General features: G+C 39.0%; 3 protein-coding genes across 3 annotated transcripts in view; 1 reads left to right on the top strand and 2 right to left on the bottom strand.

Moving 5' to 3' along the window:
* Positions 1-22,793, bottom strand: part of fkbp16 (FKBP prolyl isomerase 16) — a 30,520-nt gene extending 7,727 nt beyond the window's left edge. The window contains exons 1-3 of the mRNA XM_051382458.1: positions 21,866-22,793; positions 21,434-21,603; positions 21,041-21,129 (exon numbers count right to left, since the gene is read on the bottom strand). Of these exons, the coding sequence (XP_051238418.1) occupies positions 21,041-21,129; positions 21,434-21,603; positions 21,866-22,343 (737 nt within the window). The 5' untranslated portion in view covers positions 22,344-22,793. The remainder of the gene's footprint in view (positions 1-21,040; positions 21,130-21,433; positions 21,604-21,865) is intronic.
* A 3,248-nt stretch (positions 22,794-26,041) lies between these two features.
* Positions 26,042-52,353, top strand: LOC127352911 (RNA polymerase II elongation factor ELL). The gene is made up of 12 exons (XM_051381761.1): positions 26,042-26,204; positions 29,040-29,087; positions 39,915-40,042; positions 40,477-40,631; positions 43,061-43,302; positions 43,965-44,089; positions 45,623-45,737; positions 45,882-46,344; positions 46,847-46,910; positions 47,409-47,580; positions 47,690-47,734; positions 48,697-52,353. Exons 1-12 carry the CDS (start codon positions 26,067-26,069, stop codon positions 48,805-48,807), a joined length of 1,806 nt encoding a protein of 601 aa, XP_051237721.1. The 5' UTR covers positions 26,042-26,066; the 3' UTR covers positions 48,808-52,353.
* Positions 52,354-52,357: 4 nt separating this feature from the next.
* On the bottom strand, positions 52,358-56,912 carry pex11a (peroxisomal biogenesis factor 11 alpha). Its single transcript, XM_051381763.1, has 3 exons — positions 56,550-56,912; positions 56,265-56,380; positions 52,358-54,146 (listed from the first exon to the last, which is right to left on the bottom strand). The coding sequence occupies exons 1-3, from the start codon at positions 56,603-56,605 to the stop codon at positions 53,578-53,580; spliced, it is 741 nt and encodes a 246-aa protein (XP_051237723.1). The 5' UTR covers positions 56,606-56,912; the 3' UTR covers positions 52,358-53,577.
* Positions 56,913-72,089: the final 15,177 nt, after the last annotated feature.

The raw sequence follows: 72,089 nt of genomic DNA, 5'->3' as shown, positions 1-72,089 counted from the left end.
ATCTTTAATTTAATTAAATGTTTTTTCTCTAAAACTCAACCACCACCATAACACCCCCAACATCCAAAACATATCTAAAAAGAAACAAAAAAATAAAATAAAAACACATAAACCACAAATCAACAATGAGTGCCTATACTTTTATTCCTAATGACCTTTCTGAAAGACTAAGGTGGCCAGGTTTACAGCCCATGGTGTCAATTTTCCTTTCACCTTATTCTTTCCATTCCGCGACCCCATAGAGGAATTATTTTCCTCATGAAGGTGGAAAGTTTATGACCACCAGCCACAAGATCAGATGTCAGTCTTGGACACAGCGAATGCTGGATGTCTGGACATATCTGTAGAAGATTGCCACCGATGCATCATACATGCAAAAAGACACTGTATTAAAAGAGAGGACATAGGTGCGATGACATAATAAGTTGTGGCCAAATGCACAAGACAAGGTTGACTATATATTTCATATTATATTTCTATATATTTAGCTGTCCTATACAAGTGTATAACAAAAATTTGTAGTTTTGTATTGCATTAATGGAATTAGCCTATTGAAATGTACTGCAACATGTCTTATTTATGTCTGTAATATACAGTATACTAGCACAACCTATGCAATACATATTTTTGTTGCAATGGAATCTTGGTTTATGATAAATAAATAAATACAACTTTTACAAAGACAAAAGTTATACTAATTGTAATGCTACCTGTTATTAAAGTTTTAGGTATTTGTGTAATGATTGATAAAGTGTTACTGTTAGCAGACAGTTTTTGTCAGTGTTGGTATAAGAGTTGAGTATGACGTGTTTTGTTTGCATTAGTGCATTTGGATGTGAGATTAATTGTTGTTGTCGGTAAAGAGAACTGTGTGACGAGTTTTGGGGAAAAAAACTCCAGTTTAGAGAAATGTGAGTTAGAAATTGTAAAAAAATAAACAAACAGTAAATTTCACTGCGTCCAAAAGCTCACACGTTTTAAAAGATGTCTGAGTGACTCCGGCTCATTGAAGCAGACAAGAATTTGAAACTGGTACGAACCTGCTAGCCATCGACAGCTTCAGCTTACTCAAGAGTCACTCAGAAGGAAAGTTAATTTGGTTTTCAATCATCGGGCTCCTGTGACCACATGGCACACAATGGTCCATTATCAGTTACTCTGTGGAGGCTCTGATTCCAAAGGTGTGTGTGCGTCTGGGTGAGTGTGTGAGTGTGTGAGAGAGAGCGACAGAGGGGAATGATGCAGTGACAGCTTAAGTACATTTTTGAAATGCTGATTTTGAAGTGGCCTACATTCTTGATGGTAACAAGAAAATAAATTACTTAGCACCCCATGTTTAAACACACAAACATGATTAGTTGCTGTTTCACTATAATAAAACCTAATACGAAAAGCTAAATCTTTCAGCTTTAAAGAAGATCCTGTCAGTTTCATCAACTCAACAACAATAACAACAAAAAAAGATCTGAAACCAAGTCAGGCAGAAGGAAGTACAGCTTCCAGCAGACCCCACCCAGTGACTGTTTGCTGCAAAATGATAGTACTGGGAGTTGTGTCAGGTCATGAATTATTCAAACTGGCTGTGTCAATGACACAATTTATGTCTGTCTAACAGAATTAGTTGTATCCCCAGCTACTGGGAGCTTGTGTCAGCAGGTGGGATCAGATTACCCTTTCACCTCTCCTCTCTGGAGACCTCGTCCACTGTCACAGAGTGTGAAACCAGCAGCTGATCCAAAGCCTCGGAAACCTGAGCTGGATCCCTGCACTCAGCTCTGGAGGAAGTGGCGTTCAGAGACACAATCGTTTAGGGCCATGAATAAGTAGATGCGGGTCTTTTAGAAGTCGGTCTGAACTATTTTTGACAGCAGCGTTTGGTCCTGTTTTTGCATACCACTGCATGTTTACAAGGATCAGAGACAAGTTGCGTAACAGGTCGCTCAAGAGCAGCAGAGAAGGAGACAGTTGATTCATTTATAAAGAACATACAGCACATGGCTTGGGTTACACTGGGTAATGTTAGTCTTTCTAAAACAGGCGTCATACATCTGACCATTAGAGACAGATTCTTCTTTTCTGCTAATGTCATGCGTTTTGCTGGCGTACTAAGAACGAAACACCATCACCAAATGATTAAATTCACAGTCTGTACCGTGCATGAACACGCTGTAGCTACTTGTTGTCCTTGCATACTTTTCTCTTCTCTTATCTGAAAATATTACACAATATGCTGAAGGCTGCGTTTTATGTAACAGTGTGCAGCATATAACAATAACACCCACAGTGTCCTGCTGTGCCCTGCTAGTGCCTGGCTCCAGATTACCTGGAATTCACCTCTGAGTCCACTCCTAAAGAAACCAGATGTTTTAAAGTAACTGAATAAATACTAGTGCACACTAAAAGTCCATCTTCTTACGTTTAAAATTGCTTTATTTATTTATCAGAGCGACGACACAATGAAAGAAACATGGGACATTTTATTGTCATTGTAGTATTTGTTTGTCACAGTGAAATACCCACCAGAGTCATTCACTCATTCGTATACGCAGAGGAAGAAAATACTTCTAAGTAAACACAACGGCAGAATAAATACCAACCGCATGTTTCACATTTCCAAACCAAACAGTGGCTCTAGATAGGATCATTAAAGCATCAAAAGTAGAATTACTCGTGTAGTTGTTATACTAATATATTATTATAAATTATTATTAATACATCACACTACACAAGTAGTAGTAGTAGTGGTAAAGCTAATTTGTATCATTTAATACAGTATTAAGTAGTTAATCTACAACAATGCATCAGATTCTATAAGCCAGTCGTGTCATTCAAAATTCAAAATGAGGCAGGAAGTGAACGGCGGAATGGATGAGATTCTTAAATTATGACTAAAAACATATTTTGAGGTTACAATGACCTTTGAGTCAAAAGTGTCCCCAATTCATTGTCTGACCACCTGTGAAATATGGTCACAATCTCCCGTTCTGTTCCTGAGTTAGGATGTTGAATAATGGTTAAAAAAAAGGTGTTTTTCCAGGACATTATGACGTCATAGTGAAGTTGACTTTGACCTTTTGGAAAAGAAATAGTCATCACTTCATCATTCGTTTCCCAGTAAACATCTTTGTCATAATCGCTGCTTAAATTCTTGAGAAATGACCAGAAACGTGTTTGTCAAGGTAATTTTGAGGTCACACTGACCTTTGAACTTTGAGTAAAAAGTGTCTTTAAGTCATTAAGTCTTGAGTTATGGGCAGAAAGGTGTTTTGTGATGTCCCAGTGACCTTAATCTTTGACCACCAAATTCTAATCAGCTCATCATTGAGTCCAGGTGGATGTTTGTGCCAAGTTTGAAGAAATTCCCTCAACGCCTTCCTGAGATACCGCGTTCACAAGAATGGGACGGAAGGGTAGACGGACAGACAGACAACCCAAAAGCACAATGCCTCCAGCCAAGGCTATTGCCGGCAGGGAAGTATGAAAACAGTATATGTAAATGTCCATTGGCTGACAATGTTGGCTACTACTGAGGAACAGGTAAAATAGATTTATTTGTCATTTCATATATATTTATCATTAAAGGAAGAAATGAAACAGGTTATTACATCATTTCATTTACAGCTGGACCTACACATGTCAGAATCGTGAGTTAAACAGTGTTTGGTTTGTTAATAACTCAGCAGCTTTGCTCCTATGTCATTAAATATTGATTTTTTTCATACAAAGGAAACCACCCACTTTGCTGCTCATGACTCACACGGATAGAAGACACATTAGATGAGAAGTGATGAGTCATTTCTTTTTAATCGATGCCGGTACAGCTGCTTTACTGCCAACTGTACAAACTGAATGTGCCACATCAAAACTTAATGAATCCCAAATGATGTGTTGGTTATCCTACAAAGGAAACAGAGGTCTCTCTCTCTCAAACACACACACACACACACACACACACACACACACACACACACACAGACTCCTAAAAAGCTATTCTTCACATGCAGGATTCAACAGGTGACCTTTGAAGCATTACGGTTAGCAGCTAATATGCACAAGCAGAAAAACACACTACAAAAACCTAAGGATTTAAGTCTTAAACACTGAGGAATAATGTGAATAACTGAGAGCTGAACTTCCACTGTTGCCATCATGAGCATTAAACAAAATCGGCATGACTGGCGAGCTGTCGAGTGTAATCTGAGAACGCAGTGCGCCGACAGATCTATAAGGTTTATGGTGTCATGTGGGTCACTGGCGATTAGCACTGCACCAGTTTGCTGCTGCGCTGAGCTTAGCCAATGAGCCCCCGGGGTCTTATTAGTGCAAACAGGAAGTAGAGGCTGGTCAACGGGGTGAGATCCCTCCACAAGATCCTTCCACAAGATCCATGTGAAACCTGAACCTGCAACTTTAAACCAGCAGGTCCATGTCCTAAAACTGAGCACCAGAGCCGGCCTTCCCAATGCTTGAGCCTGTCAGCCTCTCTCTGCTGCTCTTAAAGAGGCTCAAATACTCATCAAACAAACATGATCTTTGGTTTTTAAGATTGTCTTCAGCTTGACAGAGAGGTTATATTCATGTAGTTTTTGAGTATTATTACGAAAAAGTTTTTTCTAATGGTATAGTCACTAGTCTTTTTACTCTCTCAGGATCATAGTCGGGACCTACAGTCTGTGGGGTTGTAGACTTGCATACTTAAATTTGTTTTCAACTAGTACTTATCTAATTATGTTACATATTTGGAGGGGTGGTTAATAGTTTGGTTAACAAAAAGTGCCAGAAATTCTCGACATGTCTGACTCAAAATTACAATTAGGATTCTCACGTAAGTTTTTTCCGACTCTTCAGCTCGTGAGTACGGCCTAAAAAATGCGTGCTTTACGCTAAATGCTAAGATCTGCATGCTAACATGATCACAATGACAACGCTAACATACTGATCTTTAGCAGGTGTAATGTTTATCATGTACCATCTTAGTTTCCGATTGTTAGCATGCTAACATTTACTAATTGACACCACAAAGCACAGCTAGGTGAGAATGTCCTTAGTTATATAAGTTATATTATATAAATAAATTATTCATTTTTTTTTATAGTTATAATATCCAGGCCAACTTAGTACATGTATGGTCAGCATGGTGTCTATAATGTGAATTCCAGGATATTAAATGTTCATCTGCAATTTTCTGTGGTGGTCCCAATAACAGTAATATTTGTTTGTATTGAAGCTAAAAAATAAACATGTAATAGGCTTAAACTAATATCTTAGGATGTTTCATTTGAAAGAGAACTTATTCTAATTATAACTATGCTTTAACTGTGGGCTCTCTCTGCCTCTCCGCACATTAAGAGCTGTTTGGAGGTGGAAGTGCTGTGAAGCATTGCCTGCTGCCTTACAGAGTGCATGTTAACCAATCAGGCTGTTCAGACAGAGCGTGGCATGATTTTGCAATGTTACCAAACCAACTTATATTACCATCCCCAGATCTAAAAAAAGGTAAATCACTCAGAAATTGTTTAAAAACTCCAAATAATGTCACAATAATAACTAACAGTTATCAAATGTTCTATATATCAGTGTTGTGTTGAGAGATGTTGTTGTTGTTGTAGATTTAGTTGAAAACAAAAGCCCTACGGTATTCTCTCCTTAGTTTCAAACAATCTTGCAAAGAAATGACTCCGTCGCTACCTGACCCAAACAAGAAGAAAGGTCAGTGAGAAGAGACGTAGTGAGGTTTTTTGGGCCTTCAGCAGCAAGACAGAGCCTGAGGGCTGAAGAATTAAGGGTTGAGTTGAGTTTGAAGATATGAGACATTTGCTGAGGCAGCAGCTCAGAGAGCACTGAGAGACAGACACAGGTTCAGGTGGCTGGTTGTCTGGACGTACATAGACTTTCTCTGCCCCATTTATGGTCATGTTTACTGCAGGAAACCATGGCTAACAATATACTGTGTATAGTCAGAAACGAAAGTATCAAAACAAGCTTATATATTGTGACAAAAATGAGTTATAATTAAAATACAAATATGTGTCAGACTATAGATTTTTATTAGGGACAAAAATGTTTCGTTGGATAATATCTTCCTCTGAGTTACTCTACCCCGAAATTCCACTGCAGGCATGGTTTTATAATGTTGCATCTGCATCATGGTTAAGCTCTGTGATCTGTACGTTTCAGAAGTGGAGCGTCTTCAGAGCGTGTTGCCAGCCATACGTTGTTTACTTGCGTATTTTGCCCTCAATAGGGATACAAAATGGTGTTTTTCTGCTTAAAATCTTCTCTAACCTGCTTCTGACTGGTTGACTTCTGGCCTGGTGCCACAATGTTGATATAGTGCGAAATGTGATACGAGGTTTGCCTGCAAAATTTTATTTCGTTTTTGTGTCTGACTTCCTGCCAGTAAGATGCTCTGTGCTGCTTGACGCGAGCGGGTCACAGCTTCCATCAAAAGAGATCAGCCACGTATTTTACGTGAAGCAGAGCGGACGGACGCTTCCGGGAGCTTTTTTGTTGGTGCATGTAAAAAGTCTGAAAAGTGACAAAGTGAAGTCCACACCAAAGGGAGTTACTGTCAGACAGCTACAACAGAAAACACTGCTCCTGCACTGCCTGACACACCTTGTTCGTATTAAGCCTTTTCTTCCGTTTCGCTATTATATCACATCAAAATACGGCACCACCTATAGGCTAGGTGATAGTCCTATCCCACCCACTGAAACCAAGTGAATCTACCTCGCTGACTCTGGTAACACGAAAATGGCAATGTTTCAGTCTTTATTAATCTGGCACAGGAAGATTATGTCCCCATTCTTAATTGGCTTGGTTGTCATCCTCATCATCAATGACGACAACAACAGACCTCTTTAGATTGCTGGAAAAATGTGACCAAAAACCAGGCTGGACAAAAACATAACTTTAATATGAGGTAATAATAAATTGAACATTATTCTGTACACGCCTCTGTACTCAAGAAGCAAAGAAAAGAAAAGGGGGAAAAAACATATCGTCGAAGGTATCTTCTTACAGATTTCACTGTGACCTTCTACCAAAACTTTCAATACCAAACAACAGAAATTAAACAAAGGTCTAATCTACATTTATGAATACAATCGCTGTTTCACTGGCAGCAGTGTTTTTATTGTCTGGCATTTGTGTGACGTGGTTGTATTTCTTGTCTTGTCAGATCAGATTGAAAGTGTAATGTTTCCACTCTTCTTGTGTTTGTACGAATGATGTGAAAATGACAAAGCATTCCCTCTTGTCGCATGGGAAGTTAAGCATTCATTATAGATGAATTTGATTCATGTGTTGTGGCTTAGCAAACTTCCTCATTAAGGTGTATGATAGTGCCGCTGACTCACTCTGTTATCTATCAAGCAGGCCCCTCGCTGCACTGAATGAAAGGAAAAACTCCCTCAGAGGGAAAACAGCGGTCACTTTGACGTCATGCTCTCCGTTTTAAAAGATGGAAAAGCCAACGATGTACCTCATACTGGTTTCTATGGTTACAACCTCAGATAGTGCACTGATATAGTGTAATAAATGTGGTGCGCAGCTTTGAGAAAACAAAATCCAAGAGGATTTATGAGGTTGTTTATTTTTTTTACAGCAGTGAAAACCGGTCTGCTGCTGCTGCTGCTGTTGTTCTGTCTCTGTTTTGACTCTTAGATGGACACACAGCACCAATACAGCCGTGCAAAGCAGCTTAGTTTTAATCCTGGCATTGGTGAGACGTCACAGCTGTTTTTCCTCGCCTACTGCCATACTAGTTAATTTGAAGCAAAACAGCCTGCTATTACAGAGATGTAGAAACAAACTCATTGGTTGAGCTGAGCGCAGCATCACACTGTTGTAGCACTAATCACCAGTGACCCACATGACACCTTTCAGCTGCTGCCTCTGCATGCTTTCCTCTCTGTTTTGTTTTTATTTCCTCCTCCAGTAATGAACCAATGAAACTGTGCTCACAGGGCACACAGTAGGGCAGCTACTGCCTACTGCCTACATCCTGGCTACAGAGCTCATCAAAAGTCCCCATATAATCTACAGCAGATTTCCTCAGCCTGTTAAAATGAATCCAATCTCAGCCCTCAACTACCTGCAGGGCATATAATGGCTGTTTAATAGCAGGGATGTGTAGTTCCCAGGGCATTTCAGTGAGACTGTTTGGTTACACAACTTTATTAAACCAGCTTTAAGTAGAGAAAGTACAATAAATACAGTAGTTATTTGCAGTAGGGAGGGAAAATACCACAACCAGTACCCTGTAGGGGCTGATCTGACCTAAAAAATGACTGGCCACCCCAGCTGCCACACAAGTTTGGTGTCAAATGCTGTCAAATTTAACACATGAGTTTAGATTTTTGAAAATAATGAAAAACTGAAATTAATTTTCTCATTTGTTATGACTTAAATTCATTGTATTTGGAGAAAAAATTTGAATTGGGAACCAACGATTTGGAAATAATTTATTGATTTCTAATTTCACCTGAATATTTCTATTCAATGTGCCTGCCACCGTCTTGCCACCCCATTAATATTTCTCTAGATCTGCATCTGGTGCCTTGTGTGAATACAAAAAAATTTACAAACATCATTAACACACACAAACGCTACATGGAGTTTTCTTGAGAGAACTTGGCTAATTTATATATTTAATTATGCCAATTTCAGCTGTGAGTGAATGAATGAGGGAAGTTCAAAGCTTTTTTACAAAACAACAGCTTTACTCTGACTCACAGGTGAGCAGGACCAGTTTTAAGATTCTACCTTACGCAATAATCTGAAATCTCTCACAGGTCTAGTCTCAGATATGCGGCTGCATCTAGATGAATAATTCCTCAAAAAGTTCAAAAGCTTTTACTCTGCATTAGGATGGGTAAGAGCAATCTGTTTTACACAGGAAAATATCCCCAGAGGTCAGTATCAACCTAGCTGTTATCTGTAGAAGATATCTTATCCCAGGATTTATTCTAAATCCATAATCAATTAATACAAACAAGCATTATGTCTCTGGGGTGTACACGGTGTGGTCAAGTAGCAATTTCTTATTCAGCCCTGGGGAGTGAGGTTTAATTTCAGTGGATTCTCAGTGAGGTATTTGTGAAGCAGTAGTTGACAGCAATGACAGCTCGGTTCTTTCTTTGCTCCAACGTTATGTCTACTGTTTAGATAAAATAAAACTCTGGCAGTTTTGGATTTCACTACTGAACTTCAAAGCTTTCCAAGTTATGACAAATTCTGAGTGAGGAGCCCAAAATCCTACCATTTGAAAGATGAAAGTCCTCCTCTTCAATTATTGTTATACTTCACATAAATGTCTGTCTACTTCAGTGGACATATGAATCCCTGGATGTTGGAAGAGTATTTTATGCTTTCTGTTCAGATGAGCAATTTAATTTGCATACAGATCAAAGATTTATCTTTCTCAGAAAGTGGGATTTGGCCAAATAAAATGCGGTTGAAACGTTTCATTATCATGCAGCAGGGTTGCTGTTTGCGTCCCTCTGTGGTTACAGAGTTGTGAACATTAATGTTTGTGACCACAAGCTGCTCATTGCTTTATGTATGACATTCTGGTAGCAGAATAAATGTCATAAAGAGATATTGATCAGAAATTAATTTCCCTTCTAAGTCCGAGCTGTCACACATGCTCAAACCTGATAACTCCCACAAGAAAATGTCACCTTTTCTTGAATATCATTTTGCAAATTGAGTGCACAAGAAACGGACAGCCGTTATCGCGCTCACTGACTGATGATTAAATGAGATGTAACTTTAAAGCAGCAGTTGTTGTTACTTATGTGCACCAGTGCAGCTACACCCGGCCTTCACGTCTTTAATGTTGAACATGTCTGAAGAGTAATTTACAAGCACATACATTATGTGTACATGTTGACTTTTCTGAAGTTGTGCAGTGTATGCACATCAAACAAAAACATCATTATCATTCACTTTCGCCCTCCTGTCATGTTTCTGTCCACAAGAAATATGACTGCCTCAGTGAGTGTGTGTCTGTTATCTAACCAATAAAGATCCAGCTTCCTTTCAGCAGCAGCAAGCTCTACCATTCTGTGCAGCTTGTGAATCAATAGCAGCACACTGCACTCCTGACTTATTAGTCAGGTTGTCACGGAGGTGCAGCCTTTGTCTGAGTAAAGCAGATGTAGCAGGGACATTAGCAGACTCCTTTAGTCTTTTCCTGATGGCTGCAGAACTATGAGACCTGGAGCATCAGTCGTGAGTGAAAGGGCCATATTTCTCAGGGAGGAAGGGCTTGACTTTACTTGACCAGAGCCAGTGGCAATGGCATAGGTCACTCTCATCACAGAGAGCTTAGAAAGCAAACACAGGCAGCCCATTTACAAGGATTTTCGGGCTGTTTTTGCTCTTACGTTGACAAACAGTGTTTTGCCATACATGAGCTCACTTGTATTGTCCTTCACCATCTGGAATGACAATATGAAACATTAGAGCAGTGCAACTAATCCCATCAGCGCTATTAAACAACTGAGATTGTTTCATTTATAATGAGATTTACTCAGTTAATCCCTAAAGCTTAATCACTGCACATCTGATTTTAATTTTGCAGTGAGGATGTCAGTGGGAGTCTGCCGTTAACTTTGAGAGGAATATTTTGAAAACCTTGTATGTGTGTGTGTGTGTGTGTGTGTGTGTGTGTGTGTGTGTGTGTGTGTGTGTGTGTGTGTGTGTGTCTGCATGTGTGTGTGCCTTTGATAGACTGCTGCAGACGTCTGATGACGAAGTACTGACGTCTCACAGAGATGAGTCACCCTCCACGTCCCCACTGACGGTACCTCTTTATCCACTAACACAGACACAGACACACAGACACACACACACACACACACACACACACACATACCACAGCAACGCACACACCAGTGCCACATGATACTCTGCTACAGATCTGTCTCCTCTGGGCTCGCGGGCAGCACATGCCACCTCAAATTCCTCCACAGCAGCACGACACAGATCCATAGACACATAAGCATATTTGCTCGGATACACTGTTGTCTGGTCTTTTTGACACATTACATAATAAATTCAGCATGTTAACCAGTCAATACAGACCTGTTACACACTGTGTATGTGTGCACAGTGTGTCACTGTCCATACGTAACAGCTTGCCCTTCCACTCTCCCATCTGCGTTCGTTCTACTGGAGTTACAAAGGAGCTAAATATACTATATAAAGTGAGTTAATGAGTTGCCTGGCAATCAGACAGTCAGTCTGAGCTATGGTAAAGTTGCATTCTTTTGTAGATTAAAATCTGTATTTCAAATCATAATCACAAGTGACTTCTCTGAGCCACAACCTAGTGGGACTAGGTGGTCCTGGAAGTCAAAGAATCCAAGACACAGCTTCTGTGTTTGAGCCATGACAAGGGAGATTGAAAGCAGCTAAGAACACTTAAAACAAGTTAGTTTGTACAAGGTGTTGTAGGCAAAAGTGTTTATAGCTGTTCTAAATGGCCACAGTCGAAGGCGGGGTGAAAAGCTGGCTGTACATACAGAAAGAGACGAAATACAATTGTTGTTCAAATTAGGATAATAGCACACTCAAGGACTGTCTTTGCACTCGTACATGTGAAAAGTGATGAAAGTAGTTCAGTTAAAATAAACAAGACTAAAGGTTTACAGCCATATAGTAGTAGACCTACATGCTAACATGACACAATCACAATGACAGTGATAACATGCTGATGCTAAGCAGGTATAATGTTTACCAGGATCAACATCTCATTTAACGTGTTAGCATGCAATGCTAAATGATGAATATGTAATAATATGGTGTATAATATGGGTATTATGTAATAACCTACAGAAATGGATGTCTTCTTTTGTGTGTTGTATTTTTAACAATTAACCTAAATTAGACTAAATTAACTAACTAATTTAAACCCAAATATTAAATTAGACTCCTATTACCTATGATGCCCCTCCTGGCGTTATAGTTGACTCTGATCTTACTTTTAATAGCCACATAAAAGCAGAAACAAGATCAGCTTGTTATCATCTTACAAGGACAGCCAAACTTAGGGATGTCATGTCAAATGCTGATCTGGAAAACTCCCCAAAAAGTCCAGCTTGTTCAAAATGCAGTTCATAAAAAAGTGAAACCACAATATGTAATAATTTAATAATAAAATTAAATAAGATACTAGGAGCTGTTTTTAAAAAAAAAAATATGGGTGTTGTTACATAATGAAGTGAAAATGTATTAAATTGTGTCATTATTGCATAATACAATGGTATTACATAATGTGTTGTCACAATGGCGCTAGATTAAAAGCAAGGGGATCAAATTTATTGCAATATACCCTGAGGGGATGAACCTTATGTCAACTTTATGGTGGTGTGAGAAAAAATGTCACAAGATGAGGATCATCAAGTCTGTATGAGTAATCCTCTTTGGAAACTATTTGGAAAGTTACAAAAATTGCCAAGTGTAGTCCCCCCAAATTCTGACTTCAGAAAGGTGCCAGGGTTAGGGGATTTCAGACGCTGTCTGCAAAGTACCCTTTTCAAGGTGTTTTAAATAATCCAAATCTATTCATGGAGTGCTTTTATATATTAATTTAGACGTCATATACTCAAATTAGATACAACCAGCCGATAACACACAGGACAGTGCAGGCTTGCTTGTTAACAAGAGCACATTATGTTACTTTTAATATTGGTTCTCTGCAACCATTTAATTTTTGTTATGCACCACTAATCTCTCTTACCCTTTCTGGCTGTGTTCTTTGTGGATGATTTAAAAAGAGTGCCTTGCAATGGGTCGGAAAGGTGATGGTGGGGCTGAAGTGCCGTCTCACGTGTGTTTCTCCCGTGTTTCCCTCTTGTGTGCCACGGACTTTTACAACATTGCGAGGTCTGTGAAGCATGACAGTATTGTGTTCCAGCAAAGGCAGCATGTTTTGACAGCAATGTATGAAAGATACATATCAGAGGTGAGGGTAGGACAGAAGGTATGGACGTCAACTTATATGGGGCCAAACAAGCTATTTTTATAGTGTAACATCTTCAGTGGAAATGATGTCTAAATTTTTTGGGTTCCTTAAGAAAAAGAATGAGCTAAATAAATAAAGTCATCATCTCAAAGGAAAGACATTGTACATATTAGATACAAGATTGGTTCTTGGTGCATTTCAACCTGTGGTGGAATGTTAAGCAAATAATATGATAATAAATAATATATCTCTGATGAGTAACTTAGTTTTACTTTTGATACCCAAAGTACAGTTTGCTGATAACATTTCTGTACTTTGGTTTAAATGATAAATGGACTGTACTTAAATAGCACCTTTATAGTTTCCGACCATGCTTTTACACTACATGCCACAGTCACCCATTCACACACATTCATACACCGATGCACAGCATCAGGAGCAATTTGGAGTTCAGTATCTTGCTCAAGAACACATGAAGCGGGAGGAGCCAGGAATCGAACCGCAAACCGTGAACCTACAACTACAGTGGCAGCGAAATTGCTTAAAAGAACGTCAATGGCCCTATCTAGAGCTAGTGTTTGGTTTGTGCCTTCTGGGCTATTATTATACTACTAGTATTGATACTTTTATGTATGGGTACCTAGTGGTGTTTTTAACTACTAACAGCACTCTGGAGTAATATTTTTACAAGTGAGTCCCTATTTTGTTTATATCATGCCTACATGAGCACACAGATGATACCACACACAGTCCCGCCACCAGGTTCATGCTATTCAATAGTTTGTTGCAAAGAAACAAAGCAATGCACCAACAAAAGTACTGAAGATGAAGAGGTGCACATAGATGTTAACAAAATTCGGCTATGTAAATGTTTTTTGAAGTGGGAAATGTGTCTTTGTCTGGCCTCAAGGGTACACACGGTGCCTTTAGGTGAGAAACACTGAATGGACTGGGAAGTGGTTTGTATTATGTTGACTAATGTCCTGTTTGCTCTCTTCATATTGTGGCTTTTAATTCTATTGTAATCACACACCTTCCCTCCCATGAAAACCTACCAAGTGTAAACACTTTGTCCACAAGAGCAATACAGTTACAGCAGAGACAAGGACTGCTGTGCAAAGGGAATTTGGTGTTCCAAAATGGGAGTAAATGGGGGACACAAATAAATAAATAATACATTTAAACAAAGCAATGTAAAACTAACACTAACAAAACTCTAACCAGTGTTATCGGCTCTAAAAATATGCAATCAACCTAAAATTCATTAAAATCTCATTTCAGTTGAGGAGATTTACTGTCCCACTAAATACCCCCTGACCACTAAAAGCAGAAGTAGATTTAACTGAGGGCAGTGCTATATTACAACCAAGGCTGTGTCGATGAGAGAGATAAGCCTGCTAGCAGTAGGGGAAAAAGGTAAACATCCAGGGAGATTAGATGAGGGACATACACAGTTCAAACATTGGTCTGAGTGGCAAAATACTGCTGTAGGGCCAAAACAACCCGCCATCTAGTTTTTAGAGGTAAAACAGTCAATTCAGATTTAATTCATATATTTCTTCTTTAGCTTTAGCTCAACACATGAAGCTTCAAACTAATGTAGCAGTGGTTGCTGCAAACAGAAGAGAGCCTGCTGATTGGGAGCCTGAGCCTGATCTTATCTGGAGCGTGCTACAGCTGTCAGTGCTTGCTGGCCTGCTCCTCGAGCGTGAGGTCTGGGTGTGGTTTCTTGTCAGCCTGCTGTGTTTGTGCTGGGAAAGAGACACACATAGGCCAAAAGCTACAGTCAAACTTGTTTAAGTCACGTGACCACAGAGCCAAGAGTTCATCTGGAATCTTTCACTGATGACAAACAGGAAAACATGTTCTTCATACTGGTGACTCTAAACAGCCCTTTGCTTGTATGTACAAGTAATTTTGTACCTAGAGGAAGCACCAATGTGGAGAAGTGTTTTCCAGTGTCTCAAAGGTCACATTATTCATTTGACCCAGGTAGTTCTGCAGAGTGAGTCACATTACCTTCAGCACAGGGAGGAACTCCACCTCACAAATTCTCTGAGTGGACAACATGCTTACGTATCTGGAGACGGGAGCAGGGCTCGTGTGCAGAAAAGTGTGAGACACCAGTCCAGCTCTGTTGTTAGTGAGTCACTGTACCTGTCTATTGGCAAGTGCCTGATGAAATGAAAAGCAGAACTGCCGGTTCCTAATAGATTGTGTTACATTGGGTGATAGGAAGAGATACTGTTTTTTTCTACTGAAGAACACACACACAATAATCTCAAAACAATTTAATTAAGTCTAGCAAAAATATACTGATTTCTTCTATAATGCAACACATTTTGTCTACACAGAGACCAAATGTGTCATATGTCACTGGCATAACTCATGTCTTCTCAAGCATCCTCACTCATCATCAGACTTGATCCCATTGATCCCATTTCTGGCTTGACACTTTCTCATGTTGCCACTTTGCACTTTTAATCTCTTGTTCTTACATACCTTTCTGCCCTGAAAAATGTCACTGTTACCTTTTTCGGCTGCATTCCCTGCTGGTATGGGTGTGCCGCGGAGAAAGGCCTCCACACACGCCAACCTTCTTATGACTGTCAACAAAGATTTCCCTTGAGCACATTCCCAAGAAGTTTCACTGGTCAACGCATGCTATCCATTAGTTCTGGGTAAATATTTAATATTGTATGTCAAACATAACGCTTGCACACAAGCTCCAATCAAATATGTTGTTTAATAATTAGTTTGTGATACAGGCTGGATCTTACACAGAGCAAAATTGTAACCTAATCCAAATAATTCTGACTTATTGACATTCCAGCCTGAATGAAAACAATGTCTGATGTAAGTATGCTGACATGATTTCTTATATACAATTGTTGTTTTTATGTTGAGATTTTTGGGTGTCTATCAGTGATATTTTTACCTAGTCTGCTTTGTGAAACAAAATTTTTTTTTTCAGTTTCAATTTTGTAATTTTTAAAAGCCATGCTAGCAGCGTAGTTGGTCCACCTCTTTGGTCCAGCCTAAAATATAAGACATTTATGATGGCCAGAGGATTAAGCCTAATAACTTTGGCGATCCTCAGATTTTTCCTCTAGTGCCACCATGGGGTTGATTTTTGTGGTTTTGAGTGAAATATCTCAACAATGATCTGATCCATTACTATGGCATTTGGTTCATATAGCCATGTTCCCCTTAGGGCGATTTGCAAAACTTCGGTTAATATCTGACATAACATTCCCATCAGCCTAAACTGTACTTTGTGTTTACTGTTGAGTATGTTGTTAGCATGCTAACATGCTAAATTAAAATGGGGAACATGGTAAACATTATACCTGCTAAACATCAGCATGGAAGCTTTGTCACTGTGAGCCTCACAGAGATACTGGTATGGCTGTAGACTCTTATTTTGGTGTCTTTTTATATTGCCTGATTTCTGCAATTTTCAATTTTTTTCTTAATGTCAGTCTAAAATTTGGAAGGCTGGTGAACTTCCATTGAAATAAGGATTTTTTTCAGGTATTGAAAAAGTCTGATATGTTTTATTTTCATTTTACCACTATTTATTCTGCTTGCACACTATGGCAGCCTGGCAGTCAGGCTGACTCAGGCAGGCAAAATCTACTGACAGATGATGAATATTATGCAATAACCGTCACTCATCAAGGTAAGAGTTACAGTACTTTCCCACAAAGCAAACCTCCACTCAACCCTGCTACTGTACTGCCAGATCAGTAATCTTGGTGTAATCAAGGCTCCAACAGTGATCAGTCCCACATCCTGTGGGGTCAAAATAAGGGAGATTCCTCTCTCTCCTCCCACAGTAGGACTTATTTGTTTTTCTCCCCTCAGAAATGGACGATGATAACCATCTGGTGTGTCTCCACTCCTGTTCCATTAAAGGGTATTTGTTTAGTATGCGATTATCTTCTATACTTGCATGCTGTGGTTCACAGTCTCTGTATGTAATTTATTATCCGTTATTTCATGAGGGAGACATCAGGGTTAAATTCTGGGTCCTTTTCCATTTCCTTCGGTAGATGCTACTACAAGGGAAGAAAAGGTTGTCCTTGCCTCACTGTGACACTCAAACATAATGAACACTTTACAGTAAGCAGTTAGTAAACAACTCAGAATGTATGATTATATAATAGATAATGATGATTTTCAAGAGAATATTTTATGACAATAAATGTATCTGTCTAACAAACTCTACTAGCTACTTGTCATAATTATGAAGTAATAAGGGATTACTTAGTAACTACTAAGTACAATGTATCACTTATTTTGAGGGGCACAACACAGTAATAAATGATGAAGTTATTGATTCAAATCAGGAATGAAATGGTTCAAGTAAGAAATCCAAACCATTAAGTTCACGAGTCAAGGGTTGGGGTCATGTATGTGTTGTTCAGTTCATTTGAAATATAACATGAAAAGTTCAAATAAATTGTAAAACAGTGTAGAATGCAGCTGTCAGTCAGTCTTTGAAATGGTAAGTGGACAAGACAGAGTAGCCTACAGTTGTATGGAAGCATTATGCATTACGCATTATCTATGACTACGACAATGGCGGAAAAAAGTAGTGGATAAAACGGCGACTGTGTGCAAGCACTGTGCAGTACGTTTAGCTTATGCTAGCAGTAATACTTCTAATATGATGAACCATTTGCATGGACATCACCCCAATGTGTCTGTTGACAGCACAAGGAGGAGAGTGTTTGGTAGGAAAAAGTAACTCCTAGGGGTGGAATGGTTTGCAAAATTCATGGTTTGGTTTGGTATATTTTTGGTACCGCAATTTTTGTAATGTTCTTGCAACTACACCACTAGATGCCACTAAATCCTACACACTGGTCCTTTAAACAAAAGTACAGACATGTTATCAGCAAACTGTACTTCAAGTGACAATAGTAAAAGTAGGCTAACCTCAGGTTTCTTATTTGGCAAGTATAATTTTATTCAAATTAAAATAAAGCAGCTGCCAATGACACTTAATGTTGTCGACTTTGGGGTTGTGCAGGGCTGATGAGGCAGTCACCCTCTGGACCCTGGAGGGTTTATGAGTGTTAAAGTTGCACCTGTCCAGAGAGCAACAGATGTTAGCTTCTACTGCTCTCTGATAACGAATGAGGGGAGGCAGTCTGTGTCTATGACTAATCAGTTTGTCTCAGTGGGGAATAGTTTTGACGCACGCTGCTGTTCCTTAAATGCGACTGTGATGGAGTCTTTCGCCACATCTCCACTTTAAAGACTCAGGACTTCAATGACACAGGGACCTCAGCGTTTCTTACAAAAGACTAAGTCCTGACCAGCTTGTCTGTTGTAATCAATAATCAAGTAAATGCTCCAGACTTTCCCATGGGTTTCATTATCATTTCTTTTACCCTTTTTTTAGGAATTGCAGCTATGATCACATCAGGCACTGCAGCTAGCCCATCACCCACACACTGAGCTACAGACCACTCCACTGTGCTGTGTTGAATCATACTGTCTGACCAGCTTTGCACTCTGTTCTGATAAATAACTGTGAAGTGCTCTTAGCAGCACTGTTTGCAACAGGCTACTGACAGAGTTCAATCAATGCATCTGACAGAAAACCGAGAGAGGCTAATGAGATTTTCCCTTATTGTCTCGCTGTCATTTTACAGCACAGACATGCTGTGGCAGTCTGTCACTACTTGTGATTCTGCTTATTTGTTCAAATAACTTATTTATTAATAGATTAGCAGATGTATATCTTCACATCAACATGCAAAGAATGAGCACATAGTAGTTCTGTGTCTTTTTTTATTAAGTATATTTTTTGGGGGCTTTTTATTGCCTTTATGATAGAGGCAGCTGAAGACAGACAGGAAAGGGAGACAGAGAGAGGGGATGACACGCAGCAAGGGGCCGCGGGTCAGCTTCGAACCCTGGGCCGCTGCAGCAAGGACTCGGCCTCGGTACATGGGTCGCCAGCTCTACCCACTGAGCTAACTGGGCGGCCCCAGTAGTTCTGTGTCTTGCTCAAAGAACCAATATGTAGGATGTAGTGGCATCTAGCAAGTCGCAAATTGCAACCAACTGAATAACCGCATGCCCTCCAAACTTGTAGGAGAAACTACGGTGGCCAAAACTCGTAAAAAAACATGAAAAAAACAGTCCATCGTCCACCAAAAACATGAGCATGTTCAATGAATGGCACTCTTTTAGCACATTTATACACACTAGCTATGCCCAGTAACTTCTTTGAGTCGCCACTGGTTGGCAAATTGTCATTCATACCCTTCCTGTTTTGTACGGATTAAACAAAAAATATATAACCTGTTTCATTTGAGAGTTTTAGATGTGCATGTAGGTGTTTCACCTAATTTCCAGTCCTTATGCTAAGCTAAGCTAGCTGGCTGCTGGCTAACTCTCCTGAATATTTTCCAAAATGTCTAACTTTTCCTTTAAGGGCACCAGAGACTGAGGATTTTTCCATTATGGGTTTTAACCTTTTTACCTCGCTGAGTTTGGTAGTTTGTAACATGCTGTTTCATTACATATGTTCTTCATTTTCCCACTCGTCATACCAAAGCATTTACAAATTTATTTAACCCCAGTGACGGGGGGAAATCACATTCAGAGCAGCAAGCAACCTCAGTAACTGAATCATGTTTAAAGAGCTGGCACGAAGCTCTGATTGTCTACCTTATGGTACGACTAAATTTGACTCCACAGCACACAACCCTAATCAGCTGCATCAAAACAATCATTAACTAACCTCCTGCTGCCTCCCCCTTTTTCTCGGCCTCCTTCTCCACATGCGACAGAGGGCGAGACTCTAGACAACACCTCAGAGACTCCTCGCTCTCGCCTCACGCACCCCATGTCCCATCATCCCCTTTACAGAGCTCCATAATACAAACAGGACCTCACACACAGAAGAGGTTGAAACTGTACAGTACAAACGCAGTGAAACAAAAACATGTTTTCACAACAGAATTTTTAGTACATTTATGTTGTAAACAATGTTCAGATTTACTGTGTTACTTTCAGCCTATAAAAAAACAAGATTCAAATCATGAATTTAGTTCTGTATCCTGTCGCGTGTTTGTTTTATTACTCCTCTACTCTTTTAATGGTACAAATGCCCTACATGTAGCAAAGCACATAACCTCAAAAACGAAGGTAAACTCTTTACTTTATGGTTCATCAAGCTTTTATATTAATAACATTTGGGGTTTCAGTTGACAATAGCTGAGTGGAGAACTTCTGTCCACTCACAGAGCACAATGCTGGCTCTAGGTTGAGTGTTTGAAACTATATAATAATGTTTAATTTACTCTAATGGGTGTGGGCTTGTATAAACACTGGCATAAAGTTATTATCGCTTTCAGTTTGAAACTAATGGTCGCAATTTTGCTGTTTATGAAATAGCATAACATACAGTATATTACTGTTTACTTAGAAAGCCTTACAGCAGCAAGAACTACACAAAGTAATTTGCTACATAATCAACCAGCAAACAAATTAAATCACATTAAACACATTTATCTATCATTATCTTATCATTCATCTAGCTCCACCTTCAAAGACCTTCTCTTTCAAATATTTTCACTGATATATTGCACACCAACTCATCAAATCACTGTGCTACATTAATGTCTCGTTCTCACATGTTCAGGTTGTTTAAGTAAACATTAAAACAAACAAACACAAACAATGGGTTTTCATCAGCGACACACCAATCTCCTCTATGCGTACTGGCTCTTTAACGGTGTAAAGGTTACAAATCTAAAACACTGGCCGTAATATGAGTAGAGTCCTCCCATTGGCTGGGGGGTTACAAACACACCATTGATAGGCTGCCTCTGAATGGTGTTAGGAGGAAGCCATCTGCTCCGGTTTATGGTTCATTAACTCCACTACCCCTGGATGACCAGGCTGCCCCCACAGCAACAAGTGAGATGAGATGATACTTAGAAACAATTATAACTGGCCATGGTCTTGTTTCTGCTTCCGTACTACACACTCCTTAATTCAATAGTTTACCATTAAACAACAAAACAGGAAAATGCTTACCTTCCCAGAAGTCCATAAGCATACTGGGAATCTGCCAGCAGTAACGTGATCTCACCCTTCTCCATGGATATCACACACTCCTCCAGGGCCTTCAGGTGTCAAACAAAACATGTTATTATGTTATTTACTGAATTAATCATGAATTACACATTTTATAATTACACAAAAAACATTTAAATATCCAATGTGTAGGATTTCGTGGCATCTGTTGCTGAGGTTGCAGATTGCAACAAACTGAATCCCACTCGCTCCCACTGTGGCCGCAAAACTAGTTCCTATCTTGTGCAGTGTTTCTTAAATAGGGCAATGCGTATCACTACGGGAGCCTCATAAAGCTGCTAGGATGGCTGTAGAGTTTTAGTCTTGTTTACCAAGTGTGATGAAAGCTTTTACCTGGTTTACATCTCCCTCTCCGATAACAAAGACAAGCTTGCAGTCCTTCTCCACCACAGTGCGGTCCTCCAAGACACACTGCATCTTCACAGTAACCTCTTGGCCCCAGGTGGGGGGCAGGGTGTTTGGGGCCTTGGACTCCAGCACCTTCTTCCTCAACAGCCGGTCCTCTGCATGTGGAAAGAAGAGAAGGTCGTGCAGCAGGAAGCCAGTTTAATCTGCTAGTTGTTGGTAAACACATGTTCAGAAACAGCCACAAATACTAAGTTTGATCTCAGACATGTTTGGGTCACTTCTTTTGTGGTCAGGGATTCAAAGCAAAATAATATTTAAAGGTTAAAGTCAATGAAAAGCACCAGTTACTTATAGGTTATTGATGCAAGAAGAGCTACTACCAGGTCTAAAGTGTGTCTCTACCATTCCCGGATATACCTGTGATGTCCTGCCAATCTTCTGCCATGAACAGTTCCTCAAAGGTCGATGAAGTCCACTCCTTCATCGCATATTCTGGAAAGAGACTCTCTGCTGAGCTGTCCCTCTCCAACACAGCATCCTCCTCCGATGGGTCTTGGAATCGCACCATCTTCCAGCTGTTTGTTTTTTTCAGTTTCCTCCGTTCTTTGCATTCTGTGCCTCCACTTTCTTGATCAGGATCAGAATGGCTTTTTACCTCAGTGCTTTTACTCTCTCCTGCACAGCTCTCTGTTTCAGGCTGATCTTTCCCACACAGTTCCTCGCCTTCCTCTGCAGACTCACAGGGCAGCTCGGTGTTGTGACTGTCCCTGTCAGCAATCTCAGAAATGGCCTCTCTTACCCCAGGCTCTGTAGGCTCCACTGCGGTGTCTTTGTGCTCTTCACAATATGGCTCTGTCTCCATTTCACTACAGAGAGCTATGGACACTATTTGCATTAGCCTGCAAAAGAGAGGATCCTCCTTGTTCAGCCAATCTTCCACTTAGGTGCAAGTTATTAGTTGTTGTTGTTGTTGTTGTTGTTCTGCCACTCACACGTTCTCAAAACAAAAAGAATATCTCCATGATGTAATATTTGCAAAAATACATGTTGTGTTTCATTAAATCCAACTCAAAGTGCATCCCTAAATCCTGGCTTCATCTACAGTTTTGTTTTGTTTTTAAAGGCTTTGTCCGGCCTACAACTGCGTAGTTTCTGCAGTTCTGTTGCACTTTGACCTCCTCTCTCTCCCGCTTGTGTCCGTCCTAGTTTACGTAGTCCAGTGATGTGGCAGCAACAAAAAAATGATCAATGTAAAGAAACTGCGCAGCGCAATGAAGCACTCCCAGCCAGCAGGCTTGTGCAGTGGTAATCTGCAGGATTAGAAGAGAAAAACCTAATCTGCCAGAACGTCTGTAAGCTTCTTAATGACTTCACCGTCGTGCCCCATAACACAGTTTCCATGAACGCAATCTACCAATAAGATCTCAGGAAATACAAACTCTAACTTAATTTGCTTTGAGTTACATTGGGAGATTTATATTTTCACTTTTTAAGAGGTGCCAGCAATAACCTGCAGGCTGTAAATCTGACATGAGATTACAGATTAAATATGCAGTATAGTGTAAAGGACAGAGGCACACTTCACTCTTCGGAATAATTTGGGTATATCACAATATTCAAAACAAACAATCATGTTTTTAATGAGCATGTTTGCGACAGTAGCAGAGTCATAAAAAAAGTTTTATTAGAACTTTTATTTAAACTCATTAGACCCAAACATCCAATAATAATCATCATCATCATCATATATATATAATACATAAATACACATGTAAATAGACATATATACACAAACGTGCACATAAAATGAATAAATGTAGTCCAGTGATGTGAAATGCATAATAACAAAAAATGATTATCAAAAAAATAGCTAGGCTTGATGATATTAACCAATTAGTCGGTGGAGAGAGAGGATAAATTCTTAAAGTAGGAAATAAAGGGTTGCCAGTGACTGAAGCACTTTTCAGTTGAACCCTTTTCCAGGTCTAGAAAAGACATAGTATCGTGTAACCAAGAAGTGTGGAGGACTATTCTCCTGTGAACTCTCAGGTAGGTAAATAAAGTTTAATTTGCTTGTTTCAGCGAAAAAATGATACTCATTGGGGATGGCTTAATCGTAGCCTTAATATCTCTGAAATAAAGTGGATCTCCACTCAAAAACCGGTGTTTCTTCTTTTTCCTGCAGTTTGATGTTTGAGCTTCCCTGTACAGAATGATGTACGTGCATAATTTGACACTAGAATGATGTTTTCACATTCATCTGCTGAAAGTGGAAAGTTTCTCTGTGCTCACTGAAAATTAGATTTTAAAAGGTGGGGCCTACAAGCAGGATTTGTGACATTATAGATTTCACCTCACAAAAAGTTTGGAAGTCAACATGGTCCAATTTACAACAAGTGTGATGTAGAAACTTGAAGCCACCAGTGCACATACACTGAGAATGGACTTGAAGTAGGAAAATCCTGTGTCCAGCAGAAAACTTTAGAAATTAACAATATTTGCATATTCAAAGATTATGGCCATTTTTATGAGGTATTAGATGAGTAGATGCCTTTTTATATATGTCTTAATATGTCTGGAGGGGATATTTAAGGAAATTATTCCAATAATCCTATAATCCAATAAACTTAATATTAGTACTCTTAGTATAAGAGTTTGTTCTTTGCATAGGTGCATATTTAATTCTGCACCCCAGTTGACCAGTAGGTTCAGATGACTACAAATATAATTCACAAACATTTATGGTATGTTGGGTCCTCATAATAAAGCACTGCATCATTCATCTAAAAGCTAAAGTCTTTAGGCCCCAAGTCTTATATGTTACCTGAAGTTCACAGAGGGTGATATAAAATGTCACAACTGGCTTTAAAAGATGTTATGAATAGAAAAAAGTTATCCAGTTGTTACATTAATGCACCTTCGCAAAGTTGTTCGTCACTTCATGATTTTCCAAAGGTCAAGTGACAACAATAACAAAATATCACACATTATATCAAGTCTGTTATGTCGAGTGCTTTAGAATCATATGTCCAATCTCTGAAGAAAACTGTTTGTGAAGGAAACATCAATGCTGCCGGAGCAGAATTACCAATACTAATAATAGACGTTGAGAACATATTCATATTGTCAATAAACACAGCATTACTGACTGTGATGAGGCTCTTTAATCCACAGCCAAAGCATGTTGTTCATCAGGGATTAAATTAATCTAAATCCCATATTTGTCTTTAATTTTTCTGACACACACAGAAATGATAATGACACACAGCGAGTAAAAGTATAATTTGCTCAGTACTGTGTTCTAATGGGTACTTTTATTTGACTACTTTTGAATTCTACTCCACTGCATTTTAGATGGAAATATTGTACTTTTTTACTCTTTTTTAATCATACAGCTACAGTGATCATCTTATAAAATGTAATGGCTTTATTATAAAATAAACTACACAACAGTATAAATACCAGCTAAAATTAGCTCAACCTTGACCAGCTATATATACATAATAATAAGATGTTCTGCATTATATAATATATAATTATATATAACAGAGATAGCTTTGCATTAACAACTATTTTGATAATTTATTCATGTTTTTAGTCAAACTTCGATCAACAATTTAAAACATTCTCTGGTCGCAGCTTCTTAAATATGAAGATTTACTGCTTTTCTTTGTCTTATTCAATAGAAAATAAACATGGGTTTTGGACTGAAGAACAAACCTGTCACATTGTGGCATCCTAGGAAAAGTTAGGGGTTTGGTGCTTGCTCAAGGGGACTTTCAGCAGTGGCACCTACCCAGCTACTAGTCCAGTAGTAGACTTTACAGCTTTGTTGAGGAAATCAAAGTGAGCATAAGAAGTGTTAAGCTCATGGTGTAGCGTGGCCTCACATATTATGGGAGCGCTCCTGCTTCTGTAGCCTGTGATGTTCTTTAAAGTTAAATCTGCATTTCTCTGACACCCTTTAAAGTCTCCATGCCACCCTCTTGCCACCCCATGAATGTTAATCTAGATCTGCCCCTGTTAGACACTAAACTGCATGTTGTTGTCTCAATAGCCTACAAAATAAAAATAAAGCTGAAACTAACAGCACAGACTATTTGCCTTAATAAATTAAGTTTAGCATAAATGTTGATTTGATTATCCTACAATTTTAATTACAATCTGTACAAAGTTTCTCTGCACTGCACAGATAAACATGAATATAATTTTCCACTCATACATTTGTCTGCAAGTATATTCATCCCTCCCTTTGCGTGTGTGTGTGTGTGTGTGTGTGTGTGTGTGTGTGTGTGTTGTGTTGTCAAAATGTACCATTTGTTACCAAAAACCTAGTTGCAACCTGGACCAACCCCAGAACAAAAAAAAATGATAAAAGACAACAAGATAAATAACTAAATGACCAACGGGGGTGACCTGCAAAGCGAAAGTACAACAGTTTCTTTTCTTCGCACTTCCCGTGTCGGTATATGTGTGTGTGTGTGTGTGTGTGTGTGTGTGTGTGTGTGTTTACGTGAGTGCGCGTGCGTGCATGCGTGCGTTAGCTCCGCCCCCACGCGCTCTCCTCCGTGACGTTTCAGGCAGAATGTCGCCAATAGTTTTCGGTTCAGTTGTAGAAATGGCAGCGCTGAGACAGGAGCATCGGTATGGGCTCTCCTGTGGCAAAATCAACAAAAACACCCCGAATCAAACACTCTACCACGTCAAACTCACTGACACTGCCATCCGGACCCTCGAAGCCTACCAGAACCTGAAGGTAAGACAATTTATCGGGTTGAATTTTAGAGCTTGCGTGTGTTTTTTCCAGCTATATTTTCATTTTCAAATCGCCTCCCAAACTCCGGGAACTGTAAAATCCCTACTGGAGACTGCAGATCTGTTCTTCCTTTCGGTTGGAGAAAAAAGAAAAAGTTGAAATAGTTCAGTAGCTGAAATGTTATGAGCGTTGGTGGCTGATATATTGCGTGTGTTGTTGGTTTATTCTAGCTGCGATACAGTAGAAGGCAAGCAAAGGCTTGATTTATTGTGATCATAACAGGCAATTCAGTAGACTTTGATGAATGAAGGGATTTCATTAAATTCTCCAATAAGCCCCGAGTGAAATGTGTTTTGAGCAAAAAAGAAAAGAAAAAAGGAGAGGCTCAGGCTATTTGAAATTGTGCGTGTGTGCTTGTTTACCAAAGCGTAATCTCCCGAAAACCCCAAAAAGGTATTAAAGTTCCCCATATGACTGAGGTTTGTGATTGTACCATAGCTTTAAAAGTCTGCTGTTGTCTCTGTACATACATTACAAGTGAAGTTCATTATTTAGATTATGGTCGAGCACAGATGAATGTCAGTCATTAAATGTTTTTTTTTTTTTTTAAGGCTGTTTTTTTTTTTCTGCTCGTTTCGCACTCGGGAATAAATTAATGAACACGCTATCAAGCAAATTATTCGACTCCTCTGAATCGGGAGAATGTTTTATTGCTTTTATGGTCCATTAGATTAAACCGAGATAATTTAGTCTGCCCAAATGGTCTTTCCCACAGTTAGGACGCGTTTTTTTCTTTTTCTTTTTTATTCCCCCTGGATGTGGGAATCGGTGGTTCAGCTGTATAGTCCGGACTCGGTGGCAAGGCTCGGCAAGTTGTTGCTGGGCTCTTGTGTATTATTGTTTTTTTGCTTTTTACACGCCTGGAAGCCCGCCCAGCTCCGGAGCTCATTGGTCTGTGAAGCAGAGTACACACACACTGACAGCTTCCTCCAGGCCAAAGCAGGCAGGAGAGGTTACTGCAAAAGTTTTCCAAGTCAAAGACCACCACCCCCCCCCACCCAAAAAAATACTGTTTTTGGACCGCAGGTCTCTCACTTTGGTGTGTGGAAGATTTTGTCCTCAGGAAACTCAGCCTGAAAGAGTTTCTGTATTAGATATGATTTTCTTTTAAATGTTTTTTATGTCTGTGTTGTAGGTGAGGAGAGGGGCTTGTGAAACCTAAAATAAAAAGCTCTTATATATTCAATTCCACAGACTTTGTATGGAATTGGGAGTGCAACTAATGATTTATATGCAATTTTTTTCTGAACTAAAAAAATACCACAATCACAATTACACAAAGCCTAAATATATTTAATCTACTATTTTAGAAGAGTTATAAAACAGCTAATATTCATATTTAAGAAGTCAGAACTATTGAAAATATAAAAATTACAATGACAACTGATTAATTATTCAAATATTTGCTGATTAATTTTCTGTCGATTCACTATATGTACTACTTTCTAAGGCACCCTTTATATAAAGAGTTTTTTATTGTAAGTGATGGCTTCATTAATCGATGGTTAATGGTTATCTACTAAAGCTATATAGATCAGTCAAACCCATTGGGGTTGCCAGGTTGAAAAAAAAAAAACCCATTGGCTGGTGTTTATTTCTGGTTTGTAGTAGTTTGTCTGCAGTTATAAATGTTGGTAATCTGTTAATAAACACTAATAAGCTTTCATGTCTGCAGGTAGGTTGCCAATAAATGGATTGTGATTCCAATTCTCCAGCTAGAGGAGGATGCAAAGGGATTTTTTAGAACCTGGCAAACCCAAAAAGTGACATTTTTATGAACGGCTAATAACTAATCAACTAACGATTTTAGTAAAGCCACCATAGGAGGTGCCTTATTAGAAAGTGGCACCAATTAATTGACTAATTGTTTCAGCTCTTGTGAATACTCCTTTAAGACCTTTAAGTTAGTAAATTCTGATTTAGCCCTACGGCTGTGTTTATAATGTGTAACAAACATTATGTGCTTTAATATTTATCATTTCATTCAATATTAAAAGCTAACGGATGATGAAGAAAATCACAACAATGCTCCTCAACAGGGAAGACATTTCCCAAAACCATTAATAATAAATAAAGAGCGCTGTCAATCACAGGCACAGCTGTACTTCATAGATAATAGTCTCCATCTATTAACCAAGTATCATGTTGCCTCAGAGGCAGATTCTTTTTATGGTTTTAATATTTCTTTATCAGTAGGGGGGAAAGAAACAATATGATGGTTGAGAGCTTAAGCCAGGTACACTGTGGTCTTGGAGACAGAAACTACAGCACAGAGGGCTCATAAAAAGTACCCCTTTTAAAGAAATATAATTGGTTTCAGAAGGAGCTTTGTCTTTCCTTTGGGATCTACAGCGTTTATTCATTTAATAATTTAGAGGGGAAATCAACTGAAACAAACACAATCTGATTGACATGTGCAAAGATTTCTATAGGTTATAGATCGATTAATTGCACACAATCCTGAATATTAGAGCCAGACACCCCTGATCTGTAGACTCAATGATACAGATATTTGACAGTAATTCACAAGGGCAAAGCTGGATGGGAAATGGCAATTAAGGCAATGTTTTTTAATTAGGAAAGTTTACCAAGCCTTGTAACAAAGGAATTTCATAAAGTCTATCTTATTTTATCAATCCAGACTGCTTATTTCCAGAGAAACCCACAAAGCAGAGCAGGAACAATAGTAATAATTTTGTATGAGCTGTCCATTAGATTAAACATGAACATGATTCCTGACCAGATTCTTCTTTTTTTATCCCTCTCTCTCCTCAGGCATCACTATCAAATCAGCCGGCGATTTGCTTCAAGGGGAGCCAGGGGGTAAGAAGTTTTGCATACTTTCCCTAATGCCTCAGAAATTAAATGCTCTAATTAGTTCTGATTTGCTCTGGAGCGGTTCCAGTTCCTCTGCGCATCTTATACGCTTCTTAAGCATTCAATAAGCACATGCATGCATCCATAAAGAGCTCGGCCTTGTGACTTTCCAAGCGTCATATAGTGTCATTTCAGTCTGTGGATTTTGTTTGTTTGATTGGACTGTTTTATTACTTAAATCAAATAAGCTGAAAGATCCAGTGACAGAGAATATGGCTGCTTTGTAGCGGAGCCCAAAGCCCGAGGGAAATGTGTCATTAATTTGTTCAGTTATATCCCGGACTGTATATGTATATACAGAGAAGAGGTACATAATCTACTAAAACACTTGGAACTGAAAGCAAGAGGGCATTCCTGCGAAGCGCCTGTGAAGAAAGATGCCTGTGTCCGGCCAGATTAGCCGGGCCACTATTACACCCTCCCTGGCTCTGCCTGCTAGGCGACTACACATTTACCACACAATCAGCCCTGTCTAAAAGGAGCTGTTCTAATCCCTGCAAGAGCCGATTGCATTGACGAAAGTGACTTTGCTCTGTACACAAATGCTGGCCCTGTGTACTCACATGGGCCCTGGAAGCCCTAAGACAGGGTGCGCTATACCCCCAGGCTGCTAGCCAGGTTACTGGGTCAGGCTCGCAACTGGGGAAGCTTTGTTCGGGGAGGGGGAGGAGGTAGGGGAGTTGGTGAACCCCAGGGAGCCCCCATGTCTCCATGCCTGTTGTCTCTGTGCAGACATGAAAGATTTGAAATACAGGAATGATACATGAACGGTGGAATTTGTATCCAGGCAGACGCGCAATGTCCAAAACACAAATAATATATGTAAACATGTAATGAAACATCTGTAAAATGAGCAGCAGATTAACCTGCTCATGAGAGTCTTTCTGTGAAGCAATGTTAAGTGAGTGCAATTTAAGTGTACTTTAATCACTGAATAGGATTTGGTGATTATATCTCGGCTGGCACATTACATATTCAAATTGCTTTGCGGAATTCAAGCATTGGGCTCCCTCCCCCTCCGACAATAGTCCCCGAGCTGGACGATTGGGCATTAATGAGGTAGCTGCAACCATTGGTGGTGGGGGAGGCCAGATTAAGCCGTTAGTGGGGGGAGGATATTGGTGAACATGGCAGTCTGGCATACAACAGACTGTCAGGATAACCGGTATCTGTATCTCCATGTTGGAGGTTTACAGTATCACAGATGTAGGTCTTCCCTTACTTTTTATTTGCTGGAGAAGTGTTTGCTGGAGCTCATCCCTTCCTTAAAAGCAACATGAGGTCCAAGAGGTCATGTGTAGCAAGTAAGGAGGTTTGTGTCCACTGACAGTTGCCAGCTGTAGAGCTGGATCACAGAAGCCACAACTGCTTCTTTTCTGATCTTTGTCTATGCTGGCTCATGTCACATTTCCTGTAAAAGGGGCACTTCCAGGGCCACAAAAACCAGAGGAATTCTTCAAATCACTGTCCTGGCATCACTCCAGGGCTCAGCGGTATCAGGGGCTAGGGCTCATATCGAGAAATAGCACGCTGAGGTTTTGGGCTGCCTTTCTCTCTGACCCTGCGGCATTTAGCCCTGCTATTGTAAATTGTCTGCCAAGCTTGTAATCATGCAATGAAAGACACACGCTCTGCCTCTGGTGTTCGGGGCAACGATGAAATTTACAAATGACAAATAATTCTGCTTTTGAATCTAGCTAACTCTCTTCTGCTTCTACTTATAGTGTATAAACAGACTTAAAACTGGATGATAGCAAGCTGAATGGGTTTGATCAATAACTAGCGTCTGGAGCAGTAAAAGAAAATTAAAGAAGTGAAGACTGTGATGCAACTATAAAGAAATAAGAGAAGTAGAGAGATACTTTCTTTTACATTTCGTTAAAGCTGGAAGTTGAAAAGAAATTAGATTCTGGATTACTTTGAAATAATCACCAGGGATTAAGGAATATGTTCGGAGCTGGTCTGGGTTCCCATCGCCTGGAATTTCACATCCTAGTGCTTATTTTCCTTTAGGGCTGGCAACGGCGCCTGCTTGTTGGCATGATCTGTATCCATTTAGTCAGAAATGAAGCTGGTGTTAGTTCTTATTTATTAGATCAATGCTGCAGGGTGCATATTGATTAGGAAATGTGTTTTATCAATTGCTACAGTTCTTGTTATTTAAGAACAACCTTTTTCTTTGTTTCTACTCACACTTCTGTGAGTACTGCATCTCCCCTGTTACACTGTGACATATCATTGAGTGGTTCAGTATTATTTTGTGCCACCGGATTTAAGTTTTATGAGTGTACTATTGTCGTAGTAAATGTAGTAACGCAGACATTACATTTGAATGCCGTACACTGTGCTGTGTCAGGTGTGACATCGGTTTAATTTCCTCCGCAGTTCATAAATGTTGAATTGCAGTTGCCAGAGTAATTGTTTTTGTTTATGGCCCTGTCTGTATTTATGTGCACAGCTGTCACATAAAGGCAGCGGTGTTAGGATGAAGAGAATGTGGAGGTGCTCTTAAAGATATTCTCATGACGACTGTGTGTGAAGGCTGAGCTTCCCCTGGGCTCCCTCCCGCCTGCCCTCTTGATTATTTTGCCATTTCACCCCATGCCTTGGCTGAATCCTTGGGAGACGTCAGGGCCTCTATCTCACACACGGCTGCTCTGACTCTACCCCCCGCCACCACACCGCTTTGCTTCACCTCCTGCTCGCACTGCAAATAAGCTTTTGCAGTGTGCGAGTGTGTATGTGCATGCACACATAATTTTTTTTCCTCCTTTTTTTCTGGAAGCTAATTAGAATAACAATAACAGGAATGTGGTTTGAGAGCCGTCCTCTCCCAGTGGCATAGCAGTGAGAGGGAGAGTTGTCCCACGTGTTTCTGAAAGGGCACACGCCGCTCTATTCATCCAGATGTGTTAAGCCAGGCAAAAGTCTCTGTGTTCTCTGCTCGTCTGAGGCCCACTGTGTTTATGTAGAGGCAGTTGGCCTTGGGATCTTTAGATCATACAGTATATTTTAGCAGCAAGCCTCATGAGATCCTACAGTTAAAGCAGACTTTTCTTTAGTTAGCTCCTCTTTCATTATTGTGTTCTTTGAGTGAGTATTTTATGGTTACAAGAGTGCTGTAAAAGATCAGAACTCATGGCACACACCGAGCAGGCAGTGTGACTTGAGGTATATAAAAACTTGAATATGCCAGAATTAGAAACAGTGAAGCACATACAGAGTTGTGTGTTCTTGTTGTGGCTTGTTGTTTATTTACATTCCAAGCTAATCCGGGACCTTTTGGACTAAAGATATAACTGTCAGCCTGGAAAACTGGAAGTAGCAGTGAGAGAAAACTCACAATAACAAGACAAGCTGCTGTGAATGAGGCTATGTTTACACTGCAAGCCTTAGCGCTAAATTCAGTTGTTTAATTGCTCAGATGGGATTTTTTGTGTTCACATTATTTTGTGAATGTGGTCCATATCAGATTTCAGTGTGAACATGTCCTGAAGTGACCTGCGTGACAAATGTCAATCTAGAGTGAGATAAAAGTCACCTGAATTCTGATATGACTGTTCACACTGCAAAAGAAATCTGAGCTGTATCTGATTTTGACCACGTATGAAAGAATTTAAAATATCAGATTTGTGCTGTTCACGCTGTCATGAAAAAGAAACAAAAAAAACAGATCTGAGTCACATCTCAAGGAAGCAAAGCCTTGAAAGATTCAACTGAACAACCACAAGATACTGGCATGAAATGAAATGAACCGGAATATGACATGGAGGTATCTAATACAAATGATAATGTGATATTTTAGCCTGATGATAAATGTTTGGGCAGTGGGAGCTTCTGTTTGCCTCCCATGGCTATTCTAGTACTGGCATCAGAATCTAAATAATTAAAATGGCCAAAGTCTGAGGAATTATGAAATATAATGCTAATTATGCTGTGTGTAATTAATGGCAGTGTGGTGTTAGTATTTACTATAAATGTCTAGTTTATATATGGAGTAACTATTGCTCAGTAATAATAGAAGAGCTCATTTGTAGTCCAGTCATGGAGACTGTGTGTGTAAACTACATGTAACAGTCATTTTTCTTTGTTTTCTTTTTTAGCAAACACTCCTTTTATTGCAGCAAAATCATATTTATCCTTTAAGAGAATTAAGCCTTATTTTTGTCATCTACATGTTCAAGTCAGGAATCAATAAGATCTTTAAATATTTACATGATTATAAGGAAATTGCTATTTAAATGACCTCCGATAAATGTTATAATATTATTGCGCAAAGTCATTGATGATTTGTCATCCAATAGGTAATTTGGTATTGTAAAAGTTGAACCAAGTTGACAATAAGGGAATATTTCATACGGTGCTGGCACTGGGTTTTGAGGAGTCATTTCACAAACATGTTCTTGGATTTAAAAATGCAGCACAACAGGATATGGGCAACACCAACACTGCAAATAAGCATGGGCGGTGTTTTTGGAGACACTGGAGAGCTATTGTTTAACCTAAAGACAAAGAGCACCAACAGTCTTATGTAATCCTTATTAGTTTTGTGGTGGAAGATACACACTGTATATAAATGAGTATTTTCACTAGATTTGTGTTATTCTGAGCTCTAGAATTATAATTCCCAAGTCCACAGCATAAAGCAAAGTGTACTGGAAACTTTGAAGTCTTAAGGTTTTGCTGCTATTAAACTCATAAAGCTAATCACTTGGAGTTACTTCCCTGTCTTTTCTTACACCTGTATGTGGCTTGTGTTTGACAGTTCAAGGACAAGGAGTGTGTTATTTGGCTTACCTCTACAATCCACACAAACCTGATTTTGCACGTCACATCTTGGTGCATGTTTTTGGATTTTTCCCTCTTTCTCCAAGTTTCCCTGCAAGTTAATCAGGTTTGCACGTACTTTCCAAGCACAATCTGTGAATTGTTAAAGGATTACAGACTGCTTGCTTGCGTGGAGCGAAAAGTCCAGTAATGGGAGTATAGTGCAACACTCCAAGTGGTTTTGTGGGATTGGGATTGTGAAACAGCTAGGAATAAAAGAGGGGAAATACATTACTGGTGTCAGTGCATCTGAGGTCTAATAACCAGCGTGTAAAGGGAATTTCCTAACTTTGTAAGCATCACCATCTAATGCAAATTAGGTAAGGTTTAGAGGGGGGGAATCCATTTACAGAAAAACACAGCTTGAGCGTGTCTAATTGATTTTCTATTAAATGTTGTTCTAGTGCGAATAGAGGAACCAGTGTCCTATCACTTAACATAGGCTTCTAAAAATCTCCATCCCTCTGTGTACCAAGAAGAAGGCACCTACAGTAGGATGAGGTGGGGGTGCTGGGGGTGGGGAGGCGGAGAGCATTTGTTGAGGTTGACAGATTAGCCCCAGCTTCTTGGAAAAAGACTGATTCTGCTTGGCATAACAGGCAGTACCTTGGGGGATGCTCGACAGTTGCCCATCCCCATATCCCCACAGTTACTCCCGTAAGTCCCCACCCCCCTTTCTCTTGCTTTCCTGTCTCTACCAACCCCCCTCAATGAATAGATCCCGCAAGCACAGGAACCACCACATCCACCCAGGCTCACTCAAAGCACAATTTAGATTTAGAAGAGGTGGTGTCACGCGTTTTGTTTTTAACAAATGAGTCACAGTGGAATTGTAGCTTGTACTGTACAAAGTCTGGGAACAGTGGGTAAGAATAATTAATTTGACCCCTGTATTTCTCTGAGACACTGTTAGCAGTCCGCATCACTGCACTTGCTTGTCTGCATGTGACACTTAAACATGGCTGACAGTCAAATCTCGTCTACTGTTGGGCCAATGCCTGAACTTGTGGAGTCTGTTGTATGATGTGTGATCTCAAGTTTGCACAACCATATAAATAAAGAGGGAATTAGGAACAAATACAGTTGCTCCAGCCATGATCCATCCCCCTCTTCTCTGCTGAGTTGCTCGGCACATTCCTGAAGGAACACTATTAAGGACCATCCCTCATGCACTGGCTCTACTGGGAGTCCCCCCCTCCACCACCCCCCCAACCCCCCATACACACCCAAACCCCCAATCCATCCCTTTACTCCAACAACACACAGCCACACGTCCCCGCTGTTCATGAATAATCCAGGCGGGCCGACAGCCCATTGCACTCAGCTTTGTGGGGGAAGACGCTAGAACAAAAGACAGGCAGCTCACAGAGCAGCTATGGCTGAGTAGGCTCAGATGAGAAGACAATGGTAACTAGTGTCAGTACAGACAGGGGCAGGAGGCAAAGACTTCAGAGTAAATCACATATCCATGTGCCTGCTCCCATCTCAGTGTTGCCATGCCAAATACCAGAGCAGGGAACCTTGCCTTCTCGCTTTCGTCTGCAGAGCAAAGAAAAGAAAGACAGAGAGAGAAACTATCCTCTCATCTTTGCCTGCAGATGTTTGGCTTGCAAAAAGCACAGGATGGGTGGGGGTATATCTCTTTAGTGGAGCTATTTTTCCTTCCTCACCAAATGGCAGGGTTAAGAACTCTGTTTAACCCCATCAAAGGTGAGCAGTTTAAATGTGCTCAGGGAGTTTAAGATGAAGTTTTACAAGGACATCACCAGTGGTGTCCTTTGTCCTTGTTCAACTGCTGAGCCCCCTGCCAAGATTTTCTGTTCCAGTCCAGTTCACACCTTATAACAGCTTGAAAGTATTTGACATCTCCAAACACATAAGCCCTGGAGTAGCAGATGTGGCTGGGCCGTGGCCACAGAGGCAGTTATTGTATCAGCCTGTACTCTCCATGGGGGGCTGCAATGACAAGGTGCTAAGGATTGTTGTTCTGATGCCATTTAGTTGCTCTGAACTGTCCAACAGCTAAACTTGACTTCATGATAATGGGTAGCATTACAGCACACAGCTGTTACTGCTTTTATGAAGCGGTTACATTTTTATTAAACTAACCCATGTTAATAGCACGCTCTGATTATAATAATACCCCATTAAGCTTTTCTCTGATTAATTAATCATCAGATTTAAAGACTCACACAATCATAATTAGAAAACTATGGAGCAGAAGCAATTTAATGAATTCTTTCCATCGTTCTGAACTGGACACATAGTGCACATCATTTCCATTTATTGGGCCAGGGTTTCATGTTTCTAGCTCATTCCACGTCACAACAATTTGAGCCGTGACACGAGACAACAAATAATAATAAACTGGCATAAACGCAATTGTGGTGGGAACCTCATCTCAAGATTGGATTCCGATTTTGATTCAGAGGACTACGATGTGATTGTAAAACTAATATCAATGCACATGAATGCATCAACATGTTTGATGACTACATATTATGTTGTTTTTTTTCCCTTTTTTTGTCCAGATGAATTTACTTCTAATATCTTTTATTAATAGTAGTGAGAAATGGAAGAAAAAGGGATTTCTTTACTTGACTCTTCATTCCTCATTAGCAGCATCATGCCAGAACATTATCACCATGTATATGCGTGCCATATAATCATAGCAGCATAACATCTAACAATTCAAAAATGCACTTAAAAACAATTCAATGTCACAGTTTAATGGAGTCATGTAAGCAGAGGTCCTCTCAGGTACATGGATGTGTATACATGACTCACCAGTCCCTGACCTGGGAGTACTGGAGCTCTATTGTCCCATTAGCCCCGTTCCCGTTATTAGCTATGTCTGAACTCTGTCTGCCAATTTGAGAAGTTAAAAAAAAACTTCCAGTGTGTACTTATTGTGACTCATAAACCATGTTCACATCCATGTAAGTGCAGTGTATTTGTTTCTATTTTTGTTTGTCGATGACTGTACGCCGTGACTCGTAATAGTTTGTCTCTGTTGACATGGGACATAAATCGTCAGCTAGATATCTGACCCTACTCCATGCATGTGCCTTGTGGGAGTGTGGGGCTTCCTCTGCCTAAAAATGACAACACACTCACACACAGAGCCTCGGGGGATCACACCAAAGCTCCATATGGAGTCTATAACTCAGTGTCTCTATGCACATCTACACCTACTACTTGACTGACAGCAGCTCCATGATCACAAACCTGTCGGCACAAGTGGTGTCACCAACTAAACACATAAAAACAAGAGTCAGAGTTAATGTCATCAGGCTGGGTGGGATGATGACGATGAGGGCCACTTTGCATACATTGGCTGTGACGTTTTGTGTTTTCTGCTGTCACTATATAAAGCTGTACTCTGTAAACCCCTGGTTGTTCAGTCTACAGAGAAGTTGTTGAGTTGGTTCTTCTTGGTGTTGGTATGGAGCGAAAATGTCATCATGATGTCAACATGATTGTGAATATGTTATTTTCTGAAGTGATAAAGATAGAAAGCATTGGTATTTTCAACAGTAGAATCAATAGTAGAGTAAGAAGAGAATATCCAACCATGATAAACACACCATATAGTGTTCACCACCATACAGATGGAGACAGAATAACAATATTGATGATATATAAATTATTAAAACATTATGGATTTGAACTTCAACTGTTTTGGACATTGAATTCAGACCATTAAAGCAAAACTGTAAAACTTATGAAATATTAAATCATACATTCTTCTTAGAAATGAAAACAGTTCAGTTTTTGTTATCTTCGTACTGTGCTAAGCTAAGCTAGCTGTATTATTTATTGTATGGACATGAGAGTGGTATCAATCCTCTCAACTAACTCTCAGCAAGAAAGACTCATATAACATATATCTATATATAACAACACATCTGTTAACGATGTCCTTTTTAAATTTATTTGTGTCTCAGGTTTTTTCTTTAAATTTGTGATCCTGGCATCAGACAGAAAGGCTCTGCTTTAGGAGTCTGAACTGGGAACTAATGGGTTAAATGACATATGGTTATGAAGCTTGAGAAGGAAGCTGTGAATAAAACGGGGGCGACCTCTGAACAGTCTGACCTGAGTGACATTGATTAGAATTAGAATGTGAAGTGTGCACGGTGGCATGGATGGGGGGTGACAGGCAAATCTAATGCATGGCTGGAGGGGTCTCATACTGCTGCCATCGACTGAAAGAGTGGACGTGGTGGCACTATTGCAATGCTAAATGTCCAAATGCATGCTCTCATCTTATCACAAGCTAGCTTTTGTTTAGCAGCACTTTCATTTTAAAACAAATGCACTTCTTCTGCGTGCCTTTCTCGACATCAATAATCCAATTTTAGTGACTTGTTGCTTCTCATTTTGGTCAAGGCGGTTACTACTTTACTCTCTTAAAGTAATAGTTCCTGAGGATATAGCTTGCCTCTTGCCCCTGCTCACTTTGATGCTTTTTTGGTTGATCGTCCTTAATTAGCGGAAACCCCAAAGCAGACATATGCAGGAATCTGCTTTACCACTTCACGTGAACAGTCAGACAGAAATAGGTCAGAATTAATGGTCAGCTGTGTGTCTCGAGTGTCCATGGCCTTGTGGGCTGCTTTGCGTTTTGTGTTGACATGGGTGGGCTTGTGCACATGAAGGGAAGCTGGAGGCTTGATGGGGGTAGGGTGAATGGCATGCGTTGGGTTTTAGGAGAGGAGGAGGGGTGTCGAGGAGAGGAGCCGTTCATTGGCTCTGTGCTGCAAAAAAAAAAAAAAAAAAACTGCTTATGGCTTTGCTGCATGACTGGGCATTTGTGACAGCTATAGTCCTGCCTGCCACATCTGCCAGGGACACTGTGCTCTCACCCAGTCAGCTTATAATCAATCACTTACAACTGATAACTAAAGAGGCAGCTTCAAGTCCATCTGACTGACATTTGTTTTTCTTGAGACCTGCAGTTAAAATAAAAAGCGCCTGTGTGCTTTGGCCCGTGGTGGTGCAACGAGGTCTGCTACAAAAAGAAGTGAACGAGGGGAAAGATTTGAGCTGTTGAACCAATCTCGCATTAAGTACAACTCATCAGTAAGCACGTATTCACGCTTGTAAAGGATGGCTGATAATCATCTGGCCCCTGTTGAATCTAGGACATTCTATCAACAAAAGTACTAAACTGTCCATTTTCAGGCTGAAACACGGCTGCAGGCGGTGTGTAGAGGAGAACCACTGCCAAATGTGTTTCTAAGGACATATTACCTGTTGGTTAATGACTTTCTATGTTGAACTGTCCTTTCAGTGGAAGTGGGTTTTTGGGTCATTTTATGTAACAGGTTCCTGACAGAGATAGACTTCACCCTGCTGGCTTGTTTGTTGCTAGGGAGCTGTGGACAGACTCTGACAGAAGAGGTTATCGCCCAAGTGAAAAAGCTGTCTGCTATACTATTGTTATGTTTTGCCTGTCATACAGGCTCCTCCCATGACTGGCTACAGGTCATCATCCCTGACCTGGAAGGTACCATATAACCTCTGTGATTGGCCCATGTAGGAGATTATTTAGGTCAGATTTATTGTATGAAGAAAAGAAGAAAAAAAAGAAGTGAGTCAAGATTGCTTTAATCAGTTTCAATAAAAAAAAGCTACTTTGTTGTATTACTTTATCCAGTGTTTTTCCACTTCGAGATTACATTGAATCACATCTGGGAGAGATAAAACATGCTTATTACATAACACACCACTCAAATTATTAGCAGATACACTCGAGCATTGTGCGAAAGATCACTGAAAACTGGTGAAGGTTCAAAATGACCATGACCTGACTTTTAACACAAATAAAGTACTTGCTTGTCATTTGTTTTTACGTTTCATTATAGAAGATATTTAGCTCGTCCAAACAATGTGTCTGATAATATATTGTGTTGTTTTTTTTGTCTTCATTTGCCTTGATAGTACATAAAGATCCCAGCACCGACCCCTGAGTCCCCTGATGGATTGAGAGTCTTCTCATTCTACCTGTCCAGTGACAGCAAAGACAAGCCTCAGTCCAGCTTCGACTGCATTCATCAGTATGTCTCAGGGTAAGCACACAACTCTTTCCACAGTCGACCACAAATGGAATTTGTATTAAATTTGGTGTCAGTCGGAGACTGCAGGGCCTCAGTACCACTGCTATATTCAAATAAGACTACAACAACACCAAAAGGCCATCACTCAAAAGGTGTGACCAGTAATAGTTGAGAACAGAGAAGTACTGTTTGTGGCTATGCAGGGTCAAAAGGTTGGTTAAAGTGTTTAGATTAGAGCTGCTTTATTTGTACTTCAGTATTTTTGGCCTTTATAAAGGTTGCTTTATAACACAGGACCAGAATTGACATGCAGACACAAGTCACAGAACCAGTTTGTATGACAGCAAGAATCTCTAATACTTGTGTTTGAAGAACGGCCAGTTAATTGAGCCGAGCCAGAGAATTTGTAAGCTTAAACTCTTAAATCTTCTCGCTTCTCTACACAGGGAGGGCAGGGATCACCTGGAGGGCCAGGGCAGCATTCAGGACAAGATTACAGTTTGTGCCACAGACGACTCCTACCAGACAACCCGGGAGCGCATGTCTCAGGTGGAGAAGGACATCTGGAGCCGCTCAGCAATTGAGATCAAGCCGGGGCCAAGTGAGCTTTTGCCTAATAGCTGTATCTACATTCTGCTGTATCTTCCAGCCTCAGTTGTGTCAGCCTTCAAGCACGTAGGGATCAAGGACAGATAACCAGAAAGTTGTCGTGTTCCCAGAAAGCTTCTAAGTCATTGAGTCTCACCATTTCATCCTGCTGATAATTGCCATATGGTGGGAAAGTTATCACATAATTGATCAAAGTGCTGCATTGCAATTATTCAGGCGAGAGGGATGCTTCTCTTTCTTGTAATTTTCCTTTCATTTTTTTCTTTACCAGATTGCTCAGGCAGTGTGCCAATTTGCCTGCCAGCACCATTAATGTGATTGAGTTTGCCAGAAGTATGTGCTAACAAGTCTCATGCTGATGAAGTTTTTTCCTAAAATGTAATTACACTTATTGGAATTTAATTCATTTTCATTAGATAAAATACATCATTTAAAGAGGCCACTGATAACCTGGAGTGATCTGGGCCTAACGTGCATGATGTCTTTTATGCAATTACTTTTCTTTATTCACTGCCTCACTGCCTGAGTCATGGTTTGAGAGTCATTGTCGATTTAATTGACCATGCTTCAACTGTATAAATGATGTAGACACGAGGCTTCATGATATTTAGAGGCCCTGTGTGAATTTAAATGCTTTTGTAAATTATAGGAATGGAAACCGTGTAGACCAACGCTACAACATGATGTTTAGGGTAATTGCTGTAAAATCCAGCTGTCTGGTTTCTACAGATTTCATGCTTTGCTGCAGAAACAGTCTCTCGGAGGCCTTTATAAAATAAATCTGGAACATATAATAAATGTTAAAAGACATGAGAGATCCTGCTTTAAAAAATACAATGATAGGATATCCCATTTTTACTTTAACATATCTTTTCAAACACATAACTGTCCTTCCCTTCTCGTGGATACCAGAGGGAAGAATAAATGAGTTATGGATCACACTATGTGCCATATGCAGAGGAGAGTGCACAGTTTGTGCTGTCTTTTTATGGTACAGAAAAAAAAAAGTCCATATATCAACTCACAATTACTAGTTGCAGTAGGAAAATGCCCACAATTTACATAATGATGTATGATTTTAAGTTCAGTTGCATTCAGCAGAAAGGAAACACTGACAAATAGACAACTGAAAGTTGTGTACACCTGGTTTTGGAGTTGTAAGTTTTTTAAAATCAAGTTTACATTTTGATGTAATTATTCTCCTACTTCAGCATTTATAATAACTTTCCTCTATAATATCAGTACTCTTTTGCAATGAGTTGCTATTTGTAGGGTCATTGCTCGTGAATACACTCACAATTCTGTAGTCAGCAGTCAGTTATAAGTGAGACATCATTGTTATTATGAGAAGCATCATTCCATAAAAACTGCCTTTAGAGAGAGCTTCCCTCAAGCTGCTTTAATTTATTACCCTCAACCAATGGTTCTAGTTGCTGCTTGTCTGAAATGTGGCAGTACAGGTTGTTTCAGTGCAGGAAGGATATTTGCCTAAAATCTTTATGACCTGGTTGTAGGTAGATGTTGAAACAAGCTCCTGCAAGACTGTTACGTTTTGCATTGTGAATTTGAAGTGACTCTATTTGAATCTTACAATACTGTATATTGCTAAAAGGGATAACTGATTACAAAACGATTACTTTTAGTGTAAATATCTATGGTTTAAACAGTATTACCATACTTTGAAACACATGCAATACTTCTACCAAGTTGTCCCTGCAAAAGCGCTGTTAGTGTTCGACCTATAGAACCCTCCAAAGTATGGCTTAATGTTGTAATGAGATTACAGTCTGCAGATATCTATAAGCACGGCCTGCTTTTGTCGAACTGAATTAGTACTGCAACAGGAAGAAAGGGCCTCTCTGTGCTAGTTGCTTTAGTTTCCATGCTCCTCTGTTTACTCAGCAGCAGGCTAACCCTACTGTCAACCCCTTTCACTGTTTTCCACTTGCAGCAACACTGCCTCTGCACACCGACACAGAAAGGTGTACGAGCACAGTACCGTGTTCAGAGTATTTATGTATGTAAATTGCCTTTCCAGATTGGGCTGAAAGTGCGGCACATACAGTATCTGTTGCGTGTGCATAAAGCAGATTGCATGTCAGTAGAGAGATAAAATGTATGAGGTTGTCTCTCGTGTGTTGGTCTCTTTCAAAATCAGGTTGTGATTTGTATGGCCTGAGGACTGGATTATGAATGATACGTTGGCTGTGCTATTACAGGATACTTTCAACGTACATGAATGCTGTTATCAGATCAGTAATAATCGCCGCCTTCTCCAGTTTTGTGTAGGGTAACTGCATGGCCATACTAAAACAGCTTTAGATTTCTGCTGTGATAACTTTCTGACTGAAGAAACATACCCGTATCTTACACAAATGTCATGTTGAAACTCTGCTGTGTGACCCTTTGTTTTGATCTTAGGTAAGTGCGTGAAGGTCCAGAGGAAGCAGGGTCTGGTATCAGGCTCAGATAGCAGCAACAAGCACTCTCCCAGCAACAAGAGGAGCCTGGTTCCCAGCCCTGTGGCACACCGGCCCTTGAGGGATCGCATCATTCATCTCCTGGCCTTAAAGCCCTACAAGAAACCTGAGCTGCTACTGTGGTTGGAGAGGGAGCGGGCCAGCCCAAAGGACAAGGCTGATCTGACCTCAGTACTGGAGGAGGTGAGACATCTGGCACATTGTCCACTGATAATGAAATATAGCCAAATGCAACAAGTAAAAGAAAGTATCAAAACGTTAAGTGTGATAAATACAAATTTTGCTGCTTTTAGAATCAGTTGATATTAGGTCAAGACATAAATGAGTCCCTGAGTTATTTTGCTAATGATACTAATGAACAGACTACTGCTGTACAGCTATAAAACTAGGCTCTAAAAAGGTTATGTCAGTAAGTTTATTTTAGGCATATTTCCTGCGTATACAATGTTTGAGTGTCCCACTGCAGTCATCAAGTGGAGACTGTGCCGCTGCTGGTAGCTGTAATTAGGGCTGTGCTTTAATTATCTTTGGAGGAGAAGATTGTGCTTTGACAGGAGAGGGGTGGGGTGTCTCCAGCTGGGATCTGACTACTTTCAGAAATGAAAGTGGTTGGTTTGGCTAGATTTGTATCAGCAGGATTAAGTTGTATAAGGCCAGGGTGAAACTGTTTACCACAGAAACAATACAGACCCACTGAAGAAAGGTCTTGTTTTATTTAGATATAGGGTAGAGTCCTTCACATTGCAGGTTAACACAGTTTGGTTCTTTTACTGTATGTCCTCAGCTGGCCTCTTTTTCTGTTAATTTATTAACATGGGGGAACATGGGAACTGTCTGTTTTTCAGGTTGGTAAACTGAACCCTAAAGACCACAGCTACTGTCTGAAGGATGAGTTCTACAGACACATCCAGAGAGACTGGCCTGGATATCTAGAGGAGGAGAAGCAGCTCATCCATAGGCTCCTGATCAAGTGGGTGTTAAGTTAGCCATAATACACATTTTGTGTTGTGTGTGCTTTGTTCCATTGAGTGATCTGGAAATGTTTAACAAATGTTCTGATTCCATTTTTTAAAGCAATAGTTCAACATTTTGGGACTTAAGCTACGGCTAGCAGCCAATTAGCTTAGTATAAAGACCAGAAATAGGCAGAAACAGATAATCCACCTACCAGCACCTCTAAAGCACACTAATTAACACGTTATATTTGTTATAATAGGTTCTTTAATCCATACACAATACAGATTTGCTGGTAGAGGTTTTTCTTACCTTTGCACAGAGCCATGCTCGCTGTTTCCCCATTTTAAGTCTTTATGCTAAGCTAACCACCGCCTGGCGGTAGCCCTATATTTGCAACACATAGACATAAGAGTGGTATCCATCTTTTCATCCAACTCTCGACAAGAAAGCAAATAAGAATATTTCCCAAATTGTCAAACTATCGCTTTAAAGTTCTTTTAGAGCATTAGGGACCCGTTTGGGCAGATAACACAGAAAAGACTAAGGGATGGATGCGTTTTGACAGTGCTGGCGTTAATACAGAAAGACCACTGAATTAATGTAGAAGTCTGCTGTGATCATGTTGAAAAGGGGAGCTTCTAAATGACTACATCTCTGCACTGATGAATCTCTTAATGGACACATCAAAGCAGAGGAAAATATCCCCTGCACAGTGTTGCCAAATGGCATTAGCATGGAAGAGCAAGGCTGAGTTCTTCCTCCCCTTGTACGTTTCCTCTGCCTGCCAGTAAACATGCAGGCCATGTGCTTCATGAGAATTTTGGATAAAGCACAAGTCATGTTGGCTGATTGCACAACCCCCTCAGTTCACCCCCCCGCTAAGTGTAAAAAGCGTACAGTTGTAGTCACCAAATTGTTTGCCAAGTGTGATAAAACTGTGATAGCTTGTAAACACTGTAAGCTCCAGATTTCTTGCCACTAGTTTATTCATTTGTTGGAGTAGGTTCTTCTTATTTAGTCATTCTTACCATTGTCATTTCATTGAAGTTAACGTTTAATGGCTCTGTCCTCCACTCACTCTCACCACATGATTAAGAGGGTTGCATGAATCCACATGGGGGTTGTGACTTGCTGTAGCGTCTGTTTGAGGAAGGAGCTGTAGGAAGCAGATTACCATAGAAGAGGGTTTGGTCCTACAGAGCAGAGGTGAAATCTGCTGCCATTGTTCTGCTCACTGGACTGTGTTTAGTCTCTGTGCTTGCAGATTACATTACCAGAGACACAAAACATTCCACATAAACATGCAAAAAAGCTTTGATAAAATTAAAAAAGACTGTCAGTTGTGTACTGTCAATGATTACTTCTTCTGTAGACAAGCTGGCACCGCTGTTTGTTCTCTGTCTGTCATATAAATGATTATTGCTCATCAACTTGCCAAAGCAAGCTTTATGACCTACATACTTGCCTCTTCCTGTTTAGCTTTACAGGCCATTTACCTCGCAGTTACTGTCCAGCTGAAGGTGCTGTGTTCTTAATCTTTCTTCAGGAAACTTCAGCCACTCCACAGTAGCCACTTGAAGAGTCCCCAGTCCAACCATTCATTCCATAAAACTCCCGGGGACTCTCCCTCACAACTCAGTCCTGCCAAGAATCTCTCTGTGGTAATTATTCACCTTGAATGAATTGTATTTTCCCCTAGTTGTTCTTTCTTATAAGACTGAGAAAAGATAACGTATGTCCTCTTTTGCAGATAGAGATTACTGTTAGAACAAATAATTCACCCTGTTCTCTTTTTTTTCCTCTAGAAACGCTTACTGCCCTCAGACCCATCCAACTGTCAGACCCCCAAAAAACAAAGACTATTAGACCAGTGTTTGCCTCTGCAGTCGCCCTCTCATGGCGACTGTGGCACCAATGGGGCTCGTAGCTCCTCCAGTCATGGAACCTCTAGTGTACAGGTCAAATTGGAGTTTGACAAAACCAACAATCATCTCCAGGGGAGCCCAAATCGTCTATACTCGCCGCACAAACTCAGTGCGTCTTCTACCATTCCCAAACTGGAGAGGACGGAGCCAGCCCCTACTGCACCCAGCTCTAAGCGCCCACACACTGACACGTCCATTTGCACTGACCAACAGATCACCAATGGCCAACATAAAAAGAAGAGGTCCAAAAAGCACAAAGACAAGGAACGAGAGCGCTTAAAACCAGAATGGATTGAGACCAGTCCAGACTTGAAGCAGAACCAAGAAAATGGCCATAAAAATGGTAAATGGCCATAAAACTATAAAACTGTGTTGTCACACTTCATGTATCCTATTGAGGTTAATGAATCGGTTTAAGATTGTTTGTTCGGGCATGTTCCATGGCATTATCAGCTTTAATTTAGCAAAAAGGAAAAAATCCTCAGGGTTGAGTTATAGTTGCATCTGGAAGACCAAACACAGCAATTCATATATTTTCATTTGAGAGAGCAGTGAGTGTTGTTAGGACTGCAGCACTTTCTCCTCCCTCCAGTCCTCTCTCCCCACTCTAGTCTGTTGATGATTGACTGTGAAACAGCTGGGTGACCTACGGTCGAGCGAGTCAGCAGGCAGCATTGCCTCCTACTCTGAGCTGCTGACGTCACTGCTTGCCTTGGATCAGATCTCTTATCGGAGACAGTGATAAATTATTCCATCAGCCTTGATATGATGGGCACATTATCGCATTTGCATTGGCGGATTGCTTTAACCTTTTTTTTCAATGTGTGTGTTTTTCCTATCTACAGAGCACGAGGGAGAGAAAACACCTGTCAATCGAACCTCCGCAGAGGAACTTCCTGACTATTTAATGTAAGATAAATATACACTGTCCCTGACTGTGCCATATGTTATAATCCCAGATTCAGAAAGGATTTATGATGGGAATCAGGAATGAAATCCAAGTAATTGTCACAACATCAGTGGGTCCACATAGGTCTAGTCTGTCACTGAAGAGTTTAGGTTTCAGTGTCTAACCCACTGTTGTTGAGAAAAGACACCCACTTGTTACAAAATTATTAGATTTGGCATCAAAACATTAACATAAATTCAGGGCAGTAAAACACATGCCTTAATGAGCTGTCACAAAGCTTTCACTAAGATTGACTTTGCAAACAAAACGATCTTATGGCTTAAATTTGATACATCTGGTCAACACATCATGATGTTACATCAGTGACGTGTCAGGCCTCTCACCCCATTGTTCTGCAGTGCCCTCCACTGGAAGCATTGGGGAAAAACAACTTGGCTTTGAGAGATCGCTTCAGCTTTTAAATAACAGCTTTCAACACATTTGTTTTCTTTCTTCAGAAAATATAGCACCATAACAGCACTGGAGCAGCGTCAACAGTACAAGGATGACTTCTGTGCTGAGTACGATGAATATAGAGCTCTTCATGACCGTATTGGGGCTATTACAGAGATGTTTGTTCAGTTGGGCTCAAAGATCAACACTCTCTCCCCGGGAACACAAGAGTACAAGGTACTGTCTGGACCAGGAGCCTTTAACTGCTCTATTTCTAATGAAACGTCACACAGTGAACAGATCAGATACATGAATTCTAACACTTTTTCTTTTCTAATCTTTTCAGCTTATGGAGGAGCAAATACTACAAAAGTACCGAAAGTATAAGAAAGTAAGAATTATTTAAGTTTTATATAATTTTATGTGACAATTAGCATGTAGCTATACACTGGGCCTTGTGCAAGAACTACTCCTTTAAATGGCACATACAAGAGATTTAAAAGAACTTATACATTTACCACTTTTCTTGCATTTAAACATTTATTGAGTGATCCAAGCCTAAATATGTAACTGCAATCAACAAAAATAAAGTAAAACATTATGTAATATTAATATTCTGTTTACCTTATCAGTGTGATGTGTATCATTGCTTGTCAATTGACTGAGAGGTTGGACAACCTTTTCCTTTTAGATTTAAGTATTTTGGCACAAGTTATACAGTTCCGTAGTTGCTCGGAATATTCTGCATCAGTCAAGATTTATATGCAGTTTGCTGTCCAGGGGAACATCGTTTGTTAAAGCATCTGACAGTTTAACATTACCTGTAATAAAATGTATTACCACTTGTCATGTCGTGTCTCCTGGACCACCTCTCATGACCTCCGTCATGGACTGTTTTGCTTTAGCAAGATATTTGGCATCTAACTTCATGTCAGCCCCTTCCTTCTGTATTTCTGACATGGTTCTGATAGCTGTGGTAATGTTGTAATATCACTGGCCTACTGACACACCCAAATGTGTTTTTGTCACATTTTTGTGAGTGAAATCTTCCCACAAATCTATTGGACAAATGAGCCGGATATAGCAATGTGGAGGCTTCAATTATGCTAATGACCAAATCTCACAAATGAGCAGCTACTCATGAACAGGTGGCATTCATCAGGTTGAAACAAGCAATTTATTACAAGTTTGTGCAGTTAAGAGGGTTTGCTGAATCCTATTTGAAACACTCAAACGAATAAGAGGTTTATGACAAGAATCCAAAAATGTTTTTGCATGACGCCTATCGGGTTGGATTTTGATGTGTGTTACTGAAAGCTCACTGACGCCCCCCCTTTTTTTGTTCTGTTTTAGAAGTTTCCTGGGTATCGGGAAGAGAAGAAGCGATGCGAGTACCTCCATCAGAAACTGTCACATATCAAAGGCCTGATCACAGATTATGACCGAGCACAAGAATTTTCCTAGTAACTAGCGTCTACCCTCAGCAGGGTGTAATATGACCGGACCAAAAGACTCCTAATGGACCCAAAGACTGCCCAGCTGGGTCCTGGAGTTGCTGAGACACTATTCACTTTACTCCTGCGAGTGTCAATGGAATCGAGGAGCAAGGTTATTTTTCAAAAGTGGGCTGAGACCACCGACTCGTGATCAATTGCCCTTTAACGTTATGGTTTTCAATGAGGATTATCGCTGTAATGGCTGGATTTCGTTCTGCTGTAAAATGGTCAGATGACACAGGGAAAGCCAAATCCAATTTTTTTCTGAAATGCAAAACAGATGTGATCCTTCCTTAATTGCATTTTTATTCTATCCTTTTATCAGAACTAAAAAGCGTTGATTATAAAAAAAGTATTAAATTGATGGTACAATCAATCTTAGGGGAAAACAGATGCTACTAAAGTCTTTTTCTAAGTCTCTTATATTTAACATACAGAGGAATTTGTTTATTTGCTGTTTGCTGATAGAAAGTCAAATGTTGACATAACACATTCAATCACATGAATTATTCATTTGTTACAGTAATAAGACCCCATAACGACATTATTATATGGTCTTACCATGAACAGTGTATCTCTCTTCAGACTACATGCAAAGTCAATTTATCATCCATATAAAACTTCTATTTCTACAGGACCAAGACCCTTCAAAGGTTTATCTCAATGTATCGCACAAAGTTTTAAACCTAATAACCTACACGATAATGTGGTTAGGACTAGTTTCTTCAGGCTTTGATCCTAAGAAGTAGCTTTCTGCCAATGTCCGGTTTCATTTCTGAGAAATGTTGGAATGACACAACACCATTCCTCCCAGTACCGTAATGCTTGTTTCAAGATAGTACTTGTGCACAGTTAGTGTCAATTTCACCCACATGTAGCCTACCATGAACTGCCTTTTCATTATCAACTCGCAAGACTTCAGGTTACAGGTTTGTTTACTGATACAGTACTCACAGTAAGTATGCTTTATTTACGCTGTAGATGAATGATGACAAATTGCTCTGTGAAACATCACTCTACATGCAGTTTTAAAAGCTTACAGGGTATGTATCTTGGTAATCAAGCTTGTCCAAAGATTTTGATTTACTTTGATTTTCCTTTGGTTGAAGTCTTGATGAGGGATTTGATATGGATGTGACAGAGATGCCTTCAACAAATTGGACTGTGTGATTTTTAGCCCCGTGTCTGAAGCACGGGGAGGATGGCACTGTGGGTCAGCCACTCAGTTCAAACAACTTCGATTCAGCTGGGTGTAAAGAACAGGCTGACCTCGGAGGCTGCTAGCCAGGCTTTTAGACTCATTTTAGACTTTCTGGAATTATTTGTACCAAGGCAGGTACAAATAATATATCTGAAAAACCACAACATGTATTTTTATTTCACCTTAATTAGCTGTGGCCTGAAGTAGGAAATAGTGATCAGATTACAGTGTTCGCTGGCTGTTTGCATCAATGTAGCTGTACTCACAACTGTTGTCTTAATGATGGCTTAAAATGGGAGAATGAAGCTAATATTGCCTTAACATGTATGTTCAGACATTTCCAAGATTACGGTATCCCTGTTCTGAATTGTTCTTGGGTTTAGCCTGCATTGTTCAGAGCGATATCAGACTATTGCTGTATGTCTTTGAGTTTGAAGGAAAGTTCAGTTACTGGATAGTTGTTGTGCAACAGTTGTCTAATCTAAGTATTTGTTTTTTTCCCCATGTGCGTCTTAATCGTTTTCTGTTTTAGCTTCATTTGTTGTCTCATAATCCGTCAGATAATCATGAACTGTAAAGGAATTTAATTCACTGTCCAGTCCTATCAAGCACCACTATCAGATGAATCATTGCAGAAATCTATATACAAAATAATGTGCTTTGCTTCTCTTGTGTTCTCGATGCAAATACTCAGTGGGCTGATTGTCACTCAGTTAGCAGCTCTTTTGCATAAGTTAAATGGTTTTTTTTTAACCTTTGGTATTCTGGGATGTTTGAAGGATTAGCAACAGTTATTCTGTCTTGGCACATATGAAAGTTTCCTATAAAATGATATTTATTTAGCACTGACTATTGGAAAAAGGAGAATTGTAAGCTCAGATGGTGTTAATCAATCATGAGCATTAAGTATCATCAGAGCTAAAGAAATGCTGGTTCTTAAAGCTCCGGTACACCTACAGAAATGTTCTCATTATTCTGGCTGTTTGGGTCTCTTCTCAGGACCAGTCCTCACACTCTGTTGTGATTCTTAATGACGAGCTTAGCAAATGTGCTACATAGCTCCAACCAACTTGAGAAAATGTCTGATCAGTCAAAATAAGTGAAAACAACTGTGTGTTTATTTCTGGTACTGGATCTGGAAATCAATGAGGCATGGTTTAATTGTGTGTAAACAAAACAAAACAAAAAGACCACAAGGCCTGCTTACATATAGAAAATAATACATTTTTGTTTCACAGAATTTTTCCTTCATAAAAAGGTACTGAAACATTTTTAATGGCGATTTAATGATGGAAACGCCTCCATAACACCATTTAGACTGTGAGACCTTGAAAGTAATAACAAGTTACAGAACTAATTGAATTTAAGGGCTTCCCATTTACCACTAAAAGTAGTATAGGTCAATTGTACAATAAATATGTAATCAGAAAAATTGCATTATGGGTGACAGAAATATCATTCCAATCATAGTATGAATGAACATAAATGTATCATTCATGTGAACGTGTTGTTTTTCGGAAACCGTGGTTAAAAAATAGGGCTTCTCAAGTGCTAACTGTGATGTTTTTTTATTTACTGTTGCAGGAGCTAACTACTGAAGGTGCCTTTTTTATTCAAAGAGCAGATTTACTCTGCATGTAACTATCATTGGTATCTGGAGAAAAAAAAAACTAGGGCCAGCAGTATTTACACATCTGTAGTTTCACACTGTTGCCACTTTTCAAAGTGCTTTGTTCATAATTTTTAGATTAAGTTGTAAAATGTATTAAGTGTATTGGCACTGACATGAGATCATATTTAAGTAGAATTTTTTTCCCTCAGACATGAAAATATGACATTTTAAAAATGCAATGTTTTTCCAGGACATATATTAAACTGCATCCAATGTTTGTTAGTGTCTACAAGTATATTTGAAAGAACAGCCTGGATTTGGTTATAATTTCCATTTCTAGGCCAGCAAACAGGTGTGTTTATTTGATTTATTGGTACTGAAAAAACAACGCCCCGATGGAAATGTGAAATCAAACATTTTGCATTATAAATCACTGCAATTGATCTACCTAGGAGAACAAATTTCTTTATTTAAAGCTTTGTATGTGTTTTTCCTTTTACGAGATTCATCTTTGCATAGCTAGTACGTTTTTTTCACTGCTAAACTTAAAAGTATGGTGAAAGGGAAATTGAATATATTTTTGCAATTTTTAAATGGTGGATGCTTTGTCACAATGCCATCCTCTTGAGAAAAGCTTTCAGAAAAAAAGTGTATTGTTGTCTCAGTATAATTGAAAAATAAAGCTCTTTTCAATTCAACAAGGTGTCATGTTTCCACAAGAGGGCAGTGTTACTTTATTTTTAAACTGAACCACAACCATCCCAATGGTCACTACTTTGATAGTTAATGACTATCAACATCATGAAAATACAAACATTTAGTTTTTTTAAAAGCACAGTTTTGAATCATCATTTTTTTAATATAGTTTTGCTAACCTTTTAATCAAATGTGCAGCCGCAGCTTTAAGGATTGATATTCCATTATTATTTACAAGAGTAAGTTGGAAATTTGTAGTTTTTCATTGTACACTTGTTTGCTCAGTATCAAACATACATACACAAGCACACAATTTCTAGACAATATATTAACCATTCAATTGTAGAAACATTATCTAGGGTATCTTGGCTCATTAAAATAGTAACACAATTTACTTTTTTTTTTTTTTTACTCAATAATGTCTTAAGTTAACCTTAATCTGCTGACAGTCAAAGTCCAGTCCAAGCCTTGAATGGCAGGATGAAATATAAATAAACAGATGAAATCTCTCAGCTGCATTTTCCATTTGGAAGCACTTTTGTCTGAGAAGGAGCTTATTCATCACTTGAATCACAGAGGTAAAACTTTTAGCAGCATGTTATCACAGAACAGAGAGCAGAGAAAGACAGTGTACCTAAAGTGGCAATGCCATTCATAGTGAGGTCTTACTTTTTTGTAAAAGACAGGTGAAATGCAAACGCTTGCATCAGTGAGGAGCCCTTATGTTTTACAATACAGTAGTTACAAAACATTTAGTCACATGTGGTGTTGTAGAAGACAGGATTGCACAAAGGTTTAGCCTTGGCCCTTTTAAATTACAAAAATATAAAAGGTTGCTATAGAAACGTAATTTGCTCCCTTTTAAACTGGTCCCCATTGAATATATTGTTTGTGTCTATTTCAAAAGTATGATGTTATCAGTTCAATCATTCAATCAATTAATAATTTAATAAAAGATCTATTAAAAACCAATTAAATCCAGTCATCCCAGAAACTTGCAAGCCTTTCAATTATTGCTGGCTTGAGTTTGGTGTGAAACATACTTGATTCTAACATAAATGTTACAAAAAGTTCCTGTGATGTGTTTCCTAATGTCCTTATGCACCAGAAAGACATTAGTCCACATTTATAGCTCCAGCTAAAGAACACAAAATCCTTTTGAAAACCTGTCACGGTAAACCTTTTTTTACGTGCAGTTAGTCAGAACAGGTTTATCTTCGCAATCATTATTATGGTTTGATTTGTAACTTGGGCTGTCCGAGGGTCACAATCCCAATAAATGAGGATATCAGACCACAAAATCCCACCACTCCTGCATTCGACTGGTATATACCCAACCTGTCTAAGGGAATGAAGAGATCACATATATTCTTCACCGTGTCCAAGGCAACAGCCGGATGTGATTTTAGACTGTCCAACAGCAGAAAGAGAAAAGCATCCAGCTGAGGAATGACAACATCAGCTACTTCAGGATTCTCACTGAGATGCTGATCCATTTTCTGTCTGAAGTGTCTATCTCTTGCTCTCTGTACCATTAACTGGAAGACCACATAAACATCTCTGGTCAGACTCATAATTAGCGAGAGCAAGTAGCAGCGAGAGGCATTTAGGCTCCAGCGTTCCTTGTCGATATCGCGGATAAGACCGACATTTCTGGCCCAAAGTGCATTGTCACAGATAAAGTAGAGGGCGCGGTTGATGTTGGCCACAGTGAGGCACAGGCACAGCACTCGGTCAGAGAGTTGCATGGTTCGCTTAGCAGCCTCAATGGAATTTATTGTGTTTCCCAGCCTGAACACTGACAAAAGGAGGAAAAGAAAAAAAGGGTATTAGAGCTGTAATTAATTTAATATGAAATGTCAGGTCAACATTTCATAGCAGTAGTCCACTGTGAACAGCAGAATACAGTTAAGCTACTTTGAACCAAACTAACGTTTACCTTTCTATACATTTGTTCCTCTGAGGGAAAGAGGTCACTGTCTCTCTTTATTCAGTGTGCTTACATACTGTGATGGCACCTAATCTAGCTGAGGCTCTTCTTTGCATTATGGAGCCTTCAGAAAGCATCTTATTCCCATCATTCACAAGCCACTATCACAAGTAAATTTGCCTCTTACAAGCTCCGTTTTTAAATTGTGATACCTGCATGTCTCCTTCACTGACAATTAACTAAGAAAGGCCGGCCAAGCATAGATGCACGAGAACCCTGTGGCTGCGGCTGTGATGCGTGGCAAGAGATAATTGAGTGGTGCAACAACAGACCCTGGCCTTGTTCTCTATGGCCCAGCCTTGGCCCCAACACTGTGGGTTCACCATCTATATAAAGTTCACTATCTATGAGCTGTCAAGGCCGGTCTTAGAGGCATCAGTGTTAAAGCCACAGCTGGTGCAGTCAACTACACAATGTCTACCTCATCTTACTGTGGGGAAAAAGCTTCAGACTTCAGCACAGCCACAAACAGCTATAAGCCTGTTTTTTTATTAGACAGGCACATAGAGGATACTAGATTGACAAAACTGTACTGAAACTTAAAAATCTCAGTGCAATTTTTACTCAGAGAGCACAAACATCTGCATCTGATGCAGAGTTGTAAGTGTTGCTTTATTCCATCATCCACTAATTAAACTGAACACAAGACAGGTAGTGTAGAATGTGGGTGCCACCTCTGTCTAACAATTTCTTGAGGTAAAGATGGGCATTGTTGGCGTAGGTTGGAGGGTTAAGCAACAAAGTTTAGTGCTTTTATCCATTTCAGTTACATTTCACCACACTACTTGTTTAATTTTTAGTTTACAGTTGAAAATACACATCCTTCTTTAGTGCCGTTTCTAAAATGTCGTAACTGTTGCTGAATATTGTATGTTTTGCCTGGGCACAAATGTTGTACAATCTTTTATTGATTTTCACAACCATGGGAACCCAGTGCTATGGAATATGCAATTGTACACATTTTTACAAATAACAGATAAAAAGGTATATGCATTTTGTAATCACATGTTTAATGGCACTTAAGAACAATCTGACTGGAGGAAGCTCTATTTATTTCCCTTTCTATTCTTCAGCAGCGAGTTCTTCAAGGCACTTAAGAAGAAAGGAACTGAATGATTCCAGGTTATTATGCATCAGACAACAGTGCTTTTATATATGCACCAACAAAGGGATGGAATAATGATAAAAGGAGGCAGGCTTTACTTAACTCAATTTGCTCATGCAAGTTCATAGGACTAATGCTAAATAGGTAGGAAAATAAGTAAACCAACTTTAGACTCAGTTGCTTAACAACATGTACAAACAGAGAAAACTAGAAGAGCAAGTTATACTATCAGGATGTAAAAATAGAGCTAGTGGTGAAATGACTGAAAAAAGTATGTCAACAACATTTTTCATGGTTGATTTTTTGTTTAAATCATTTATCATGCAAACATAAATCTTCTCAAAGGTGAGGATTTGCATCTTTACTGGGTTTTATATAATTGTACATTATTATTTGAAAATGTGACCCTGGGCATTTTTTTCTCACTAAACAATGCATTAATATAATAATCAAGGGATTTGTCCAAATAAAAGTAATGATTATTTGCAGCCCCGCAGTCAGTAAGTATGCAAGTAAAAAAAAGTGTCCTCCTTTTTGTTTAAAACTTAATAAAAGGTAGCATCAGAACACTAAAAGAGGGAATTTAGACTTGTTTTATGGACAATGGAGGGCAAAGATGTTACTGTCAGTACGTGTTAAATCAGCTGCAAATGCTATTCAACGGATAGGGAGCGGGGACAATTTTACACCAGGCACTTATATGGTAAACTCAGAAAACATTATCTCAGCTGAGAATCCTTTCATTGTATTATTCTTTAATGATGATACTTTATTGTTGCAGGAACAACCAACCTTCACTGTACAGTCACAGGTATACTCACACTTTCGTCCAGCTCTCATGGTGGCTTCCAGACTTTTAAGTTTGGCCACACAGTCCTTTCTTTCGGAGTTCTTTCGAAGTAAATATATGGACAGTGCACAGGCATATTGGGTTGCCCTGGAATAAAGAAAGAAGACCGATAGAAGAAGGGGAGAAAGTTGACATCCAATTAGTTGTTAGCTCTGCCTTTGCTCCTCGCTTGTTCAGTAACTTCACTCCATTTATCCACCAATAAAATACAACGTCGACGGTGAACGACCAGGTAACAAAACCTCTTACAACTTACCTGAATATACGGTCCCTTCCTTGACTTTGGCTTGTGAATTTTACAACCGCGTCCATGGTTGAATCAAACAAGAACAACTTGTTCTAGTTTGCTCGGGCAGAGTGGCAGCCTGCCGGACACGGACATACGTTAACGTAAAGCTTTTGTCTTGCTACCGTTCCTTGTCACGTTATGTCTCTTCGGGTTACACAACGTTAACAAAGGTTGTCTATCTAAGGCTGCCGGTAAAAACTCAAGCACATAATCAGAGTTTTGTTACTTCGTCCACGTTCACACTAAGCTAATTTTAAAGTCCATTTAGTTGTAAAATGTTCTTGTTTCACTACGGGCAGCTTTTCAAACGGACCGAAAGCCGAACGGGTTTTGTTGACGGACCAGCGCGTTGCTATGGTTACCGTGGTAATTGTACTGTAGGACAACACGGTTTCTTAAAATATTATGAGCTGAAAGTAAACAAACAGTGTTGTCTATGTGGTAAAAACGGTCACTGTTCATTAAAATGAACTTGAATTTCCCTCGGGATGAATAAAGTATCTATCTAAGTTAAATTAAAGCTGATTAATGTGTAATACTCGGGTCAATGTGCAATACACCTGATTATTATTATGTTATTCTGTAAATATTCAATCATTCCTTGTAATTATCCATAACTTCTGTAAGCCACAATCTTAAACTTATTGCTATTTAATTTTTCTTTGCTGTCACTGTGGAATACATTTACATTTTGTATATAGGCTCTTATTATCTTATTATATCTCTTAAGCTCTTATTCATATTTATATTTCCATTTTTATTCGTATCCTTACTTTTACTTATGTATATTACCTATACATGCATTTCTATTATGTATATTGTGTTAAATATTGTAATTATTATTTCTATTCTTTATCATGTGTGAGTAGAACAACTATAACAAATAAATATTAGTATTTAGTATTGGTATTTATTTATAAAGTATTTCTGATTCTGATTCAGTACACCGATCAGCCATAACATGTTGAAAAAGAGAGGTGTACCTACTGGTTTTAAACGACAGGGGGCAATGTGGGAGTTGTTAGACAGGTGCACTTTTGTTTTTATTATTCCAGTTAAGCAGATATTGTCGGGTCATCCAGCACAGTGGACCGTTAAATAAAGCCATAGATGTTCTGGGATGTTGTTCTCTCTCTCTCTCTCTCTCTCTCTCTCTCTCTCTCTCTCTCTCTCTCTCTCTCTCCTTATGTCGGCTCATTGTCCTCTCTTTTCACACAGGCTTCTCTGTGCTGGACCATCAGCCATCCTGGGACCTCTTTCTCTCTTTCCCTGGCTGTCAGTGTCTCTCTGGATCTGGATCTAAGAGATTCAGCCTCTCCCCCTTGTGTGTGTCTCTCTCTCCCATGTGTGCATGTCATCCTTGTGTCTCTCTAAATCTGTGTGTGTTTGTTATTTTCTTCTATCTGAGCAAATGGTGTGTTTGAGCTTTAATGAATTTATCATAACTCATAAAACAAAAAGACTGCAAATAGCTGGTGGCTAGATACTGCTGATAAAACTTTGAGACTGATCAATTATCTATTACTCTTAATCTATTACTCAACAGTTTGCATTCTCAAGACAGACAGACTGAAGAATCAAATACTCCTCTAACCATCTGGATGTAAAATATATTGTCTATTTGATTTGAGTGTAATAGTAATACATGAGAGGCACAAACTGGGGCTACAGTGGACCATCACTGTATTGTGCCCTGACTGTCAGTGCCTCAAGGGAGGGATTAAGCATAGAGGATTATATATTGTGAGATTGTGATGTCAAAATTGTGATTTCTGATATAAGGCTATATAAATGAAATTGACTTGACATTAAAAATGTCTACACTTACCCTTAGGAACATTTTTTACAGAAAAATACGAGCCCTGCTTCACACATTGAAGTGACTGATAGTGGCCTAAATAGCTGTTCTGTGAGAGAGACCTTGCCTTTAAATAGCTGCAGTAAGTGCTGAAAGAATATCACCCTGAGATGGTCTTTTAATGGTAAGTAAACCTTTATTTTTGCCGTTAGCATTATTTTTGCTGCTGTTGTGCTGTAGATTCAGTAGTACCGTGTAAACACTGGTATTTGTGTGCTTTTTTTTTTTTTTTACGTCACTGTATGTGATTTGTGTTGAATTGTGGAGGCAGTCATAACACAGTGTGCTCTTTGTGGTGTGTTTGTGCTCCTTGTGTGTTAGTTTTCCAGTATGGGTGAGTGGCACCCTACTCCCCCTCCCCCCCTCCAGATTTGTTGTGATGTTGACCCTGGTTGTTTGATTGCATGGCTAATGGATAAGACCCAGGAAATGTATCCATATTTCTGGGAAATTACTTCAGCGCTGTCACAGTAGGATAAATAGTCGATCCCCTATTTATTGGCGAAGAAGCAGCCTCAGGATCTGTTATTTGACAGCAATAAGCAATTGTTTTTTTTAGCTTTGAGAGACAGTTTTGCTTTTATTGACAATTTTATTTTCTCACATTAGATTTCTATTTCAAGATCTTGGACCTCTGTGATTAATTGAGTGTGTTTACATGTGCACAATCCTGGTTTGGAGTATTACTGCTTTCTGTTGTGCATGTCCTATCAGTTTTGAGAAAAACTACCTGGAGTACTCCAATAGAAACCAAGGATAGGCTACTGATTCATGTTTCCAAATATTCTTTGTTGGTACAGGTCAGACTACATATTTATATACATCCTGCATGTCACTTGCATCCTTTATCACATTTTACTTTTCTGTACCTGTTTGTTTGCTGTTGTAATTACCCAGTTTTTCAATGTGGGGTCAATCAAAAAGGTTAAGGATATTAAAATTGTTAAAGGATACTTTTATTGGGTTGGGTTGAGGTTAAACTTACACTATTGTACTATTTGACCAACAAGTGTTTTTTTTTATTGATGTTGCCGTTAGCTGATATGCAGTATTATCCAACAGCGAAGACAAGGTTTACTTCTATAATAAGTTGGATATGCTTTCACAAAGTGACCATGTAACAGGATTTACAAAATAAATGACAAAGTTTTACATATCTGCCTAATTAAATACCTGGTTGTCAGTCCTGAACAAATAAACTGAAACGGCAAATTACCTCATTCTCCAGATGTGTGTAGGCTGCTCTTGACAGTATACAGGTGCGCACAGTAGAAGGTGAAATGGTCATTTCTTAATTTGATGTGTACCTTATAAAACAGCAGCAACCATATTACATTTAACCATCATAAATCACACAGCGCTTAAATGATGAGATAAAATTGCTCAATTGACTTATTCACTTCAAGCAGATCTAGGCAAGATATAATAATAAAATATAACCCGCTGACTATAATGAAGATATTATCTTCCAGACTACTGCATATGATTTGAGCCTTTTTCATTTTATTAAGAAATGATAGGGTGTGTGAAAGGCAGGGTTCTGTGAATTTCCTTTTGGAAGATTGTTGTGGTGAGGCAATACTTGAGAAATATTGTGTGCTGCTATATATTGTCTCCACTGTCAATGGTTTGTCCACATCCAGTGTCAACTGTTATGTAATCTGTTGAAAGATTCCACATACTGATTCCAGTGTTACAAATGTGTTTGAAAGTGAGGCTCAAATGTGGTGTTTCCAAATCCCCTGGGCTCCCTGTAGATAAGGTCACTCTGTCCTGCATTATTAGCTGGACTCATTTCCATAGCAGTAAAGCCATTGTCTGGTCTGGGGGGCAGAACAAGTGACCTTGAAAGTATTTCTGATGTCTGGCCCCTTTTGATGAACCCTTTTCTCATAAACATCTTATAATTTTAATTTTATGGACAAATGTATTACTTATTTGAAGCAAACTTCAGACTATGACTTTAAATGACATTTCAAGGCTGCCTGTCGATCATACCTAGTTTCCACAATAAAAACGACCAGATGAAAAGGGCTGCTCACAGTTGTATTTATATATTTAAGGGGATTCTAGCAATATTTTAGTCAGTGAAAGTGCCTCGCAGTATTGAAAAATATAGTAGAAGATGAGAGGACAGAGTGTTTGTATGGACTCACAGTACTTCAACTGAAGTGGAAAGCAAAAAATTTTGCAACAGGTCTTCAACAGACTTTGCAGGTACAGAGAGAAACTACAGATATGATAATAAAAAACCCCATAGATGTTTAAAAAGAGTGCTTTCATAACAATTATGGCAGTCTGCAGACATCACAATAAAAAGAATCTTCCTGGATGCACTGTGTCTCATGGCAATATTGAATGAAACAACTTTTACTAATGATCAACAGTAGAAATAGTCAGGTTTTGTACTTTGTTACAGCAACAAAAACCCTTTTCTGGAGGATGATGCAACATTTTTGAAAGGTTGATAAAACAATATCTGTGTTACAGTCACTCCACACACAATGTAGTTTAAAAATGTATATCAACTGAAGACATTTACTGTCTATTTGAAATCTAATTAATACATCATATTCATTTTAAGTTTCAGGGTCAACACTTGTTCAAAAAACCTTCCAATCCTTTTCGAACTTACTCTCTCATTGTTCTTATACTCAAAACAGATACTGCTCACTTCAACAACACTGTGTGTAATTGGACTAACCTTGTCATTGGTACTGGATGAGCAAAACATATTTCACAATCATTTTTGCAAAGATTTACACAACCTTGAGCAGCAACAAACTCCGCAAAAAGAAAAAGAAAAAAGAAAGTTTTGGCAACAGTTTGTTTGTCCAATCCAATCGTGATATTTATTTAACTGTCAGATGACAAACTTAAATTTTAAACAATGTTTCACCAAACTATCGGTTTTGCTGTATTTCTATAGAGTCAGCCAACCCTAACACATAGTTGTCCTACCCAAACCCTTCTTATTGTCTATTGTTTCAATAATATCCCACACGCACAACTCTTTATTTGAAAGTAATTTTTTTAAATATTTATATTTTGATATATCTCTGTTTTTAATCCGTTGTAAGGTTATTTAAAAGGTCATTTGCTTTTTCTATGGGGATGGCAAATCTATTGATTAGAGAGGGGGTGGTCTTTTTTCGAAAATCAACAAGAAAAACCTTGCATCACAAAATGTCAAGAGACTTGTCTATATATTCATCCAGAAGGAACATATTTCAACCACACTGTCTTTCATGTTTGTGTTATACACAATACTTGCATTTAGCCTTGCCTTGGATTTCACCTTTTGCACACTTTGCTCTGAACACAGCAACACCTCAGTGTTATGTGTTGTATTTAACTATTTCAACGGCGTACGTTTTAACATCCAATCCCATATTCAATATATTTCAAAGGGAGGAGAATTTAAAAGAACACTAGAAAACTAAAGTATCCTTAGAGTAAGTGTAAATTTCTCATAAAATGTATTGGAGTGTGGCAGCAGTGTGCAGAGACTGAAATTGTATTATTTCACATTACCAAGATCTACATGCCATAAATTCCAAAAATGAGTCAGTCAAAAGAGTCATAATAAGCAGTACTGGTGGTAGTATTTGTGGCACTCATTGAAAATACTCTCTCATCTCAAAAACTGAACATACTTTCACACACACACACACACACACACACACACACACACACACACACACACACACACACACACACACATACATCCACAAAAAAATGTATTAATGTATTTTTTGGGGGCTTTTATTACTTTTATGATAGCATCAGCTGGACAGACAGGAAAAGTGGGTCAGAAACAGGGGATGACACGCAGCAAAGGGCTGCAGGTCGGATTCGAACCCTGGACACCTCTTACTGTTCACAATTGTGTATTTCCTGCAGTGTGTTTGTGCATGCAGACTATAAATAATATAGTAAATGTCATTTGCCTATTTGACAGGTGTGGGACCTCCATGGGTAACTTGGGCTGATGCATAAACTCACACAATGACTGCACCGGGATATACCAGAAACAGCCGGGGGGAAACTAGCAGCTGGTTAGTCGAGTAGAGTCCATCATTCAGACAGTGACGCTCACTTCAAAGGTTTTTGTTTGGGTTTGATATGTCTGTTTTCTGGGTCCCAACTGTACCTACCTAGACTTTCCACAGCGAAACTTGCACTCGTAAAGTACTTGAGAACACCCTTGCAATCTCATGCAATCCTATACAATAGCTTTTGCCATAAACGTACAAACCCTATACATATTTTGTCCACCTAAGGGAGTGGATAAAATATTGTATAAGGACTCTTTTTACTATAATGCACTCCTGTACACCACCAACACTACAACCTCAGTAACAAAAAAAATAAATAATTATCACCTTTATCGCAATGTCAGGAAAAACTGAAAATGAATTCAGGCCCTGTCTTTAAATTTACTAGATAATTGGAAGAAATAGTTAATCTTTGTACAGTTGATGTACAAATGTATTATTCTTCATCATCTTTTTTTGTCATATGACCTCTGTCTTCTACAAAATAAATAAAACTACAGGCTAACAGGCTCAGCACTTCAGTGGCTCACATAACAGTCACTACTTTAGTGTTTTGTGACTTTAACTTTCTATAGATAGTGACAAAGCCTATGTCCTGATATAGTTTTATGAAATTTGAGGAATTTTAAACGGTGAATACGATCTGCAACCTTTACTTGGATGTAAGGCTCAATGTTGTTTCCAAAACTTTGTTTTGTTTTGCATTATAATGAGCGCAACATCACCAGCTGTGAGTACTGAATCTTCAAGATTCAGATTCAGATGTTCTGGCAGAACAGTAAGGTTGTCAATATTTACTGTAAGTGAAATTTTGCAAAAGAGTTCTACTTATTAAGATTTCTAAGTTACTTTTCAATGCATAGGACTAAGACACACATGGTTCTGGACCTTTGCTGGTATTGAAAAACTAATAATAAATCAGTTTCAGTATCAGTATTAATCATTGTATGGGATTACATACACAGCCTGGCCTAATTCTTCTGTCATGGTCATCTCACATGTCCACTCTGGTTAAGAAAGATCAAAAACAACTGTATTTCTTAAGGAAACTTATAAAAGCAAAATTTAAACTTTTACAGAGGAGCGATAAAAAGCAAACTGACATTGCATATGCATGGTCCAGGACAGGAGGAGATTAAAACCACCCATTGGTACTCTCAGCTTCAGTGATATTGGTGAGGTCAGGTGGCTGCAGAGCCCAGAGGATATTAAAAGACAGCACCCACTCCAACCACCCTGTTCTCTCTGGAAAAGGTACAGATGCTTCTGCTGCCATACCACCACAACAGCGTCTTTCCTCAGGCTGTAAGACTGCTTAATTCGTCCTCAGCACTCCATTATGTAAAATAGTATTTTTATTCGTATGACTCATAAGTCCATTTTACTGTAGATATATTTTTATGAGGAGAATATAGGGAGCAACAACCTGAATTTCTTTATACAACCCTAGGTTATAAAATAAAAATAAAAATTTCATAAAATTAAGTCATCACAACCAGTAGATTGTCTCAATGCAGTCCCTCTAGGATTTTGCAGGTTTTTCTGGGCATTTTCCTGGCCTAAAATGCCTGATTTCACAGCAGATTCTTTAAAAGAAATTATGATGCAATTTGAAATGTTTTTAGGCATTTTGTGCACAGAAAATTGCAAAATTGCAAGTTCTACCACAACACTGACAATTCACAACAACAAACAATTGATATTTACTTTGCAGATAAAGCAAAATCACTTGGTGGTGGACACAGCCCCTTATAAAGCATGAAAGTGGATGTCTCTTTCCCATGGCTGAAGCAAAACAAACATTATAATATAAAGCGGCATCAAACAAACGATATGCAAGCACACAAACACAGCAAACAAAACACAACGGAGTGAAAAGTAGCGAGAGTTAGTTGTTCATATTGTTTTTACAAAACTACAGTGACCGAAGAGGGCACCACAAAGTCCAGCTCAGCTCACAATCCCAGCTACATCAGCTGATCGCAGCTGATTCCCTTCAAGTCTTTTGATTGGCAAATGTCATTCAGGGCGCCTTCTTTAAGCTGCTTTCGACTGCCTACCTGTGCTGCTTCCTCTGCACAAGCTGCTCTGCAAACAGAGAGGCATCAATGAAACAGAAATTACATTGATTAAAGCACCAAATATTTTTGGAAAAGTATTTTGTCTTTTTCTCTTGACAAATGTGGTCCTGAATGGACTAGGAATTGCTGCTGGGGAGTTAAAATGCACAGAGGACACACTGACAGCACACCTGACAGCAATACACACAATTATCCTGCTACTATAGCTGACATCCCAACATTACAAAACCTCTACATACGTCTGAATGCCTTTTAAATCCCAGAGGCCTCTGCTCCGCTGGATAGCTGCTCTTCTCCCTTGCCTGATTGTAGTACTTCTTTTTCGGTTTTTGTTGTCTTTCTCCTCTTTCGCTGCTTCTCGGCCATCTTTCCTTAGGTGTCAAGTGTTGTAGAGTTCAGCACGGTAGCATGTAACAGATTTACCATCCATCTCACTCCCACCATCTGCCCTCTCCCTTCCTTTCCCTTGTTCTGTGCACACAACACATGTCACCCGTTGGTAATTTGATGACACTTTTTTTCCCATTTACAGAGCCAGGGCTGTATAAAAACCCCAGATTTGTATCACGCGCATAACTAGGGATGTCACAATACTCGAATTTTAGTGGTCGATACCAATACCAGTGAAATTCTATGATTCTGGATAGCAATTCGATACCACAGTAAAAATGTCTCAATCAAGGTTAATAGCTTTGCATTGCATTAAGGAAAAAATTCCCTGCAACCAAGCTGTTCCTTAATGTTTTTATTCTTTATATATCAATATTAATGTAGCCTAATATATATATATATATAAATATTATACTAAATAACTAACAGCAAACTCTGTAATATTTTTTGAACTTGTCTTTTAGCTGTCTAGAGGGTATTTCTTTCTCCCTTTATCCTGCAGTGTTTGTTGCTTCAGTGCAGCCTTTACCTGAGTAGTAAGTCTTTTTTTTTTTGGAAGTAAAATGTCTTTTGGAGTTGCTGATATTGTAAATATTCTAATTCCAAAATTTCCAAAATCAAGTTTTCAGGGGAGCTCATGCTCATAGCTAAGCTCCCCCTGGCTCCCCTTCAGTTCGCAACCAGTATATTACCCTTTTTGCATTTTTGTTCGTGGTGCGGTGAGTGTGTGGCTTCCCCTTATCGCTCTCTATCTGGCATCCGACCAACAGCTCAGTGTTTCACTGCAGAAGGGGGTTAGCTCCTGCACATACACACAACAACGACAGAGACACAGACAGAGCAGAGAGTTGACGATGACGACCAAAATTTTGGTATCGATTGGTACCGAAAGCATCAGTTCTTGTCACGTCCCTACGCAGAATGGACGAGTAGCAGACCGTGAGGAGATATTAGCTAAATTACGACAAATATGGATTTGAATGGCTGACCCCACCTTTAAGCACATGACCAATGTGTTTATGTAGGTTTAGCAATAAATGAAAAATAAATGTCTTTTGTGTTATTTTTGTCAACAGTTTAATGTTGCTTGCCGTATGATAAGATGTAATTTCTCATTATAGTATAATATACCATGTGTTTCTCAAAACACTTAGATGAAGCCATATGTTACATTCACACTTTCTTCCCAGCATTTTGAGAGGATTGTGTTGATTGCATTTGAAAAAACAATATGAGATATGAGTATCTAGTTCATACAGCGCTCCTTAGATGCACTGACTCATAGCTATTAGCAGACGTTCATATGTGAGTCCAAGTTTATCTCTGAGGTACGTTTTGAAACACCCCAAGTTGATTAATGTGCAGCAACAGAAGGAAGAATAGCTGTAGACTGATATAAAACAATCAATAGACCCAAGCAGTGCAACAACAAAGAACAAAGACATAAAAACACACACACACAAAAACTGTTCATTTACGCACGTCATGCAGACATAATAGGGTAAAAAGGTATTGAGACCATTTTTAAAAGTGGCAAAGATAGGAAAAGATCTGATAGAGTGTGGGAGGATGTTCCATAACCTCGGGGCCACAGCCTCAAACATCCGATCTCCCCTAAGCCTCTGCCTCAAGCCTAGAACAGCACAGGGGTTTCTCAAAAGGACCTGAGGGGCTTTTGGGGTCAAGTCTGAGCGTAGGAGTTCAGAATTCTAAGTAGGACTCGGGCCATTCAAAGCCAGGCAACAGAAAACTTAAAGTCGATCCGAAGCAGCGAAGGCGAGCAAACACTACGCTATTATGCTCTGGAGCCGGCCAACAGCCCAACAGCAGCTTTTCTGAACACGCTTTTGCCAAAATGTGCAGTGTTGTAGGCTTTGAATTTCTGAGACAGAGAGCGAGATTTGTCAGTCGTTCCAATTGTTTTTAAATGATTCCTATGGGAACCGCTTGCATTGCTGATACTGAGGCTGCACGCATTTAATACCACTGTGTGAGTGTTGTCTTTCTCCAAAAAAAAAAAACAGTTCAAGGACCCAAACATCAATTTTATCATCTGAATTTGAATCTCTTTTAACATTGAGGAGCAGGACACAGGACAGTAGACTAAAGAATTTCTCATTTTACAAAAGCTTACAAAAATGTCTGGTGGCATTTACATTTTTTAAAACTTTATTTAATCAGGTTTTGTTGACATCTCTTTCAACATCCGGGAACAAAAAAAAAACATTCATAAGCTTTGCAAGTGATAGCTTGTCAGATACAAAACTAGTTTAGTAGTTATTTATACCTATTGTGTAAATATCCCTCAGCGTTCCCCTCCAGAGTTTTTTTTTTAATCATGTCCCTGACACTTTTCATCTGAGTGCTGCACTTAATCTATCACTCTACCTTATTACTCACCATTTCCTTCAAGCCCCCACCTTTTACCCTCCATACATGTTTTTTTTTTTTTTTTTTGACATATTACTAGCTACAACAACACCCCCTTCAGTAAAAGCCATAAATTCATATTTTTCAGGGAAATACTTATACTCTGAGATTTAGCTTGGCTTACTGTAAAAAAAATAGCTTAAAATAAGAAGATGCTTCTTTGCAATACATCAGTTTTTCAAATATCTAACATGTAAGCCTCCAAATCACAGTGGACATTTCTTTAGTGAGTCAGAGCGGGAAAAAAACAAGGGGCTGGTGAAGGACTTTATCGACTAAGACAAGTGGCTTTTGGGTCTTCAATGAATCTTCACATTGCTCCCTAAGCCACAAGTCCCTTTTTTATGTCCTTATATTAAATAATGCACCACAAGAAAAACCTCTAGCATGTGAGCTGTCAGTCTTTGTTCCATTACATTCATCAACTGCTGGGAGAAACGTGTACAGCAATACAATGTGTGTCTTAAAGGCAGAGGGGTAATCAAGACTAGGAATAATAAGAATGATTTTTTTCTTGATGGTTGCAACTAAACCATTGTATTAGTTCCGCAAGTAATATATGGAAGTCGATTGATAACATCTGGGTAAATTGTTCAAAATTTATGTTTTTCACAGTTTCCAAATAAACACATCAATGAAAACCAAAATAATGTAAAAGGTGTTCAGTGGTGTTTTTATTATTCTTCACAAAATCATGGTGTTATCAACAGTATAATTTAAAGAAAATCGTTGACTTTCTCAATGAGATAACAGAGCTGCTCAGCAATTCTAACATAAATATTTTAATTCTAGTGCTTATACTGGGCACGTTGTGTATTGAGAATTACAGGAGCACTGCTTTATGTCCAAATACTTTTAGACCTACAGTTATTTTCCTGCAAATGGTGATAAACACCATCATTAAAATATTTTAATCCTGTGTTTGCCTCAGAGGAACTGACTGAAAACACAGAGCATTCAAAAGTATGTTTGGGTTAGTACAAGAAATGACAAGACTCACTTATCATGCTTTTATGCTTTTGCTATTGCATGCAAAGTTGGCATACATCATTTTAAAAAGGGGTTGTCCAGACAATAATTACTGAGCTAAGATTAGCATCATGACACGCATATTATCCCTATAATTATACATTCGAATCCATTCAAAAGGTTTTCCTTTAAGCATACTTACATAACATTTCCTTTTACTGTAAATTAGCCTCCTGCAATCAACACAAAAGCTATCCAGGTTTATGTTTCTTTTCAGATCTGCATATCATATTATATCATATCATATCACAACATCATCATATAATTTTATTCTAAAAAAATAAAACCTATCAAGAATCCAGTCTTTAATCTTCTGCATACTCTCTGACAAATACAAATGTATCACTACCTTGGACAGTACCTTATTTTTGTGCATTTATTCCAGTGCAGTTGTTGTAAACCTATTCATGATATTCACCAGATCTGGTCACGTCTGTTGATTTGTGAGTATTCACTGATGACTAAGTGACTTTAACATTTTATTCATGCTTTAACTGATGTTGAATAATACTAACGGATTCAATCTCAAATCTGCATTAATGGGTATTTAAGTTGAAAATGCAAAGGTATTGGTAAATGGTAAATAGACCTGTACTTGTATAGCGCCTTTCTAGTCTTCCGACCACTCAAAGCACTTTTACACTACATGCCACATTCACCCTTTCGCACGCATTCACACAGCGATGGCAAAGCCCATCGAACATAAATTAACTCATTCATACACATACACACACTGATGCACAGCATCAGGAGCAATTTGGGGTTCAGTATCTTGCTCAAGGATACTTCGACATGTGGCAGGAGGAGCCAGGGATTGAACCAGCGACCTTCTGATTAGGGGAGGACACCACAGCCATATTGAAAGGGATTATGACTTACTCTTGAAGCGATTTTGACTCTAGGGATGTGAACTGAGAACCATTTGAGAACTGGTTCCAAATTGTACAATCCATCGGAATCGTGTGCCTCTGAGCTGATCAATTCCTTTTACTGATGATTTTATTAATGATATTTTTTTGACAGGTGCTTTGTAAAATCTGTAAAATGATCACTTCAATTAAGTGTGAAACAACATCTTTCTGTGCAACATGGGCTGAAATTCTAAGTAGCCTATGCTATATTACACTCTACGCACGAGTGCCACTGCTTTCCAACTGAGCAGCACATCTGTCACTCACAGATAATAAAGCAGTTTTGTTGATCCTGAAAACACCTTTTTCCACACAGAAAATGTATCAGGGATCTATAAAGGAATCCTAAAAATAGAACGACTGATCAATAATAGCATTGGTATAAACTTATCAATTCCAGTTCCTGTTTGGCTCTCAGTAAACCTTATTTCTTATAAAATACATTATTTATTTTAAGCTTGCATAAAGTAGTCACCAGTCTTCCTGGGTCCACAAAATAGCCACAACAATACAAAAAATACCTAAACTCACATGGTATCAAGAAGAAGAAAGGGCAGAACAAGTCTGATATAAAGATCACTACATATGAAACAATAAATAATAGTAACCTACACATAGTCTAAGCAGAAGAAGCTCTTTAATTTAATTTAGCCTCCAAAGTTAGCCATGATAATCATTTATGCATTTCACACACATTAGCACAGAAAGAACAACGAAGAACTAAAATGGCCGCTCTGTTCTATGTAATTTGATGTTTTTCTATATGATTCAGCAAATGACTGAGCAGTACTCCTACTACTGAACGATGTCAATCATAACAGAAAGCAGAACATATGCAGAACGCTAATGTTGGTGAAACACATAACAAAGTTGAGTCATTAACATACATAACCACACTGGCGGTTAACAACATTAGGTATAAAAAATGCAGCTCCACTGCAAAAAGAAAAACTGCCATTGAAAAACATTGGTTGTGTTCTGCCAGAGAGGTAACGCTTCATTCAAGCAACATTTTAACTTCAGAAATAAGAATACTTTGGTCAATGACATCAAAAGCTGCAGAAAAATCCACGAGCACAGCCCCAACTAGTTTCCTGTCAGCCATATGTGTTAACCATTGATCATTTATGTTCATAATGCAGTGCTAGTAGAGTGCCCTGGCCTACAGACCAGGACTGGCAGGGAGAATCCCCAGTGGCTTGGCAAGCTGCCTGGCCTGGAGTGTCAGCCCAGTGTTAAAAAAATCTAAATGAAATGAAAAACAACCCAGGAGAGTTACAGTCCCTCAGAACTGTAGACTGTCAGCCACCTCCCCGCATGCTTCCTGATGATCTCTGTTTGTCATCACACAGGATTGGTCTCACGCACATACACATCAACACACAATTTTGTCACTGCATGGGGTGCATGTGGTCGAGCAGTGTGACAAAACAAAAGTGGACAGCACAGGAGAAAGAGAGAATGAGAAAAGGAAGAGCTGAATGGGAGCAAATTTAAGGGAGTGCCACTAAATGCTGTAAAATTGCAGATATCTTCACAAGCAAGGGACATGGTTGATGTTTAAAAAATTAAATAAAAAACATAGTTAACAGGGCTTTCGTCAGCATGTAATATGACAACTACCTTTCCCGAGTATTAATATTTATTACTGTTGCCTTAATTATAAAAGTGCAAACTGAAGACACTTGCTGTTTTTATACATTTTGTATGTTTTTCTTATTAAGAGTAAAAGATATGTTACTGGCATAAATAGCAAACAGAAAAAATATTTCAACAAAACACTTACAGTATAAGTGGTCTATCGTGAATGGAGAGAATTTGGAAATTGTCCGGAACTGACATTGTCCCAGTTCGCCCCTGCTGGTCTATAAGCATGCTGTGCTTCAATTAGTAGTCCATAAAATAAACTGACATTTGATTATAATAGATCTACAAGTGGAGCTGGTAAAAGCTGCTTTTTTCAACTTTGGGTAAAGGTATCATTTTAGACTCCAGACAGGTGCTACTGAGTGAGCATTTATAAAAAATATTACATCTTGGCTTGTAAAGCAGCCAAGCAATCAAACTAGTAAACACTTTTAATTAACTTAATTATCTCTCACGTTTTTCTACTTGTTTGCTTTTTTTTTAACTGTATATTCTTGGGAATTCCTTTTAAAAAACAAAGCCTTAAATACAAGCAATCTATTTGACAAAGACATTTCTCATCATAACTTCGACATTTTCATTTTACTTACTCACACACTGTTCTTAAGATTTGACTACAATTGGATTCAGCCCTATAATTTGTCACACTGCCAAAAATGGCAAGGTTCAGAGATGCCACATACAGACATTTTCATGTAGAACAGAAGCTGGAGGTTATTATGAGCTATGTTTTTTTCATTTCCACCAGCAATTTACCACCAAGGATATTTACAGAGATTAAGTGTAAAAGATGTGTTTACACGGTCAATGAGTGAGGAAACCAATTTCTTTACGACCTGCTGAACAGAAAAACTAATTTGTAGGAAATGTTTGACTGTCTCTTCATTTTAATGTGTGAACTGCAGCAACAATAGCTTGCATTAATGATCTAAAGATCTTTATTTTCGTCTTGCAGTATAAGTATCTTATTATGATCATTATCTGGGTTTATACTCAGATTACTTAGACAAACGAGCATAGTCACACACATTAGAAATATGTTGACAATCCATACACACAGAGAGAATAACAGCAGGTTAGAAAGCCATTACATTTGAGTGGCT

The sequence above is a fragment of the Dicentrarchus labrax genome, unplaced genomic scaffold, assembly GCF_905237075.1.
Source record: "Dicentrarchus labrax unplaced genomic scaffold, dlabrax2021, whole genome shotgun sequence".
NCBI lineage: Eukaryota > Metazoa > Chordata > Actinopteri > Moronidae > Dicentrarchus > Dicentrarchus labrax.
Note: the sequence above shows the minus strand (reverse complement) of the source record. Positions and strands in the feature narration are given on the sequence as shown.

Coding starts and splice junctions, on each gene's coding strand:
- pex11a (XM_051381763.1), bottom strand. CDS start 56,605: ATGGACGCGGTTGTAAAATTCACAAGCCAAAGTCAAGGAAGGGACCGT. Junction 56,381..56,549: donor GGAAGGGACCGTATATTCAG/GTAAGTTGTAAG, acceptor TCTTTATTCCAG/GGCAACCCAATATGCCTGTG. Junction 54,147..56,264: donor CATGAGAGCTGGACGAAAGT/GTGAGTATACCT, acceptor TCCTTTTGTCAG/TGTTCAGGCTGGGAAACACA.
- LOC127352911 (XM_051381761.1), top strand. CDS start 26,067: ATGGCAGCGCTGAGACAGGAGCATCGGTATGGGCTCTCCTGTGGCAAA. Junction 45,738..45,881: donor CTGCCAAGAATCTCTCTGTG/GTAATTATTCAC, acceptor TTTTTCCTCTAG/AAACGCTTACTGCCCTCAGA. Junction 46,345..46,846: donor AGAAAATGGCCATAAAAATG/GTAAATGGCCAT, acceptor TCCTATCTACAG/AGCACGAGGGAGAGAAAACA.